The following is a 71,757-nucleotide window of genomic DNA, read 5'->3' on the forward strand; positions in this document are numbered from 1 at the left end:
TTGCCCTTATTTAATTCCAAAAATACAAAAATGCCCTAGTTTTGAAAAAAATTGCATAAATGCCCTACTTTTCAGAAATTTCTGGTACCTTGCAACCCCCACTTGCGGGGTACCTTAAAAAAATTTAAAAAATTAACTACCCCGCAAGTGGGACTTGCGGCCTACATTTTTTTTTTTTTTTAAATTAAATAACTACCACTTGCGGCCTATATGTTTTTTTTTTTTTTTTAAAATTAAATAACTTGCTACCCCAACTTGCGGGGTATTTAATTTTTTTTTAAATTTTTTTAATACCCCGCAAGCCCCACTTGCGGGTTTGTTTTTTGTTTTTTTTTTTTAATTTTTAAAATAAAAAAAAATAATAAAAAAAAGAAGGAAAAAAAATAATAAACATATTAAATATCATGATATCTACAATTATTATAAATGCCCGGCTGTCCCACACCCTCGTCTTCGACGATTTCTTCCGCGATTTACTTGAGGGTCATGTTGGTCTTCGTCGTTGTTATCTGCAGCTGATTGTATTTGACTACCATAACCCAATGACAATGACACATCGTGTTCCCTTGTTGGCCATCCCATATCCAGAAATTGATCACTAGAGTTCAACAAAGCCGGAGAAAAGTGAGATAATAGGTTTGTTGGTGTTGGTGGGTGGTTGTAGTTTTGGTTGGTGTACATTGGGTATTGTGGGTTGCTGTAGGGGGGGTAATTGGTGTTGGACGGTCCAGCTTGGTTTGGGTCATTATAGGAGAAGTAGTTGTTGTTGGATGCGCCAGCTTGGTTTGGGTCATTGTAACCATAAGTTGACTGATAATGGGGCTCATATGCATTTCTCGGGGAGGTATATGGTGGTGGTTGGATGATGTTTTGTTGGGGGGTGTCGAGAAATTCATACATTACAGAACCATGAATGTTTTGGGTTGTATGTGGTTGGGATTGATGATCTTATAGTTGAGAAAAAATGTCTTGATCCCAAAAATCATCATGAATTGGTGTTTGGTTGTTGCGAATTTCAGGTTCATGTTCCGGCTCTTCTTCTTCGGCTTCGTCTGGATCTGAATTTGATGGGTTTGTTTCAATTGAAATCCTTAGACGTGGGTTGCATGTGGTTGTCAACCACTCAATATACGCATGAGTGTGGGTGAGTGATCTTGGCCGCATGCGTGGTAAAGTATGACTCCGTCGGTTGTCCCAATGTTCGCTCTCTTGTGGAAATCGAAAACCATTTGATTTGTACCACGTCTTGAACCGTTTGTCTATTACATGGTACTGTGTCATGTCTCGTGGGGGCCCTGGTATTTCTTGTGGCAGACCAAATTGGAGCTTGACCCTATCAGTTGGATGCCATTCAACTTTGTCAAAACATATAAGGTAAGTTGTTGCAGTCCACTCCCAATATTCTTCAGGTAAGTTGTTGCAGTCCACTCCCAATATTCTTCAGGCAAGTTGTGTGGAACATTCTTGTATGGTCTCCAAACTTGTAACAGGAAATGACATCCTGTTAGTGCTTTTATATTTGGGTGTGATGCCTCACACAAGCCACGATAAAGGTAAGTCAACACTGCCGATCCCCAACTATAGTTTCTTGTTAGATTAAAATCCATTAACAAATACAACCAGGAGTTGTGCACAAATAATCCAGTTGTATTAGGAAACAAGAACCCTCCAAAGAGGTATAGTAGGTACCTCCTAGTGTGTTGTATTTTTACCTCCGGAGGAGATTGTTCACTGAAGTTATTATCGACCAGATTATCCTTTAACCACGACAATGAGAGGGTAAAACCATCAGTTTTATTTGCTGGAGGAGTTATTCCCAACAATTGAGCACAAATGTTCCACGCAAGATTTGGAGGAGCCGTAACAAATGGTCCGCAAAAAGGTAATCCGAGTAACATATATACGTCTTCCAACGTGATTGTGCATTCACCCGTTCGAAAATGAAAAGTATGTGTTTCAGACCGCCACCTTTCTACAAGAGCGGTTACGATGTGTCTATCGATTTGGTAACGCCCTATTTGAGAAACCTCAAAAAATCCGGTTTGACGTAGATACTCTTCAATATGAGGACTTGGTATTATGTGTTGTCTTGTACGGGTGACGAGAGGTGCACCCTCTGCATCCTAACAAAAAAAATAATAAATGAATACAATTAAAACATAATCAAAATATAAATTTAAAAAAACATTATATATTGAAATTAATATTGAACTATAATATTAAGAGTAGTATTAATAATTAAAAAATGAAAACGACATTAACAAATTAATATTTATATATACCCATCTTCTGATATGTTCTTCATTGGATCTGTGATCATTTTCCAACCACAAGTATGCCATTACTTTATATAACTTGTTTGAAATATTGGTTGTATGTGAGTGAGTAAGGAAAGGAATGTGAGTGAGTAAGGAAAGGATTGAGATAAGTAGAATATGTCTGAAGAGTTAAAATATAGTTCTAGTATTTATAATGTAAAGTTATGTGTAAATAGGGGAAGTAGTTGTGTGGTATCGTAATGAATGAAGTGAAGAATTCAATTCATATCTTTTACTAATTCAACACCTGCAAAGCAACAACACATGCAAAGCAACAGTCTTAAAATAAATATAGAAGTGACAACTGCATCAATAAATATAGAAGTGACTACTGCATCAGAAGCACAGAAGCATGGTGTTCAACAAGCATGCTACTCAACAGTATCATATTAATCAAGTAAGATATGACTATTGCATGCAAAATACATTAATTTCTTGGGAGAAATTTTTCACCAAAATGACACATGCATGGTTGATCACGTGATGCATGCAGCGGGGTACCCCACAAGGAGGCATGGAGTTTCTTTTTGAAAAATTTAAGGCAGCATGTCACCCCACAAGAGAACATATGCCTCATTTCTGATAGACATGTGTCGATAAAGAGCGCGTATGATGATCCACAGAATGGATGGCACGATGCTCCGACAAGCCATGTTTATTGTGTCCGACACATTGCACAAAACTTTATGAGATCATTCAAGGATGGAGAACTAAAGAAGAAAGTTGAATGCATGGGTAAAAATCATATCTCTTTCCACGTAAATTCGACATTTTATTTGTTTAAAATGACACATCTAACTTTTTTCAAAACAATGCAGGTTACGCCATGAACATCCCTACATTCGAATACTACCGTTCTGAAATTGCTGTTGCAGACCGAAAGGCTTTAGCATGGGTCGACAATATTCCCAAACAAAAGTGGACTCAATCACATGATGATGGTCGACGATGGGGCCATATGACAAGTAACTTGGTAGAGTCACAAAACAACGTGTATAAGGGTATTCGAGGACTTCCGATCACAGCTATCGTGAAAGCATCATATTACAGGTTGGCGGCCTTGTTTGCTAAAAGAGGACATGAGGCAGCGGCAAGGGTAAATTATGGTGAGCCATTCTCCGAAAACAGCATGAAATATCTCAGGAATGAGGTGATTAAATCCAACAGTCATCATGTCACTCAGTTTGACCGGGATCGATATACCTTTTCCGTCCGTGAAACCATCGATCATAAAGAAGGATTGCCAAAGGGAGAATACAAAGTGGACCTGCAAAATAAATGGTGTGACTCTGGACGGTTTAGAGCGTTACACCTACCATGCTCACATGTCATTGCCGCATGTTCTAGCTTTTGTCACGACTACAAGACTTTTGTCGATAACAAATTCACGAATGAGTGTGTATACGCCGTATACAACATCCACTTCGACGTGGTTCAACACCAGACATATTGGCCTAATTATGAAGGACCGAAGGTGGTTCCCAACAAGTCAATGCGTAGGGCAAAGAAAGGTCGTCCACCAATTACTCGCATTAGGACCGAGATGGACGATGTGGAAACTGAGAGAAGATGCGGTGTTTGTAGGATGCCTGGTCATTCCCGCAAAGATTGCATTAATATTAGACATCAGTAGAAATTTAGTCTTTATTTTGTTTATAGGATGTCTAGTGATTAATATTATTATTATTATTAATATTAATATTATTATTATTATTATTATTATTATTATTATTATTAATTACGAGAAAAAATTAAAAAAAAAATCACATAAACTAACCCGCAAGTGGGGCTTGCGGGGTGTATTAAAAACATTTTAAAAAAATTAAGCATACCCCGCAAGTGGGGGTAGCAATCTATTTATTTTAAAAAAAAAAAAAAATTCATACCCCGCAAGTGGGTACCAAGGTACCCCGCAAGTGGGGGTTGCAAGGTACCAGAAAATTCTGAAAAGTAGGGCATTTATGCAATTTTTTTCAAAAGTGGGGCATTTTTGTATTTTTGGAATTAAATAAGGGCAGAAAAAAAAAAATTTCGTTAAATTGTGGTCATATGAATTTTATTTGTTCACATGCAAATCAATCCAAATAAAAGTTGCAGATTGGTCCAACAAAATAAAATAAAACCCACAAAAATGAATTTTATTGTACGTCTTTAGATATCCTTTTGTCGGTCCTCGTGAGCTTAACTCAGTTGGTAAGGACAACGCATAATATATGCAAGTTTCGACGTTCAAACTCTGGCCACCAAAAAAAAATATATATATCCTTTTGTCGAAATCTCTCAAATCGAATTTCAGTAAAAAAAGGCGTTTGAAAAGAAAGAAAAAGAGATGAATTGGATTTTTAAAAACGGCATTTAATATTGCATATCATGCAATAATATCATAAAACAAGTGTTTTGGTGGTCAAAATGCATAGAAGCAATCAATATGTCGCGGGTTTGAAATCCTTGCAGGGAATTTTTTTCGTAAACATTTTATAAACCCATCAAAAAAGACGGGATTAGGGTTAATCTGTTTAAGATTTATATATATTAAGATAAGATAAGATAAGATTAATAAGAGGTGTTATATTAATCTTTTGGCAAATGCTAATTTTTTTAATGAGACTTAGTAAGAGATTTTTTTTTTTTGACAAAAAGACTTAGTAAGAGATGTTATACTAGAGTGCAAATACATCAAAATTAAACCCAACAACTTACTATTTAAATCTTCAGATCCTATGACTTTTTGCACACCCCTGTTGAGCATTGTTATGCATAAATAGCTAATGTCTACACACATGCAAAAGTTCTTGCATAGAAGAAGACTCTACATAGGAAATGATAGAGAGATTTAAAGAAATTCTGAATTAATCCCTGGACCTTTTCCCGTACTAAGATCTGATCTTCTTCGTCCACCTCTTCCCATACTAAGATCTGATCTTCTTTGTCCACCTCTCCTAATGATCAAAGTGCTGATAAGTTGCTACAAGAAAAAGAGAATACAAATCAGAATGTGTTAATACCTTGCTGATATAGATAAAGATTGTTTGGAGCCAAAATTCGATTTTGGATTTTCCTAAATGATTTGTGTTTAACCTCATTAACTACTTAATCTGAACGACTGTCCCCGTGAAATTAACTCAGTTGGTAAGGACAATGCATAATATATATGTAAAGTCCGAGGTTCGAACCCTGGACACCACAAAAAAAAACTTAATCTGAATGACTTGTTCTATAAGGTTGATTCCACCTATTCAACAACATACTAACATTTAGTATTAACAAATTTTAGTTGTTCAAAATAGTCATAATAACTAAACTATTTTTTTTTTTTTTTGAGGGAAATAACTAAACTAATTATAAATGTGTTAAAAATATCAACTCTTAATTTTGTTTATTCATTTTAGTTTTGCCAAATTAATTATTATTTTTACTTACAAGATGATACTCATAGAAGAAATGAATACCCAAAAAAAAAAAAACATTAATCATCTCAAATTAAAAAGAAAGAATTCAGTCAAAAAAATTAAAAAAGAGAGAAATGCTTACAAAACTTTGACCATCACTCGTTGAACATTCTTTTTGTTCTGCACATGCAAGAACTTTGCCATCATCATTACTTTCAAGATCCTCTTCTGCATCTGAATGAGCTTCTACTTCATCATGTTCTTTTTTGTTTGCTTCAATTTCAAACCCTAGACATTTGAAGAAAGTTCCAAGGAATTTTTGGAGTAATGAACATGGATGGTAAAGATAAAAAGTGGCACTCCTCTCATTTGTAACCTCTTCTTCTTGATTTGGTGATATTTCTTCCATTGTTCTTCTTGACTCTTCTTTGTGTCCCATTCTTGTGCTTTAATTGCTATTCAATGTGTGTTTCAGGTAGGTTGGCAGACTTATTAATAAGTACCTTACCAATCTTTCATCAATAGTGCATTTTGTCTATTGTATTATAAAAAATATTTTTGTCTCATAAAAATTGTCATATTAATAAGTACCTTAAGAATGTCACTTTTAACACTTATTAATATGTTAACACTTTCAAGTTAACACCCCTGCAACCGACTTTGCTCTTTGCAATTTTCATCATGGTTGGCCATGGGGACCTCCAATTGTATTTTGCATTAAGAAAATTTGTATTGGAAATGCAAAATTGTTGATATTTATGGAAAGACATACTAGTTGCTTGCCTCTAATCGCATGAAATTTTTCATAGAAAGCATTGAAGAAGTCCCCTTGAGCTTAGCTCAGTTGGTAGGGACAAATGCATAATATATGCAGGGGTCGATGTTTGAACCCCAGACACCCCACTTCTTCACATTAAAAATGTGCGAACTTCAACCATTAGACTACCCGATAAAAAAGAAAGCATTGAAGAAGTCATAAAAGCAATTCTAGCTACTACCCCTTTGACTGAATCTAAAAGAGTCAGATGCATTAACTAACGCATTGAATATAGTTTACCACCATTTACTTAGTTTGCAAAAAAAATTGACCTTTTACTTACAAAGATGTTTAATGGACACCTATTTTTTTTTTCATACATCTGCGATTTGATATTTGGTTAATCATATGTGAAATTATGATTTATTATATGACTAATTTAATTTGCATTGCAGTTTGTGGTCAACTCAATTAACCACAATTTGTTTCTGAATTGAGTTAACCATACATGGTTTTGAAGGTGTTATTCAAATATCTAATGGGTTTCTATGAAACTTTTAAAGAGTGTTTTAGGGTTAATCGTTAGCATTTTCCTTTTGTTTTATTATCTTCATATGTTTTGTGATGACAAAGGATGGATTGGTGTAATTTAAATATTCACAGAGTAAAATGTGAAGCTTGTTGCTTATATAACGTGTTGGAACACCGGTGTTAAGTTGGAAATAAAGTTAGAATGTTGAAAAGTTAAACATCAAGTAACAAGATTTCAATTTAGTTTGTGTGCAAATTGAAAAAATGGTTAGTGTTAACTTGTGCCCTTAGGGCACAAGTTAAGAAATAAAGAAAAAAGAAATATTCGTTTAAACTTTGTACATTTAATTCATTAAAACATTAAAGATTAAGTCTAATACACACATTCCAATACATTATTTCTAAATTTGGCTTCTAAACTTGTGCCTCTTAAGGGCACAAGTTAAAATTTCCCTAAAAATAATAGTTATATTATTATTTTATATTCATCCATATCACATCACATAATTTTAGCTTGTTGCATGTGATAAGATTGAGAATCTAACCGAATGTCCTATTTTTCCTCTGTTCATATTCAATTTATTTGTTTCCTCCACTTGTGTGGGTTAGTTTCCTTTTGATCTTTTCCCCAATAGTTGAACTAGTTGGCATTTTTTTTTTTTTTTTTTATCTTATGATCCGCAAGAATTTTCAAATTAATTGGCTGCATAATCGTAGATAAATTCAATTACAAAATATTTATATAAATAGAGCACACCATTTAATACAAAAATCACAATAAAAAGTTATATTGAGTTATCGATAACTCTTTCTCTCTTCTCCTTATTTCTTTATTCTCTTTTGAGATTAAGAATGATGTTAAAACATAAACTTGTCTCTTGATATTATACCTTTTGATAATTTTCTAAAGTTAGAGGTATCTCAATGCATTCTCTTTAGGCTGTTTTATTTTGTTGTTGTTTCATTGGCTTTTTGAGGGTTTTAGTCTAGTCCCTTACTTATATATATATTTTCCCTTTTTTAATAATATATATTGAGTAGGCGCTAGATAAATAGAGTTTTAGTTAGGTACCAACTTAGTTGAAATGTTTCTGATTCTTCTTGATATCTAACTTATATGTTGGCTTATCAGAAAATAAAATAAAAAATCTGCATTCTCTTTCAATATCAATATACTAAAAGAAATTGTTTTTAGAAGCCAAATTTTACTTTGCCAAATTATTGATCTGCTTCCATTGTTCAAATAAAAATTGATTCAACAAAAAGTACCCCAAATATTGAGAAAATGATTCAATAAATGGGTACACAAAATTTTGTGCATAGGAAACGGTAGTTGATAGGCCGTCTTTCATGTACAGAATTTGCTGTACTTTTTTATTGAATCATTTTCTAAGTTTGTGATGTTATTATAATCAATACAATGTTAATAGTATTTGATTATTCAAACATCATAGACTCAGAAAATGATTCAAGAGTACATCAAAATTTGTGCATAGAAGATGGCTGATGATAGACCATCTTTTATGTACAAAATTTAATGTACTTTTTTGTTGAATCATTTTCTAAATATGTGATATTCTAATAGTCAATATTTTTAATAAAAGAGAAATGATATTTTTCTAACAATTTTTTGACAACTTTATCTCTCATACTCACATTATCTTTCTTATTCTCTCTCTATTATTTTTTACCAATCAAAGAAGAGAAAACCAAAGTTGTCCAAAGAGTTGTACTAAAATGTTGTTCAAATATCACTACTCTTAATAAAAAGTGTATCCCAAAATTTGAAATGATGAGATCTACTTAAGAGAAAATTCTCTAAGTGAATCGTAGCTCGTTTAGTGAATCGACTTTTCTTCACCTTAAAATAATGTCATGGCTGTACTCAAAAAGTCATTAAACTACCATAGCCCGCTAAGAGAAATTGTGAGTTGGTAAATCTTCAAATCTTGCTGTTCAAAACTTCAAACATTATGACTTGAATTCACTAAGCCATCCATCTGCTTGCTTAGTGAGTTGTCCATATTTTTTCTTCCAAAATTTCTTCCTTGAACTTGCTAAGCCAATCTTACTTCAAAATTTTAAACCAATCAAGTTTTGAAGAAGAGAAATGATATTTCAACATCCATTTGGTAACAACTATTGTGACAACTTTCTCTTTCATACTCACATTATTTTTTACTTGATCTCTCTATTGATATGGTTTCCGTGTCAATACTACTTTTTCTTTGTAAATTATGGTTGTCAAATAGGTTTTCATCAAATTAATTATTCAAATAACACTCATCTTCAAAGAAATCTTTTGGACATAAAAAATTTAATAACCTAATGCGATCTATAAACATCAAAATCCTTTGTATTATATACTACTACATGTAGCAAAAAAAAAAATATTTTTTTTATAGGAATATGTAGCAAATCTTAAATCGTGGTAATATATATGAATTTTATTTGTTCACATGCAAATCAACCAATCCAAATAAAAGTTACAAGTTTGTCTAACAAAATAAAATAAAGAAAGTTTCTCTTTAGGCCACTGGTATCTCTAACGCCTCCTAAATAAACATAAGAAAGTTATCTATCGAATGTACGTTTTTCAAAAAAATATACATCCAGTAAATACCTATCAAATGTGTATTTAAAGTGCCTTAGAGATACTGGGGAAGTCTAAAAAAAACCGCCCTACAATAAAACCCAAAAAAATGAATTTTATTGTACGTCTTCGGATATCCTTTTGTCAAAATCTCTCAAATCGAATTTCACTAATTTTTTTTCACCACATATAAAATTTAATGGTTATTTATTTCCTTATTAGTAAGAAGTGTTATATTAATTTTTTTAAATGAGACTCAGTAAGAGATGCTATACTATTTAAATTGAACCCAGCAACTTACTATTTAAATCTTCAGATATCAGATCTAAAGTGAGAATTGTCATGCATAAATAGCTAATAATTTCAACACACATGCAAAAGTTCTTACATAGAAGAAGATTTTACATAGGAAATGATAGAGTTTTAAGGAAATGCTGAAATATTAGAGAAAGCAAATCACTAGACTAAATTAGTACATGAGAAATAACTAGCTTTGAGATATTTGTGAGCAAGGATTAATTAATTAATCTGTGGACCATCTCCCTCGCTAATAACTGATCTGCTTCTGCTATTTTCCTGTTTGGAAAAGAGAATACAGGGTTAAAGTTGATAATAGAAACTGCAAAAAATAAGGAGGAAAACAAATTAGCATGAAATTATAGTCACTTATAAAGTGGCATTATATGGTACTGTTATTTTTCGTATTTAAAAATTCACAATCAGGTTGCTATCTTTAAGACGTTTCACGACATTACCTAATTTTGTGCAAGGTAAACTAACAACCGCATAAAGAATGAGTGGGACGAGCTCTCCTTTTATATAGAAAGTTCGTAAAAAAAAAAAGAGTGACTTAAGGATTAAGTCAACTTAATCCTTAAGCTAGCACATTTCTGTTTCTTAGTTGGATTATCCGAAAAATTCTGGATCGTAACAAATTTATTTATTACGCGTGTAACGAATAATGATTAGAATAATTAATTCATTTTACAGTCATAAACGATATATATCTTTTTGACCCTAGCCCGGCCAGTCGGATGGCGGCGGCGGCTTCGTCACGCACGTGATATATATGTTTTTCTAAGTGCTCTCCCGTTCTCAAAAGGGATATCCCAAGGGCACACCTTTGGAGGTCATCCCACCCTTATATAAACACTTGCTAGTTAGTGTGGCTCACCAATATAAGATATTTTTAAGTCACACACACTAGTTCTTACCTTATGTTTTTCTATCCAACTTCCACTAGAATTAACTAGTGTTCCAACGCCTGAGTCAAAAAATTTAGAGATCAAAGAAGGTTGCATTTTTATTTTGTCTTAACCCTTCGAAATTTTTTAAAAAAAGGACGTCGTATACTAGAGAAAGATATGTCCCAATCAGAATTTGATTTTGAGTTTTTCTAAATGATTCGTGTTTAACCCATTAACAATTTAATCTAAATCATTTGATTTTATATGGTTGATTCTACCTATTCAATAACATACTAACAATTGTTAGTGACAAATTTTATATAATCATAATAACTAAACTAATTATAAATGTGTTAAAATATCAACTCTCAGTTTTTTTTTTCATTTTAGTTTTGCCAAATTAATCTTTTTCTTTTTTACTCACAAGATGATACTCATTGATGAAACAAGAAATGGGATCAAAGAAATGAGAAATATATGAATATCAAAAAAACTTTCATCATCTCAAATTAAAAAGAAAAGTAAAAAAAAAAAATTAAAAATTAGAGAGAAAAGCTTACATGTTCACTTCTTGCTTTGCCATGTTTAGTTCCAAGATCCTCTTGATCATGTTCTTTTTTGTTGTACATTTGAAGAAAGTTCCAAGGAATTTTTGGAGTAAAGAACATGGATGGTGAAGATAAAAAGTGGCACTCCTCTCATTTGAAACCTCTGCTTCTTGATTTGGTGATGTTTCTTCCATTGTTCTTCTTGACTCTTATTCCCATTCTTGTGCTTTAATTGCTATTCGATGTGTGTTTCAGGTGAGTTGGTAGGCTTATTAATAAGTACCTTACCAATCTTTCATCAATGGTGCATTTTATCTATTGTACTATAAAAAATAATTTAGTCTCATAAAAATTGCCACATTTGTAAAAAAAAAAAAAAAAAAAAAGAAATTAGGGTTATATATATTTTTTATCACTATAAATATATCAATTTTTTGTTTTACTTCCCTTAAAATTTTCCTTAAATTAACCCACATGGGTTGGTCTAGTGTATTGGCTTGACACTTGGGAGTGTGCTCCTCCTCGAGGTCTCAGGTTTGATCTTCATTGGTGTCAATTTGAGATGAGCTAATTTAGCTTCTTTTTTTTTTTTTTTTTAAATTCCTTCAATTTCTAGTCTTCCAAAAGTTTTCAATCACCACTTTAGATCCATCCTTTTAAGTCAACTCATGTGTAAACTTTCTTATTTCTAAATGAAATTTTACAAGAATATTATAAGAATCTCTCCGCAAAAAATTTGGAATTTTGTTTTTAATAAAATATTAATTGAATATGAATTTTTCTGTTTTTTACGCTTAAAAGTTCATATTTAATTCATATTTAATTTATATTTGGTTAAAAAATTCTAAATTTTTTTGGGAGAGATATTTACTATATTTATCACATTTCTGCGCACTTTCATTAAAAAATATAAAGGATACACATGAGTTGATTTAAAAGTAGAGACTAAGAGTTGTGATGAATTTTTTTTATTAGAGTTAATTTCATTTGTGACAACTTATCCCATACATTTAAGTGATTTCTAAGATTTTATAAATAACAACATATCTAACGTATTTCCTCCTGAATTTTTTTTTGTCTTATCTATGAAATTTATTTTTACTAGTGACAACTTATCACTTTTATAATGCATTTTAGTTAAAAGAGAGTTTAATATCGTTGTATAACAATAATTATGGTATAAATTATAGGAACTTCGTTATAGTGATATCATTCTTATTTACATATATATAAAATAAGATACTCTACATTGAATTTTATATAATGTATTGATGCAAAATATAATTTTATCAGTGAACACTCAACAAAAATTATTTTATCCGTGACAACTTATCTCTTTTATTGGAGTTAGTTTTATCTGCGACAACTTATCCCGTGCATTTTAATCATTTCTAAGGTTTTATAAGTGACAATTTATCTAGTGTATTTGCTCCTAAAAAAACTTATCTTATTTATGAAATTTAACATTATTGGTCACAACTTTTCACCTTTTTAATGCATTTTATTTAAAGAGAGTTTATTATTGTTGTATAATAAAAGTTATGGTAAAAATAATATGAACTCCGTTATAGTGATATCATATTTTTTATATATCAATAAAAGAAGATACTCTATATTGAATATTATATAATATATTGATGAAAAATATAAATTTATCAACGACCAATCAACAAAAATTATTTTATTCGTAAAAGCTTGTTTCTTTTATCAGAGTTAATTTCATTTGTGACAATTTATCCCGTGCATTTGATTTATTTCTAAGTTTTTATAAGTGACAACTTATCTAACATATTTGCTCCTGAAAAAACTTATCTTATGTATGACATTTAACTTTATTAATGACAACTTATCACTTTTTTTAATACATTTTAGTTAAAGAAAGTTTAATATCCTTATATAATAAAAGTTATGGTATAAATAGGAACTACGTTATAGTGATACCATGTTTTTTACAAATATATATAAAATAAGATACTCTTCATTGAATACTATTATATAACGTATCGGTGAAAAATATTATTTTCTGAATGACCACTTAACTCTCTTTATTTTATCAATGACGGTTTGACTTTTTTATTAGAGTTATTTTAATTTGTGAGAACTTATCCTGTGTATTTAAGTTATTTCAAAGATTTTTGAGTGACACCTTCTCCAACGTATTTGCTCCTGAAAAAATTTGTCTTATCTCTAAAATTAAATTTAATAGTGATAACTTATCACTTTTATAATGCATTTTTGTTAAAGAGAGTTTAATATCGTGTAATAAAAGTTATGGTATAAATAATAGGAGCTTCGTTATTGTGATATAATGTTTTTTTACATATAAATAAAATAAGATACTCTACATCGAATATTTATTAAGGTGTCGATGAAAAATATTATTTTTTCATTGACCATTTAACAAAAAATATTTTATAAATGACATCTTGTCTCTTTCATGAGAGTTAATTTTATTTGTGACAACTTATCCCGTGCATTTGAGTTATTTCTAAGATTTTATAAGTGACAACTTGTCGAGCGTATTTGCTCCTTAAAAAAACTTGTCTTATGTAGGAAATTTAACTTTATTAGTGACAACTTATCACTTTTTTAATGCATTTTAGTTAAAGAGAGTTTAGTATCTTTGTATAGTAACTGTTATGGTATAAAATAATAGGAACTTCATTATAGTGATATCCTATTTTTTTATATATCAATAAAAGAAGATACTACACGTTGAAATTATATAATATATCGATGAAAAATATTATTTTATCAATGATCACTCAACAAAAAATCTTTTATCCATGACAACTTCTCTCTTTTATCAGAGTTGATTCATTTGTGACAACTTATCCCGTGCATTTGAGTGATTGTGTTTAAATAAATCTCTAAATTTCTTTCAATGATATTTACTTTCCCCTCTAATTCCCCTCTATTTCTTAGTGTTTGAATATGATTATGTAGAAATATTGGAATATGAAATTAAGAAGCTAGAAAGAAAGAGAAAAAAAAAAAAAACAAGAAGAGAAACATCCAAACAAGACTTCAGAACTACAGGGAAGACTTCAGTATTTTCTTTACAAATATGTTTTTTTTTTTTTTTTTTTTTTTTATAAGCAAGGAGGGAGGACAGGCATCAAGAGACATCATCGACATTTCAACTAGGTTGGTATTCCGAGAGACCTCCATGCTATGCCGCCAAACTTAAAAGATTTTATTAAAAAAGGGGGAAAACTATTTACAAAAGGAGGGAGACTAGACCAAAACCCTCAAAATGAACAGAATAGAAAAGAAATAGAGGAAACAACAAAAACATTCCAAAGAACAGATCAAAGACATCTGTAATTAGGAAATCCACATCTATCCCGAAAGAAATCAAGCCTCAATTCACTTGGTAGAGTGTCAAGTCAAACCGCACAACAGTTCCTTTCACGGTAAATATGAAAAGAAATAACCTCTATAACATTCCAATAGAGCAAATTCATTGACGATTGTCACCCCGTGCACGGGATATAGTAGGCTGTTTTGCTATCATATCTCTATTTATTAATTTTAGTTAAGATTATTGTACCTGTAACATTGTAATTTGGTGTCGATAACTAATTATTTTTTAGAGACTATCCAAAAATATTTAGCAATTTCCAATCCATTTGTTTTAGAGGCTTTGTTTTTGTTTCTCTGTTTTTTTTTCTTTTTTCTTTTTCCTTTTGTACTGCAAATTAAATATAATATAGTAAATATATGCAAGGTTCGGGGTTCAAACCCCAGCCTAAAAAAATATATAATATGGCAACTAGCTATAAAATTGGAAGCACTCTGGTACATAAATAAATTAATAAAAAAAAGAGGGATACATAACATAAGCAAACACTGTCCAATATTAAGGAGGGAGATACACATGGGTTATGACTTTTATAAAAAGCTTTACAACAGTGTCTTCTCTTACTTATTGATATCACAGTATTGACTTTGTTTGGAAAATTTTATCCACGATCTGTCACAGCCATAATCACCTGATAAATATGAAGCAAATGCAATGGATATAAGTTAAATGGAATTATATAATAAAAATAAGGAAAATGTTAACTAGTGCCCGATGCACTGGTTAAGAAAGTAAATATAGTAGCTTTTATATTGGAAGTTGTATAATCAATTTCTAAACGGTCAAAAAAATGTTACTTTTAATTCAAATTTTCCTTTTTTAGATTCTTTAACCAGTTCCCCGGAACACCGGTTAATAAGAACCTAAAAATAAAAATAATCTATAGACTGATCGATAAAACAAAATATTCTATAGTCTAATCAATGAAACTGTGAAGTAGGTTTTTAACTAACCTTAACTAACAGCAGCTCAGTTCCTGCGAAAGCTATTTAACTTTACCATCAAAGTAATATAGAGATTGTCGCCCACTCTATCAAAAAACCGAAAGCATGCATGCCTCCATTTTCTAATAAGAAACAAAGAACCACATATCCCCCAGAAACCTGCTGCAAATCCAACCCCCATGCCAAGGTTCAATGATTCTTTTATAGAGTCGTCATCTTCATTCTTTGTAGATGGTGTTGCAGTTCTAGGATTTTCTTCTTTCATGGTACAATTATTAAGAGGAGCTCCACAAAGTTTAGGATTCCCAATATAACTTGATGCATTAAAACTTTGAAGTTGAGTTCCTATAGGGATTTTTCCGTCAAAATTGTTGTGAGATAAATTCAAATATATTCCAAAAAGGTTAAGATAGACATGCTCCGAGGAATTTCACCAAAAAACTTATTATTAGAGAAGTCCAAAGATTCCATAAGTTTCATGTCTCCAATTAGCAGGGGTATTGTTCCAGTCAAATTATTGTGAGATAAGTTCAATGTTTGAACTTGAACAAGCTGAAATAATTCCAGTGGCAATTCTCCAAACAAGCTATTAGCTGAAAGGTCAATAGTTCGTCTATCTGGATTGACTTGATACATATAATCTTGACCTTTGGTAAATAAATTAAATGTGGTAGGGTAGTACAAATCCACATGAAAAGTAACCATATGAGTCAAGTTGTAGACGTTGTGTGGCAAAGATCCTGAAAGTTTCATATGTGCAAGGTCTAGGTGAAACAAATAAGAGAGATTAAATAGTTGTGGGGGAATACTGCCTTCAAATTTATTTTCTCTCAATATGACCACTTGAAAGTTTGGTGAAATCAAGATTGTTATGGTTCCATTAAATTCATTTTCTCCTAAGTTCATGGTTTGCAACTGTTTCAAGTTAGAGAAGTATGATGGAAGTTCCCCAGACAACCCATTACTCCACAGGTCCAGGACACCCAGTTCTTTCAAGTTCATCCAACTGTGTGGAATTGATCCTGAGAAAGAGTTGTAAGACAAATCAATTATAGCGGCCATTGGTGATATGTTTGGGAGTCCTCCTGTGAAGTTATTGTGATCCAACCTTAAGTCGAAACAATTCATTGTTAAGTTAGATATGTCTTCAGAAATTGAATTCTTTGACAAATAAAGCTCAAAGTGGTATGTTTCTATAAGGCTTGAGAACTTATTTTTGTCTACCTATGAAATTCCGGAGCTCGATAAGTTGAGAACTTGCAGTGACTTTTGTGTGTATATCCATGATGGAAAATATGGGCCTTGATTTGTATTTCGCACTGACAGATAAGAGAGTTAAAAAGGAGGAACCCAATCCAAATCAAATTGGAATACAAGCTTTGAATTACTCAAGCATAGTGTGTCTAAACTAGAGAGTTTAGAAAAAGTTAAATTTGAAATTTCACCAGAGAAATTATTAGAGCTAATAGATAAGTAATTTAAGGATGAGAGGTTTCCTAGAGTTGAAGGAATTGATCCTTGTAGGTTGTTTTCAAAGAGATCAATATATCTCAAAGTTTGAATGTTTAGCAAGGTTGAAGGTATTTTACCATATATATATTACTATGTGAAAGGTCAACAGTGGTGAGATTTTTGGTGAGATTAAAAAACTCATTAGGTATATGAGAGGTGAAGTTGTTTTCAGAAAGATCAAGAGTTACCAGCGAAGACAAATTCAAATACTCAAGAGATGGGAAGTTGTTCAGGTTACAACCTCTCAACCGTAATTCTAATTGTGAAGGAAGTGTATTCACTACTTGGAGCCAATTAGTTTCCTTATGAAGATCAATGCCATTAAACCGGAGATATTTCAAGGAAGAAAATGGAGAAAACCAATGAAGATTATCAATGTGAAGAATATTATCAAAATTGTAGGCGGATAAGTCAAGGTAGACAAGTTTAGATGAATTTGTGATGTTGTGTTGAATGGATGAAATTTTTATCACATCAAATTCATTATGACTCAAATCCAAATAGCTGAGAAACTTAAGTTCTAGAATACAAAGATTCATCTTACCTTTCAAAACTTTGATTGGCTGATGATCGTCATGAAAATAACTGTTTAGATTAAGTTTTGTAACTCTTCCGGTAATGTTGTCACAGTGGACTCCTTCCCAAGCACAACAACTTTTTTCGGTTGACCACGTTGATATCCGACCAAGAGTGTCATTGACTCCCTGTTTGAAGGTTAAGAGTGTCTCTCGATCTTTCTCATTGCATTGAACCAATGTGTGATTGTTGCACATGGTTTTGTAGTATGTGACATTTGTGTAGTAAGAATTGTCATCATGAATAATTGTTTGACCCAGAGAAGAAGATCTAATTCAAATATGGTTATGATTTGTGATGAGATTTCAATGTGCTTATATAAGATCTTGGGTTATGGGAAAGCTTAACAAAAGATAAAAAGCTTGATAAGAAAGCATGTGGATAACATTCAAATGGGATTATGATTTGTTAAGAGATTTTAATGTGCTTATATAAGATGATGGGTTATGGGAAACCATGAAAAAAGATAAAATTGGATATTAGGTAAAAAAAAAGAAAAGAAAAATTGGAAAAATCTTCATAAGAAAGTACGTGGACAACAATTTCAACTGTACAAATACGTAATAGGAAAAGTTAAATTAGTGACAAAAAAAAAAAACTCTTACAAATTTCTTTATCGTAAAATTTAATGATGGAATTAGAGGGGAATTTCACGTTTTCCCTCTCTAAATTTCCTTCACCAATTTTGTTTTTTTGTCATTGGTCTGAATGTTTTAAAATTCCAAACTGATTGTGTTTAAATAAAATTCAAAATACCTTTATGTATCTCAGAACCAACTATAAGGATCAAATTCAGATGGAATAGAATTTTTCCATGTAAGCTACAAATGGAACCTATAAATTTTTCATGTCCCTTTTTTCTTATTTTGAAAAGTGAATCACATATTGAATCACAAGGTACTCTACGTACCATTTATAGTTCTTTGTCTTTTGTTCTAAACATCGTATATTATGTAATTATGTATGACAGTAATTGTATTTATGGGAACCAACCTAACCATGAAGCACTAACACAAACACTAACACTAGACACATCACACATACACTTTGTTTTTTAATGGCAAAATTGTTAGCATGTTAATTGTTATGTTAGTGTTCTCTTTGTCAGAACTTAGACCCTAAACTTTTATCGCCTCAACCCCTTTAATCTCCTTAACCTCTTTAATCATTTAGTTCAAACCAGTTGATCTATCCAACTCCCACAACACATACACTAATATGTAGACATTGACAATAACCTAAGAAAATAGAAATGATTAAATATATTTACATGTATTGGAGTTGTGTTGGAAACCAGACATATCTTTGATCTAAAATTTTGATACTATCCAAGTATAAATTTTAATGAGTTTTTAAAATGGGTGTTTGATTGCTGGCTTGTCCGGTCCAAGAGTACATGTTAAGCTGTACAAATTTTTATGTGAGACAATTTTAAAGTTCATGCTGATATTTTAATAAAATTATTGTAATTGATTTCATTTACTATTTTTAAGAAATAAAAACAACTCATAAGTTCACAGACCTATTTACAAAATCCAAATTAGTTTAAGCATCTGTTTATATAACATGTATGTCATGTTAATGTTGATTAACTGTTGACTAACAATTTTAACAGGAATTTCAACTTATTTATGCAAAACAACTTATTATGATCTCATTTTAAAAAACAGCTTACTCGAAACAACTTATTGATACAAAACAACTTCATAGGATCTCTTTTTTAAAAAACAACTTAATCGAAACAACTTATTTATGCAAAATATCTTATTACGATCTCATTTTCAAAAACAACTTATTTATGCAAAACAACTTCTTTTTGAAAATAAGATCGTAATAAGCTGTTTTGAATAAATAAGTTGTTTCGAATAAGTTGTTTTTTAAAAAAAGAGATCCTAAGAAGTTTTTTTGTATAAAGAAGTTGTTTCGAATAAGCTGTTTTGCATAAATAAGCTGTTTTTGAAAATGAGATCCTAATAAGCTGTTTTGCATAAATAAGCTGTTTTTGAAAATGAGATCATAATAAGCTGTTTGGCATAAATAAGTTTTTTTGAATAAGCTGTTTTTGAAAATGAGATCGTAATAAGCTGTTTTGCATAAATAAGCTGTTTTTCAAAATGAGATATCAATAAGTTGTTTTCCATAAATAAGCTATTTTTGAAAATGAGATCATAATAAGTTGTTTTGCATAAATAAGTTGTTTTGAATAAGCTGTTTTTGAAAATGAGATCGTAATAAGTTGTTTTGCACAAATAATGTCTTTTGAATAAGCTATTTTTTCTCATAAATTAGTTGTTTGGAATAAGTTGTTTTGCATAAATAAGTTGTTTCGAATAAGTTGTTTTTTAAAAAAGAGATCCTAACAAGTTGTTTTGTATAAATAAGTTGTTTCGATTAAGCTATTTTTTTAAAAGAGATAATAATAAGCACACCACTTTTATTTTATCACAATTCTTTTCATTCCATCATGAATATAATGCATCTCAACATTGAGCCAAAGCAGCCACAAATTCTTCAATATTTTTATCAGATCTTCCACCCTCATCAACAGAATCCTTAGCCAAATTCTTCCATTTCAAAGCATTTTTCTTAATTTCATTTCCCTTTTCAGTCTCAATTATTTCCTTTATACAATTTTTAATTGTTTCACTTCTAACAATCTCTTTTTCATCAGCAATAGCTCTAACTCCCATTTTCCAAACATCAGCAATAAGCTTTGCATTCGTAACTTGATCGGTCCAAAGTGGCATTGCAATCAACGGAACACCGATGCTCAAAGCTTCCAACGTCGAGTTCCAACCACAATGTGTCACAAAACAACCTAAAGCTTCATGTGTTAACACTAAAAGTTGTGGACACCATGTCACTATTAAACCTTTCTTTGATGATTCCACATACCCATTTGGAAGCTTAACTTGTTCAGATTCTCTAACAACCCATAAGAAATAACTTTCACTATCTTTTAATCCTAAAGCTAGTTCTTGTGTTTGCTCTTCACTAAGACCAGCCATGCTACCAAATGAGACATACACAACTGAACCTTTTGGCTTCTCATTTAGCCATTTGATGCAAATTTCTGTATTTGGATCTGAAATGCTAACACCATATTCTTTGTCATCTTTAAGTCTTTTATCCAAAAATATAGATGGTATTGACGGTCCTATTGTCCTTAATGGCCAGATCTTCACCATCCAATCCACTACCTAAATAAAATTTCATTTAAAATTTAGATCATCACAAACAAAATAAAAATCAGTACCACCATTCTAGTTATACGACTCTCCTAAAACAATGGAAATGATCTATTTTTATAAAGAAATAATTGATAAGTGCTAGAAAGTTGTATTTTAAATTATATATTTTAGGCACTTTTGTTACTTGTTTTGCAAGTTATTGAGGAAAAAGCCGAGAGATAAGTGATTATTGCCCTTTTACGCTTTATCTATCTTACTTCACCCATTTGTGCAGGATTCGAACTCAAGACATCAAGCAAAGAGAAGAAAATGGAGAAAAGTACAAAGAGGTAGAAAAATGAGATCATTCGCCATGGCGAGCAGCAAAGATGAGCAATTCCAGTAAGCAACAAAGATTACACACCACCAACTCGCAATGGCGAGTAGAAGGTGAGTTTGTTCGCCATGGCGAGTGCAAGTACTCGCGAGGCGAGTTAGGGCGGTTTAAGCTTCTCAGTGATGACGTGGCACAAACCCAATGGTGAAGGAACTTCAACTCGCCATGACGAATGAAGGAGCTCGGGAGGCGAGTGGATGCAGATTTAGAATTCTATAAATAGCTCACTCAATCATTTCAATGAGTTAGTTTTTGACTCTTAGTTTTTCATAGTTTTCATTTTGTAATATTCTTAGAGAGAGAGATAGGGCTTGTTCTTGATAGAGTGAGAGTGATAGAAAGTGGATTCTACATCATTTTGTTGAGAGATCACAAGTGTGTAATGGATCTTTCTCTCTCAATTCATTCTTGCAAGGCTTCCATGACAATGAGTAGCTAAATCTCCTTTGTTGGGATTAGAGGTACTACTTGATCTTAGCTTAACATGTAATCTTTTGATCTATAAATATATGGTTCTAGCATTTGATTTGATATTGATGTTATTCTTGCACTTTAATGCTTATGTTTGATTTAATTGTGATTGAGAAATACTTTTGAATCTAGGTTTAGAATAATCATCTATCAAAACATAGGTTCTAGACATGGAATTGATGTTTTGATAATCACTTTTTGTATCCAAACTTAAAGCTTTCTTATCATTCAATAGATTGAGAAATCATCGATTAAATGATAAGACCGACTCTTGAATCATTCAATAGTTTGAGACATCGACGATTGAATGATACAGTTGATTTCACAATATTGTTTGGACACTAATAGTGTTGTCGAGGGATACGTGATAATATCAAAGAAAAGCTAGAATCCATGTATGATCATTAGGTTACGTGTGACGCTTGATCAAGGAACTCTAATCCTAACAAGTTTCACGCATTATTAATCTCAACTTTATCATTTGCAACTTAGTTATTCAAATAAACAACAAATTATCGTTTAACTTATAATGATATTTGGTGTCGAACGGTCCGCGATATCGCACTAGTCCCTAAGGAGACGAGATAAATACTTACTATTGTTTGATGCAAAAATACTACATCAATAATTAACATGCTTGATTAAAAAACTACAACAGACGCTTTTCACAAGAACCAGGCCGATGCTAAAGAATTTGGCTATGCTATAACAGCTTGCAAGAATACTTTCGCCTCTCAAGTTAGAAACTCTGAGGTTGAGTTTAATAGGAGACAAGCAAACGAGGTCGCTCATGCTTTAAGCACCTTTCCTTAAAAAAAATAAAAAAATCAAAACCACCTACGGAAGTGTCTATGAATTTTTTTCTAGAGAATTTATCTAGTGATGAAAGTAGTACTACCAGAATTGATGCATCTTATAGACTTAAATTGAGTTCATTTTTTCTTTGAAGGTGGTTCGAGAACTTACATACCTAGGAATGTTAGCATAACTTTCTTTTTCTTTTCTTTGGGTTTTAGCCCCCTTTTATTACCAAAAAAAGTTAGTTTATGGCTGCGATCGAAATCAAATTCATTACAGTCAGGATCTCCTACATTTACGCGGTGAGAGACATCAATGCTCATTTGATCAAGATCAGACCATCCAAAAAAGTAGAAATTCTAATTTTAACTTTATAATTAATAATACCTAGCTGAAATCTGAATTATCTGATTCTGTCTAGTGATTTCCAGTGAGTACGGGAAATCCCTATACAGAAAAGCCAAACCTGCCGCTATCTGATATTCATCATCAAGGTTTTTATGTTTTTCTGACCACAATACGATTACCATCGATACTAAATTTAACTTTGAATTTTTGCAACATTAATCACAATGTTACCACTATTTAAAACCTTCCTAGTACTATATTCCAATTTAAAAGAACAATTGGACATATTATATTATTGAAGTGACTTACCTCCTTTTCCAGTTCATAAAATGTGTTTGCAAGAATCCAATCAGCTTTACCAATGTTTGAAAATTGATTGACAACTATATCAAAGTAGCCTGGATAAGATCCATATTTATACAAAAAAGAAGGCAAATCCCCTTGAGCAAGTTTTGGCAATCCAGGTAACAAATACTCAGATTGTGTAAGTGGCAACTCTATCAACTTCTCATGAGTATGAAAGTATATGCTGTTAACAGAACAAGATTGAGTGAAAAATGCAACACCAACTAGTCCAAAACTCTTGGCAACATCAAGAGCCCAAGGCATAAATGCATCAAAGATAACACAATTTGGAGGGTATTTTGAGCTAGAAAGTTTATGAAGAAGTTCAGAAAGATCTTTTGATCCAACCCTCCAAAAGGTATCCATGTAAATTTCTAAGCTCTCTGCTGATTCATAGCCTCCATCATCATAGCCATCTGAGATGCTTTCAACATCAATATTTGAAGAAAGATTTTTGTTCTTGATAGTTCTCCAAAGGGAAATAATAGTTACAAGTGTAACTTTTACTCCTTTATGGATCAAACGTTTTGAGAATTGAATCATAGGATTCATGTGACCTTGACCTGGAAAAGGTAAGATCAGACAGTGAGCTACATAGTTTTTATTTTCCTTTTCCATTCCTCTTTCTTTGTTTTTCTTATTTTCCTAAGAGAATGTACCTAAGTGTGCATTGATTAGAAGTATATATAATACACAAATGACCATAGGGTGTTTCAAAAGGTATGTCTCAAATGATATTTCTTTATTAGAGTCAGTTTGGATTTGATTATTAACAGATTATATGAGTCCATCTGTTACTTGTTAACGTTAGATTATATGGCATACCTACTTTTTCTTTATAAATAACCAACGTATTGTTAGCGGCCAACACTCAGTGGAATTTAATCTCACATCAGATAGATAGGTTTCTTGAGAAGAGTTTATAATGAGGAGACCCTCATCACCGTACAAACCGATTTTGTAGTGATGAGTTAGGCTTCGATATTCATGACATGGTATTAGAGCCTATCAGATCTATCGTTGGGCTTTCGGCATCATCCACGCTTCAGGCCCATTGGGTTGGGCTGAAGTGTGAGGGGATGCGTTAGTGGCCAACACTCGATAGGTTGCTTTTATAAAGAGGATGCACTCCTTCCTTCCAAAAAAAAAAAAGAGCATTCACTTCTCATCTTTTACAAATCCGTTTTATACGGATGAGCATGAGCTATGCCCTGATTTTCATGACACATATTTGATATATGTTCCGCTAGAAAACTTTCTTGTGTTGGTCTAGAATAAATAATATAATATGAGCGCAAATACTATAAAGGTTAGGTTTCTCACTTCTACATGTGGGAAAGCTCCTACCTAATACTTATCTTCAACAATAAAAAATAAATTTTGTTAGTGTTTAGTGACAAACTTGTTACTAAGTGGTCAAAGATAACCATATAAAAAAATCCATCAATTTTAAGCTCAACAACAACATAGTCAAATATTCCTTTATATAAAAGCAATAGTCAAAGAGCACTTATTTGTTACATTATTGGCTATTACAATGAAATTTACAAGTGATATTTTATCTTCGAGATGAAAGTTGGAGTATATTCTAAGTTACACAGTTTAAATATCCTTGATCTATAGTAAAAAATGACGCAAAAATAGAAGCAGATGTAAACCTATAGTAAAAAAGATGGTAGAAAATAGACTTGCATGGTTTGTGCATGTAAATAGAATAACTGTAGATTGTAGTAAGAAAAATAGATCGAATGAGTAGGGTCAGATCAAAAGAGATAGAAAAAGACCTATAAAAACTATAAGAGAAACTATTAAAAAAATTAGAGGACTTCCTTGTTAAGCGTCGCATTCCATGCTTTGCATATGCTTGATTTGATTTTTTTGCATTCTCTTGCTCTCTCAACAATGGTCTCCTAAACAATAGATGTGGTGGTTTTCCATTCTTTAATTAAAAAATTTAAACTAATTAAAGATAGGAAGTGGAGTTTGAAGTTGATTTATCTGCTTGCATTGAATTTAACCCTTATCATCGACTAGAATGGGTTCAATCAGCTGAGAAAGATTCGGCTATGCTGAGTTTTACTATCTTTACTTAATCTCAACATGCATTAGACTACCTTTAATAGAAAGATTACAAGCACAAGGAACTCACATATGATATCCTAATCACGCAACCACATTGCTTACAATTTATACCACATTCTTTTGACCGAGACGCTTCATGATAAATAAAATTTAAGTCCGTTCTGGAAACCTTATACTCTAAATTAGAATACAAAATGTTTGTCTTTGTATCTACGTTCTAAAATATTACAACTCCTTCCAAAAGATGATTGTATCTCGCGAACTGCAACACTAGCATATTGTGCATTGCCCACCAACCTCTAGCCAAATCCCCTTTAAAATCATTCAAATATTTCTTCAATTATTTTAATGATTGTGTTTCTAAGATGTAAGACACGGTCTGTCCATTCCCTCGCAATTTTTTCCTTCAATGGATTCCATAGTGTACTTTCAACATGGTTAAGGAACTTGTAGAACTTCTTACATACATCTCAAAATTGCACTACGGCTTCATAATATTCTACCACACTTTTCCCAAGCTTTCATGATTAACTAACTCCATGAGCTTCACCTTAACTTCCTTCTCTTTCCCTACCAGCTCTTAGGAATCTTTCTTTGACATTCACCACTTTTACACCCCTAGATTTAACGTTGCAGATCGTCTTTCATTTGACTTTAACATTTTTAGAAATATGAATCTGACAAACTAATGCAATAGTTTTAGTGAAAACAATGACAACAACATTCATTAGTGTGATATTCCTGTCAGTCACAATCATCTTTGGAATATTATCTTTAGACTTCATAAGATCAAGAGACATTTGTAGAACTCAAGTATGAATCTAACTCAGTGTGATATTTCATGGTCCATAGTAGTTAACTACCGTTGAAGTTTTTTCTTTTTTAGGTTTTATATGTGAACGATAGTTAACTACCGCCGAAAAACTTGAACAGTAGTTAACTACTGTTGGAGGTACAACGGTCATTTTCATGTGTTTTTAGGCAAAACTTGATGTGAGAAAAGCAATTTTCATTTTTTTTCTAGTTTTTTAAAAGTTGGGCTAAGATAAGAATTTCAAGTTGGGCCCACTAGTACGATTTTCTATATACACCCATCTATAACCTTATCTTTGCTATATACACCCCATTTAGTAAAAATATTTTTTGGGCCCCCTACAAACATGCCCCCTTGGTAGTCACACCTCCGGCCTATGCCTAGGGTCGGACCTGGATATTCTTAGGTTCTACCATATTCCTTATTAGGTCAGCAACAATCTACTTGTCTTTCTTAGTTAATCTACCAAAAACAAGGTGACCTTACAACTTTGACTCCATCAGAAGGTTCTTCACTAGGTTAAGAATAGTTAGTGACCATTCATTTGAGTTTCTCAAATACTTCTAGGTTTCTTTGTACACACCACCCCTTTCACAAGCTAAGACTAACATAGGCAACCTTCTTCCACTATCATGATAAAACCAACTAATCATATGACCTCTAGCTTTCAATTTCTCTTTGGTGGAAAAGTAAGGTGTTATATCCACTTCGTTATCTCCAAGTTTTGTAACACCAAAACCAACAATATTTTCTTCATAATCAACATTAGATTTCACATCAACGAAAGCTTCATCAATGTTTAATTTCAATTAGATGCAATATTTGTTTTTTGCTCAACAAAATTATTAATCGCTTTTTTAACCATAACTATAAATAAATAGCACACCATAGAAAAAAAAAACTATATTATAAAATAATAAAATCAATTCATGCAACACAATTTAAGTTAAAAAAAAAAAAAACTAAACCGAAACAATAGTTAATTTCCATTCCAAAATATGAAGAAAAATATTAGCAATGTATACAGGTGAAAATATGCAATACCAATTTCTTTGTGCAAATGAGTATAGAAATCCTTTAACAATTTTGATGATTTAAGACACTCTTTTGCCAAAATAAAAAATAAAAAAATCAACTTTTGATATGGATGGAATAGGGTGGTAAGGTGGTGAGGTTCAAGTGAACCTAGCCAGATATATGATCAACTAGAAACGACAATTAACAACCATTTATGAGCGAACGACGGTTAACTCTCTTTTAACATCGAACAATATTGAATTGTTGTTAGAGGTATTTAAGGTAATTCAAGATATTTGTAAGTAAACAATAGGTGTTTAAAAAGCAATTTTAATAAAATTGTTTGGTTTGTTATAGGAGACAAGTACCAAGCCTAGAGGAAACAAACAAAGTAGACCCAAAATAAAAATTTTGGTTTGTCATAGCAGTCCAGTACCAAGCCTAGAGGAAACAAACAAAGTAGGCCCAAAAGATTTGTAACTAAGCCCAGTTGGATGAAAGGGTTTGTTCTAAGTAAAGAGCAATCATGTGACAGAAGACGTGGGAAAATTGTATGATGCTTATATATATTTTTACTATAATTTTGTTTTAAGATTTCCTAAACTTCTTAGACTATTACTTTTTCCACCCTATGCCCTTCTTACGCGCCTTGTAAAAATTACAAAATAGTCCTTCAGAAAATCTAATCCGAAATATATGAAATCTTGTCACTTCGAAGTATAAAAGGAAGTTCACCCCTCATTTTACAGTTTCACTTTTTACTCTCTCTCCCTCCGCCACACACACCCCCCCCCCCCCCCCCCCCCAAATTGCAAAGATATGTCCAAAATTGGAGTTTATTTACTCAAAAGGACCGCATTTCAACCCTTGACAAAAATCAAATGGAAGGTAAGTTGATTTGTCCATGCATGCAAGTTAATTATTCTGTTTTTTTTTTCTTCTGCACTGAAGCAATCCAGATTTCGTTTTCCGTACAAGATTGTTGCAGTCCGGTAAATAAAATCCAGAAACACCCAGTATGATTTTTGATCTTCTGTTCTTTGCTGTGTGTTATACCCTGATTTTGGACCTAAAAATACTCATTCAAATTTATTTTCTACCACTGATATTTGTCAATTTGCTGTTGTTTTACTCCGAACCTTTACTCTCTTTTCATCTGCATATTTTACTGTCTCTGTCTCAAAGTATGTTCAATCATGATTTTCTTGCATAAAGCTATCCAAAGTGTTTTTCTTGCATTACAAGTCATTTGAAAAACTCTTTGAATCATTGCATTACTTTTCTTGCATTTTATTTCAAAAAATCATACAAAAAGGGTATTTTGGTCATTTCCTGCAGTGGAACCCATTTTAGTCCCTGTAACTGTCTCTGAGTCTTTCTAACTTGTTTGTACAAATCATTGTTGAATCTCTTTTTAAAATCATTTCAAAATCGCATTTGAGTCAGTTTGGGTCAGTTTAGTCCCTAGGGGCATTTTGGTCTTTTCCTGTCAAAATTTCGACAGGGAGGTATTTTAAAATACCTCATGTCGGTAATTGGTTCGTTTTAGTCCTTTTGTTGATTTTATTTTTTGTTTCACTTTACGTTTTTTTTCAAATTACCAATTTTTATCCAATTTTATTTTAACTTGCATTTTAGTCCAATACTTTTTAAAATTGCATTTTTAGTCCTTTTTCTTATTTTGCAGATTAGTCCTCATATTAACTTTTTTGCAGATTAGTCCATAAGTCCAAAACGGTCCAGATGTCATTTTTTCATTGGTTCTCAGATACACATGGCAGGCTATAAATAGTAAATGTGTCAGATCCATCACAATCAGTCAGAAAAATCAGAATCAATCACAATCACTCTCAAACAGAATCTTTTTCTCTCTCTCATCCATAACAGAATCAAAACAGAAAAAAAAACTCAGAAAAAGAGGAAGAACACCAAGAACACCTCATCACCAAAATCAACAGATCTAAACCGGATCTGCTCAGAATCAGCTCCAACCACCACAAAATCAACAAATCCGAACCGGATTCACTCAAAACCACCGCGAATCACCACATCAACACCAAAACGTACCGGATTTTCGAGCAAAAACAACACCAACGGAGGGTATAGCGCGCGCGAAAGAGAAGAGGAGGATTCGAAGTTTTTCCGAAGATTTTTCTCCGTTTCACGACAGAGGTAACGCATTTCTCTCCTCTTTTTCTCCGTTTTCGCGCGCATATGTAGTGTAAAAAAGGTGTGAAAAAGTTTGTTACGGATATGTATTTGTAGATCTAGGCGTGTACGTTCGGATTTTGAAAATTTTGAGGCCGGATTCGGACACTAGAGAGAAAAGGATATCTAGATCCGTAGTTTTTTTTTTTTAAAAAGTGTGAAAAATTTTCAAAGAAAAAATGTAGATCTAGTCCGAATCGCTCCGTTCTCGCTAAAACTAACGCCGGATTTGTGTAGAGGAGGTGGTGACGGAACTTTTGATGTAAAAATTTTAAAAAAAAAAAGAAGTTTGAATTTTCCGGCGCGGTGGCGCCGCCGCCGGAAACCGGCCGGCCGCCGCGCCGGAATCACCACCACCACCCACCTTCGCCGGCGGGATTTTTAGAGAGAAGGGAGAGCTTCTCTCTCTAAGTGTGACTTAGAGAGAGAAGAAGAAGAGGTTTGTGTGGTTTTTTGTGGGAAATTCCTTTTTATACTCCCTCCGTTCCCACGCGCGCGCGTGCGTGCTCTTGTTGTGTTCCCTCGCTCTGTGAACCGTCAGATCTGGATTGTTCCAAGATCTGATGGCTGCTGTGTGTGTTGATTTTGAATCCTGTGTGTGACTTTTTGTGTGGAATATGGTATATCTTCTGTTTGAACCGTTAGATCTTTGATCTAACGGTCACTGTGCTTCCTGCAATTTTACACTATCTTTTGTGCTCTTTTTTGGACCCTTGGATCTTTGATCCAGTGGCTGTGATGTGATCTTGGGAGTTAGATCTGGACCTCTGGATTCATCCAACGGTCCAGATTAAATCCTGCTGAGCCTCTTTTTAATTGCTTTTTAATTGTGTTTTTAAATACCTTTTTTACACTTTCTTGGTGTTTTATGCTTCTAAAAAATTTCTAAAAATATTTCCCTATCATTTTAATTTTTCTTCTAAGTATTAGAATTTATTTGCTTATTTTTGCGTTTATTTTCTTTACTTTGTTCTTTTAATTTTTGCTCATTAAATTCCATATATGTTCTTGATGCATTTTTTTACATATTGTGATATTTTTGCATGTGAAATAATGTGTGAAAATATCTCTAGGAATATGATATAATGCTTGGCTTGTGTGTACTCTTATGATCCTCACATTGTAGTTTAAATTCAAACCTTTCAAAAATGGCTATAATGAGGGAATTATAGGTCATATGCATGTATGAGTGTTATACCTAAATTCTAGGTGTATTTTTACTACTTTGTTTCATTGCATTATTTTCTTTCTCTTGTGCTATTCAATTCTATATTGCTTGCATTTTTTTTATCATTTTGTACTTGTGTTACTAACTCTTATGCTTCATATCTCACTCATTCCATAAGCACCTAATCTTTGTACCCTCATTGCTCCTAGTTTAGGTTTTCTTTTTGTATTCATTTCTATGCCAATTGGTTTGTAATAAATTTAGTTAGTTTAGTTTAGTTTACATTCTTGCAAGACCATAGCATGTATCTAGGACTCAATGTAAAGGACTATGGACACTATAAGTGATGTACACCGACACAAGCACCGACACATGCACACACCCCACATGGATATTCTAGATGCATGATTAGGGAATGTATGTTTAGATGCATGCTTAGGTTTTATAATGCTTAGACAAAAAATCATTTTCCCAAAAAATGTGAATAACCTCACTTGAAAACCCTTTTTCCAAAAAAATAGGAGTCAAAACTCCTCATTTTCCTTTTACTTTCTTAAAAAAATATCTTAATGAATTTTAATCATACTTAGACTTCATTTTGCAAAATGACTAATTCCACCTCACATTTTCCAAATCTCATGCCCTTGAGGCCTCTCATCTCTATTCTTCAAAAATTCCTTTTTCAAACTTAAAATCAACCAACAAAAACAAAAACAATTTTTGAGAACGAACTACGATTGGTTTTGATCCCTTAAAAGGGTACGTAGGCAATGAGTCAAAACTCCTCCAAGCCAAATAAAAATAAGATCTCAATCATCTTCTCTCCCCCATTCTTCACTCAAATAAAACTTCTTTTCTTTCAATAAGTAGGCAATAAAAATAAAGCGTAGAAATAAACTTAGGAGAACGGTTCTTATGGAGTACCATAATCGCTTCGGGTGCCTAACACCTTCCCGTAGTGAAAACGACCCCCGAACTTCGAATCTAAGGGTTTTTTTTTCTCAATTTTGCCCTTCCCAAGAAAAAATAGAGAATATCAAAGATTGAAAGGTTCAAGCCTAATTAATGACTTGACACCCGAAAATCGCGATAACACTGTGTTTGCCTACTAATTTGATTACCCTAATATGCATGTTACATAAGGTTACCCTAAGGGTGGCAATGCATGCTTCCCGTAGAAGATAGCATCTCCAACGGGCGGAGGAGGATTGCATTCGTCTGAGGCGTCGGGGTGGCAGGGCACGTCGTATTGAAGTCGAGCCTCAGCCGGAACATGAGCAAGAGTATGATGAGATGGACGTGCAGCAACAACAGCAAATGGATGAGGAGCTTGAGGCAATGGGGAAGCGTGTGGTGGTGCCATACCCTGAGCCTCTTGATGACTATCCTGGTGGCCCACACGACACTTCCCTGCTGTGGAGGTACCATGTGCACGTGGCCAGGAAGGCGTCTGAGGGCGAGGTATTAAATAATGTTAAACTTCCTATAATACGTTGTTAATCTTTGTGAAAATGATGTTTATGTATTGTTAAACTACCCATTTTGTAAAGCCATGATTGTAAATAGTTGTTAATATTTGTGAAACTGATGTTTATGTATTGTTAAATTGTTGAATTGCCATGTTTTGTAAAGTCAAGAGTGTAAGCTGATGTTCTTAATTATTTGCAGTGACGTGGCAATTTAAAATGCATCAACGATGGAAAGAAGATAGAAGCGATATATGATAAACATTCCATCCCTATCATGGCTGCACGGTGGTGACATGACAAAATTGCAGGGCACCGATCTTTCTTGGTTTAGGATACCAACTACAGACTGATTGACCACGGTCTGATTTTTGCATTTGTGGAGAGGTGACAGTGGCACTTGATGATGTGTCCTATTTGCTGCATTTCCCAATTGATGGCATGCTTCTGTCCCATGAAGGAATGACAAGGGACGATGCGGTGGAAATGATGATGCAGTATTTGGGTTGTGATCCAGGTGATGCTGTTGTTGAGGTGACTCCTAACAGAGGTGCACATTGTCGATTTAGCTACTTGAGGAGGATTTTCAAGGATCGTCTTTTGCAGCAGTTGGAGTTGGAGAATGAGTATGGTGTGACTCAGGAGGTACGGGGGTTGTGGGACCAGGTTGTCCGCATATATTTGTTATACTTGATCGGGATCACTCTCTTCACTGACAAGAGCCAAACTGCTATGGATGTTGTCTACCTGAGGTACTTTAGAGACCTTGATGTTGTTGCTGAATTTGCATGGGGAGCTGCGGCACTAGCTCACCTCTATAGGAAGCTTAACAATGTTGCACATTGAAACTGCGGTCAGGTGTCAGGATATCTGACTTTGTTGCACATATAAATTAAAAATTATATTATATATTTTTTAAATGTAAATGTTTATTATTTGTATATTATGTGGTTGTCATCAATGCAGGCTTGGCTGTATCAACACTTCCAAGGTATGGGAAGCGGGGATGCCTGGAAAGGATATCGGGAGAATTGATTTTTGTACCACATGTTGGTTTGGGTACACCAAACGAGTATAGAAACCATCTGGATGGGCTGGATATGAGTGGCGTTGTGATACACCCCTATAGAGATCATCGTCAGGCATGTTCGATTGAGCGGGTCAGCATTTACTCTCGATGGCTCAGATACGGCCCCCACATAGTGAGATATCTGTCGGAACGGGTGCTTCGTTAGTTTGAGAGGGTTCAAACCCGAGACATCCCAATGAGAGTGCACCTGCACAGATTACCTTGGGGGAGATCACACTCCTCTTTCAGCGTTCTTTTGATTATGCGCTGACACCTGAGCAGTTGGGATATTATTTAGTTTATGGTGTGGAGGAAGTAGAGGGGTACATCCAGTGGTTTTTTTACCGGTCTCATCCACGCATGATTCTTCCCGACATGCCGTTACCGATGCCGAGGCCACTAGAGCGTGAGGTCATGGATGAGGTTGCTGCTCAGAAGGATGGAGAGCATGGGTTTCTAGAACTTCGCGGAAAGTTGGGCCGTATCAGAGACTTTGTGTAATTTATTATGTTGAGTGGTGAGGTTGAGCAAGGGTCGGAAGCATGGTGACTTTTGGAGGAGATATTGGGAGAGGTGCATGTTAGGAAGATTTACCGTCGTCGGCAAATTGTTCGGGGTGGCAGGGGTGGTGGCAGAAGTGGCGGCAGAGGTGGTGCAGGGGTGACAAGGGTGGTGGTGCTACGGGTGTAGTCATATGATGATTATGTTATGTTGTTATTTAAGCTTTTTTAGTTTGATTTTATTTTGTAACCGGTACATTTGATGGTTTGTTTGTAACATTGACATTTTTATTTTATTTTAATTTGAAGTTCAGTTCTGTTTAATTTGTGCTCTGTTCTATTGAACTTGTGTATGTGTATGTCGTTTAGAGCGAGAAAAATGACAAGTTTCAGCCAAAACAGACAAGTCTGTCTGTGTGCTGATACAATACTGATTATATAATCCTGAACGTTTAAACACATTCCGGATTATATAATCCGGAAAAATCACTTTTTCACCCTAGTACTTGACTTTTAACCGGGTTTTTAACTCATTTCGGTTTATATAATTTGTAATGTGTAAAAAGGTTCGAGATTATATAATCCGGAATGATCCTTTACTAATTTTCATTCAGATCTTTTGGGGTGATTGAAGCTCAAAATGGCTCGAATTTTTTCGGATTTTATTTTTCGAATGGTGTTCGGATTATATAATTCAGACTAGAGGTATTTTTGTAAAAAATAGGACGCGCAAGAATTTCATAGAATGCAAAAAATAATAGTCAACTTATTATCTAGGTGTCCTTTGATACTTATCTGAAAGGGACTCCAATGAACCCCAATAACTCAAATCAGCCAACCAATAATCACTTTCTTTACTTTTTTGTGGTTAGAATTTAAAGATTTTTTTTTTTTTTTAAGAGTAGAATTTAAAGACCTGATGCCTTCTTATATTAGGTATCAAAATTCTACTTGTATTCATATGAATCTTACCCAAAAAACACTAGAGTCCATCTTATCAATGTTAATGCATGACTTAAATTAAGGAATACATTCTTTAAACTCTAAAACTTCATACCCTCGATCATAATTTGATTTGATAGTCAAATTGTTAGCATCTACATAACCTTTTTAATTAATATATGTTTTTCTTTCTAAAAATGGTATCCATTACATTAGATGGAATGAGTCTCTTTTAGCTTAACCAAAGTCATGAATTCGAGTCCAATTTTAGACATACAGCAGCGTTAAAACTCTTAGGGTAAGGTTGCCGTCTATTTGATTCCCACAATGTTTGAAGGATTAGTCTTCACAGTCATGTGCAGAGATGTTGGTTTAAAAAAAAATTGATATATGGAAAAAAAATCAGTTGAATAACATTTTTTTAATCAATAATTTTTTTGGATCAATTCCTTATACTTAACACTCTCAAGCATTCCTCTTTCAACATAATGTCTTAAAAGAATTAGAGAATCACTGTCTGAATTTTCTTAGCCTACCTCTTCAACCGATGTTTAACTTGGACAACACTTCTTTTCTCGTGGAACGCAAGATTAAATAAATGGACATAAAAAAACTAAAAATCCTGACAAGCCTTGTCGTGATCCTTGGACAAAATAATTTGGAAATATCTTTGATGATATAATTGCTTACGTTACTGGTCACTTTCACCGTTATGAGAATATTTATTTTTTAAAGGGAAGGACGAAAGTATTTTGTAAGGTGCACTATTTGTGTTTGAGAATAACACTACTTTTTCTTAAGAAAAAAAAATAACACTATTTTTTCTTAAGAAAAAAAAAAAAAGCATTACTTAGTTTTGATAAAAAAAATATAGTTAAGAGTGTTAACAAAATGAATTTAATTAGTATAATGTATAATTATTTTACACACAAATTAGATGATATTGGTAGTTAAGATCAAACGGTCGGTAGCCGTGTAAAAAAATTCAAATCTGAATATATGTCCATCATCAGTAATTAGAATTTTGAATTGAGTGTAACTTAACTCTAAAATTGACTTGTAAGATAAATATTGTCGTCACTTATAAAAACACTAACATTGTTTTCATTTTATATTGGATATCCGCTCCAAAGAACAGACTACTATGTATACCAATCCCACTGACGCCGGTGGTATAAATGGGTCCCACATAATACATTATATTATTTTATACTTTTCAATTATTTAAAACACTCAACTATATTTTCTAAAGGATTTATTAAGTTTTTAGTCCCTATAAATATTCATAGTTTTATTTTTAGTACCTACAAAATAAAATCACACTTTTTAGTCCCTGTAAAATTTTCCTCAAATATTTTAGGGACAAAAAATGTTGATGAATTTTTTTTACAGGGATTAAAATTGATGATGAAAATTTTTATAGGGACTAAAAAATGTTGATGGAAAATTTTTCAGGAATTAAAAACTGTGATTTTATTTTGTAGGGATTAAAAACAAAATTCTGAATATTTATAGAGATCATATACTTAATTAACCATTTTCTAAATATTCATACCACTCTACTAAAACTTTAAAGTGGATCCCACAAAATCCCACCATATACCTCACAATTGTATTTTATATTAATATATAACATCCTTTCAAAATCATAATTTAATTTTATAATTATTTATAAATTCAACAATGCCAAATTGTCAAATTTCCTTACTATAATGATGCTCTTAGGATCCAAACATACACCATCAAGCCAACTCCTGGCGGTGACATTAAGACTCTTAACACACAACAATTGGTTTGTAATGTCCCAATTATGACCTAATAATAGGTGACACAACATATTTGAAATAGATAGACTCTAGTACCATGATAGAATATTTTTTTTTAAGAAGTTAGGTTAACCCACCTAAATTGACATATAAATAATTGAACCTAAAATTTTGATGATGAGTACATTCTCAGATCCAAAACCAATACCACCAGGCCCGTCACAGTAAAGTACTATCTAGAAGTTCAATTGCTTATTGTGTGTGTGAGTGTATATAAATTCAGTTGTAGCCAAAGAAAATCCAGAGGAAGATAGAGAGAGTAAGATGGAAAGTGAAAAGAAAAACCATGCACCTCACTGTCTCATCTTACCTTATCCAGCACAAGGCCACATGAACCCTATGATTCAATTCTCAAAACGTTTAATAGAGAAAGGAGTAAAGATAACACTAATAACAGTTACATCTTTCTGGAAAGTAATCAGCAACAAAAATCTCACTTCTATTGATGTCGAAAGCATCTCCGACGGCTACGACGAAGGAGGCCTTTTAGCAGCAGAAAGCTTAGAAGATTACAAAGAAACCTTCTGGAAAGTTGGATCACAAACTCTCTCAGAGCTTCTTCATAAACTTTCAAGCTCAGAAAACCCTCCAAATTGTGTTATCTTTGATGCATTTCTACCTTGGGTTCTTGATGTTGGAAAGAGTTTTGGATTAGTTGGTGTTGCTTTTTTTACTCAATCTTGTTCTGTTAATAGTGTATACTATCATACTCATGAGAAGTTGATAGAGTTGCCACTTACACAATCTGAGTATTTGTTACCTGGATTGCCAAAACTTGCTCCAGGGGATTTGCCTTCTTTCTTGTATAAATATGGATCCTATCCGGGATACTTTGACATAGTTGTCAATCAATTTGCGAATATTGGTAAAGCTGATTGGATTCTTGCAAACTCGATTTATGAACTCGAACCAGAGGTACGTTACATTAAAACTGCAAAATTTCTTTCTTTACTTTAATTTTCTGTATTATTAAGCTGCAGAATTTATTTTGATATGTTTGAATTGATTCTAATGTCACCGTAGAATTTGAAACTTTTATCCCTAGAATTGACTTTAAGCCTTAAATTCACTTTTACATGTATGTTTGATTTCACTATTGAACAACACAAAATTGATTATGGAAGTGTAGAGTTGCTTTTAACATGTTTAGTGTTTATATATTCTCAAGTAGAATAGACTTTGCCTCTATGATTGAATATAACTCGAAGTTAAGACTTGAAGTTTTTGTCTCTAAATATGATTTTTACATTCAAATTTATTATTCTACTTACATTTACGTTGAGTTGTAGAATTTATTATGATGTTTGAATTTTCTAAACTAGAATTGATTTGTCATTCCGAATTGATTCTAATGATACGTTATAATTAGAAACTTTTGTCTCTAAAATTGACTATTAGCCTTAAATTTTGTAGTTAAACTTACTTTTACGTGTACGTTTGATTTCACTATTGAATTAGACAAAATTGATTATGGAAGTGTAGAGTTGTTTCTCACATGTTTAGATGTTCTCGAGTAGAATAGAATTTGCCTTCATGATTGATTCTAACTTGAAGATAGGACTTGTAGCTTCTGTCTCCAAATATGATTTTCACACTCAAATTTATTGTTGAGATCACTTTCACCTAAACAACTTATCAAAACATAAACAACTTCGCATTCAAAATCAGTTTTACGAAGTGAATTCAATTTTCCTAAGTGAATTCATTCAAAATCAGTTTTTGTCACCGCAGAACTAAACACACTTGTTCACTTGTTTTTACCTATTAGAATGTAAAGGTACAATGTTTTAAATCATGTCGCATCACGATCTTAATTATTGTCTTAAATATTGTTGAGAATCGCAATCAAATGCGAATGGTCCTACTGTCTTTATTTTCTGTTGATGATTTAAATCTGAATTTGATTTAGGTGGTTGATTGGTTAGTGAAAATATGGCCATTAAAGACAATAGGACCATCAGTGCCATCTATGTTATTGGACAAAAGACTCAAAGATGACAAAGAATATGGTGTTAGCCTTTCAGATCCCAATACAGAATTTTGCATCAAATGGCTGAATGATAAGCCTAAAGGTTCAGTTGTGTATGCTTCATTTGGTAGCATGGCCGGTCTTAGTGAAGAGCAAACACAAGAACTAGCTTTAGGATTAAAAGATAGTGAAAGTTATTTCTTATGGGTTGTTAGAGAATGTGATCAAAGTAAGCTTCCAAAAGGGTTTGTGGAATCATCAAAGAAAGGTTTAATAGTGACATGGTGTCCACAACTACTAGTGTTAACACATGAAGCTTTAGGTTGTTTTGTGACACATTGTGGTTGGAACTCGACGTTGGAAGCTTTGAGCATCGGTGTTCCACTGATTGCAATGCCGCTTTGGACCGATCAAGTTACGAATGCAAAGCTTATTGCTGATGTTTGGAAAATGGGAGTAAGAGCTGTTGCTGATGAGAAAGAGATTGTTAGAAGTGAAACAATTAAAAATTGTATAAAGGAAATTATTGAGACTGAAAAGGGAAATGAAATTAAGAAAAATGCTTTGAAATGGAAGAATTTGGCTAAGAGTTCTGTTGATGAGGGTGGAAGATCTGATAAAAATATTGAAGAATTTGTGGCTGCTTTGGCTCAATGTTGAGATGCATTAAAATTGACAAAATTGGTGTGTGATGATTCCTAGTTTATGCCTTCTGAATTATTGGTGTATCCTTTCATTTCACTTTTTTCTTTCCTTTATGCATATGTGATGTGAATATAATAAGTTTAAGATTGTCATTTGGTAGGGTTGAATCATCTGTCTTACAATCCATGTGTTTTTCTGTAGTAGCAACATTAATTCCTTGTCAAACAAGTTGAATAATCTTATTAGTTAAATATAGTAATTGTTATGCAGCCAAACTACATATTAATGTAGTCAATTGAGCTTATTATATTATGATTCTTTTATAAACAAATAACTTAATTGAAAAATAAATTGGAAGCTTATCATCGTATTATAATAAACATACTTAGGCTACATTTTGATTCTAGATCCGATAGTATCACTCTTTTTTACGTACCTCCTTATAAACTTTTCTAGTAAACTTTGTTGGTATACATACACTCCTCCGATTAGGGGTGTGTCCCGATGTGGGACACACGTCAGTGTCCGACACGATACCTATGATTACATTGAAATTTGTTATTTTCTCAAATTATTATCTGTGTCGGTGTCTATGTCGTGTCTGATATTGTGTCTGTGTCCGTACTTCTTGGGACCCATTGTTCCGTACAATAGTTAATTTGCTGTGGAGTTATCATAGAATGTTGAACATGTAAAAGGACTTTCTCATTTTGGTTCTTGAACTAGACAATTTTACACAACTGATATACAAGATGTTATAAAAGAGCAGCAACTACTTAAAACATACTGTTTTAAAAACAATTTTAGATATTTGCCGTGGTGTTCCACACCAACACGTATAATTACACGAAATTGTATGATTTTATCAAATTATTAGCGGTGTTGATGTATCAGTGTCCATGTCAAGTCTAGTGTCCGTATTCGTACTTCATAATTATCACGGTCACTGTGATCTTATGGTGCTGAGATAGATGCGGCCTCAAATCGTGTAGTTGTCAGAAGACATAATTTTTTTATATAGCGGTCTAGATCGCAGTCATAGACGTATTTTTAACATTGTTTACTTTGTCCACAACATATGATGATATAGAAAATGACACAAATTTGAGAATTAATTTTTTTTTTTGAATCGGCTAAGTTTATTCTCTACAGGTTTGTATAAGGCACAAAATATCCACGGATGGAAAAAACGGAATACAACCGTATATAAGCAGGAGTTGTGTTATTTGAACATCCATATATGTGACAATTTTTACGACAACTAAAATTTTATAAAGGAAATGAGGTATTGACACAAAAATCAAAGCAATAGAGAAAAAAAGTAAAAAAATAATCTAAGTATGAGAAAGAAAGTTATCATAAAAATTGTCAAAAATTATCAAAAATGGTATCAAAAGATCGCCTCAAAGACACAAACAACACCAAAAAAAACCTACTAAAAACGACAAAGAGCCGGCCAACAAAACAAAACAACAGCCGCCCCACACAAAAGATGAGGCTGAGGTATACATACAATAAGAAAGGGCCTACCTATAACATCGTGTTCTTTTTTTTCTTTTCTTTAACATCATTGAATTCTCACCTTAACTACAACCTTGATTTCATGTTACCTCTTAAAAGCCAACAACATTTACTCTTAATAGCTAAACATAGGATGAAGCACAAATATAAACATAGACAACTGCATGTATCGGTTCCGTGTCAGAAATTTGAATTTAAGTAGAGGGATGACAGGTGTAATTTTGCCATTAGTGTTCCATAATGTTTGGATAATATATAAATTTAATCTCTGATAGTAACTTATACTACCTTCGTCCCTAATTATAAGGTTCTTTTAAAAAAATAAGAGGAATTAAGATAATGAATATTTATATTAAATGTGTTTGTAATTACTATTGTTTTTACAATTTTATCTTTTAAGAAAGAGGGTTGGCTTATGTTTTCATCATTATATTTATTGCTGATTCAAGAAAAAGATGTATAATAAATAGGGGCATGTATGTAAAGAAATAATTAATGTAGTTGGAAATAGAAAATAAGTCTTATAAAAAGGGACAAATTTTTTTTCAAAAGGATCTTATAATTAGGAACGGAGGTAGTAATTGTTTCGTCACAACCACAAATAATAATCATTTTAGCACACATATAAGATAAAACTATGTATCATTTAATTATTGTTATAAAAGTATATATTATTTAAATTGTTTCTTTTTATACTTTTCCCATTTTACAAGTGTGTGCCTAAAGGTTGTGACCAAATCCAATCACTTGCAGTAGCCGCTTCATACAGTGTTAGACAGTAGTTGATCTCGGTCTTACAAAAGTGATATTATAGTCTAGCTTTGTTTGACTAGTTTTCATACACTTTCATCTCAGCCACTTCTTTTTGATCGATCGGTGGATAGGAGTTACTCGTGATACAATAACTACGAGGGATCTATTTCCATCTTTGGTCTAATGAATTGTGACCATGGAAGATTTACTCTGATGTTTGGGTGACATAGAATTTATGACATTAGTCAATCACAATGTGACAAGTGGTTTTGTTTTTTCTTTATCTCTCTTATAAGGATTGTGACATTGTGATTAGTCAATGTCGCTAATATCACCAATTCTATGTAACCCAATTGCTACCTCAGTCCTTAGTAAGTTTTACTTAGGTATGTATTAGGAAAAAAAAGGGTTAAATATATTTTTGATCCTTATAAATATATCAACTTTTCGTTTTAGTCCCTCTGAAATTTTCCTTCAACTTCTAGTCACTACAAAATTTCAGTCACTACTTTTAGTCTTTATTTTTAAGTTATTTTTTGTATTTTTTAATGAAATTGTGCAGAAATGTATAGAATATTGTAAAAAAAATTCACAAAAAAAGTAGGAATTTTTTAAAAAAACACAAATTTAATATGAATTTTTAACCGTAACAAATGTAAAAATTCATATTAAATTTATGTTATGTTAAAAAATTCTAGTTTTTTTAGGGAGAGATTCTTATAATATTATAAATTTTTCTGCAAAATTTTATTTAAAAGTATGAATTCTACATAAGTTTATTTTAAAAGAGGCACCAAAAGTAGTGATTGAAAATTTTATAGGACTAAAGGTTGAAGGAAAAGTTTAGAGGAATTAAAATAAAAAGTTGGTATATTTATAGGGATCAAAAAATATATTTAATCCAAAAAATAATAAATTAAATATTTGTATAAAGTGACTTACCTATGGCTCGGATTCATAGAATGTACCGGCAAAAACCCAATCTGCTATATCAGTGGTTAAAAATTGATTTCAAAGAATGTCAAAGTATTTTAGATTAGTTTCAAATTTATACAAACAAAATGACAAATCCGCAGCTTCAAGCTTAGGAAATCAATTTATGATTATGCAGTGAACATAACAGAAACTCAGCAAAACCAAGGTAATGAATCTCATTCAGAAATTTTGTAATCCACATTATACATTGAATAATGCATTGTGTCACTATTGTTAGTCATAGCTTTGCTCTAGAAAATTGTAATATTATGAGCTTACAGTGATTTTTGATAAAACTAATTCAAGTAACTTATAATTTATCATCTTTTATCTATCCGATGTGAGACTTGAGTTTTTCCCAATACACCCCGTCACTCCAACACTCATTTTGGGCTTAGTGCGTGGATAGATAAGTGACCCTTGAATTCGACAAGCTCTAATACCATCTTGTAATGGAAATCATCGTTGGTTCTAATACAACCACACAAAACTGACTTATGAGGTGATGATTGCCCCACTGATAAACAAATGTTTAGACCATATTGGTTATAATACCAATGTAATATTACTTGAAAAACTAACTATTAATTAAATATACATTTCTTTATGTCATTTCATATTTATTAACTACTTCAACCACTAATTTTATCAAATACTACAATTCTATCAGCTAACTTATCTACTATCAACTATAAATTAACTTATAAGTCATCCGCTATAAACTAACTTATCAATTATCCGCTATTTTTTACTAACCAGAGCCACTGTGTCCAAGCGCAATTGTTTGTTTTGTGGATGTATATGTATATGTAACTAAAGTACATAGATGTATTTTATTAGGAATAAGAAGAAAATAAGAGAGATGGAAAAGGAGAGGAAAAACCATGTAGCTCACTGTCTGATCTTACCTTATCCAGCACAAGGACATATGAATCCTATGATTCAATTCTCAAAGCGTTTGATAGAGAAAGGAGTAAAGGTTACATTGATAACTGTTTATTCATATTGGAAGACTATCAAAAACAAAAATCTTTCTTCAAATATTGAAGTTGAGAGCATCTCAGATGGCTACGATGACGGAGGGTATGAATCGGCAAAGAGCTTTGACGTTTACATACAGACCTTCTGGAGAGTTGGATCACAAACTCTATGTGAGCTTCTTCATAAGCTTTCTAGCTCAAAAACCCCACCAAATTGCGTTATCTTTGATGCATTTATGCCTTGGGCTCTTGATGTTGCCAAGAATTTTGGGCTACTTGGTGTTCCATTTTTCACTCAATCTTGTTCTGTTAATAGCATATACTTTCATACTCATCAGAAGTTGATTGAATTGCCAATTTCACAATCTGAGTATTTGTTACCTGGATTGCCAAAACTTGCTCAAGGGGATTTGCCTTCTTTCTTGTATAAATATGGATCCTATCCAATTATATTTGACGTAGTTGTGAATCAATTTTCCAACATTGGTAAAGCAGATTGGATTCTTGCAAACACATTCTATGAACTCGAACCAGAGGTATGTCGCTTAAATAAAATAACTGAAATGTCATTCTATACTTTAATATGTTCAGTTTTGCTTATCTATTGGAATGTAATTTTGGCAAGGTTTTATTCTGCGATAAGATCTTTAATATTGCGAAGAGTTGCTACTAACATGGCTTCAAATGTAATTGTACAGCAGCAACCAACAGAAATATAGTATTAGATGATTGATTAGTGAGTTAATTACAACTCCCTTTGTTAGTGGTTGTTAATAAATAGTTATAAGTTAATCCTCCATAAGTTCAACTTCCTTAGGTATATATTTTTTTATGGTTGAGAAAAGTTATCCACTTACTATGAAGCATGGACACGATACGACGTGTCGATATGTATCGAGGACCATACGGTTTGAAATTTCAAGTATCCGTGCTTCACAGATTACAGGCTTCACAAGTTCTTTATATAGAGTATCATATATTTCTTTTCATAAACTTTCTCAATCAATTGAATATGTTTCTTTTATACGAAGCGTCATAAGTATCAGCACACTATCTTTCTGGGGAATTTGGTTTGGAACAATGACACTCTTTGATTTCTAACCACCGCGGACGGTTTTTAATTTCTTGGTAGTCTTCTATTTTTATTGATTATGAATATAATCTTAAATGAATTTGATTTAGGTGGTGGATTGGTTGAGTAAGATTTGGCCATTAAAGACAATCGGACCATCAGTGCCATCTTCGCATTTGGATAAAAGAATCAAAGATGACAAAGAATATGGTGTTAGCGTTTCAGATCCAAATACAGAATCTAGCATCAAATGGCTGAACGAGAAACCAAAACGGTCTGTTGTGTACGTCTCATTTGGGAGCAATGCTCGTCTTAGTGAAGAGCAAATAGAAGAACTAGCTTTGGGATTAAACGATAGTGAAAAATATTTCTTATGGGTTGTTAGAGAATCTGAACAAGTTAAGCTTCCAAAAGGGTTTGAAGAAACATCGAAGAATGGTTTAATAGTGACATGGTGTCCACAATTAGAAGTGTTAACACATGAAGCTGTGGCATGTTTTGTGACACACTGTGGTTGGAACTCGACGTTGGAAGCTTTGAGCATTGGTGTACCATTGATTGCAATGCCGCTTTGGACCGATCAAGCTACGAATGCAAAGTTTATTGCTGATGTGTGGAAAATGGGAGTTAGAGCTGTTGCTGATGAGAAAGAGATTGTTAGAAGTGAAACAATTAAGAATTGTATAAAGGAAATAATTGAGACTGAAAAAGGAAATGAAATTAAGAAAAATGCTTTGAAATGGAAGAATTTGGCTAAGAGTTCTGTTGATGAGGGTGGAAGATCTGATAAGAATATAGAAGAATTTGTGGCTGCTTTGACTCAATATTGAGATGTACTATAAAAGCTACTTCCTAAATAAGCTGATTTAATGCACTATCAGTGTAAAACTGTAACAGATCACAACAATCTATATGTGACTTTTATAATAGTTATGATAAAAGGCAATCTGTTTTTTCGCGACCTCAAATCGTGCAGTTTTCACAAGACATACAATTTTTTTTTTACTGTCTAGATCAGACTCACAGTCGCAGGCGTTTTACATATTTCATACCATAAAATTATTTCCTTAACTTCAAAATTCAACCTTCGTTTCATGTTAACAGACATAGCCAGCAACATTTATTTCTAACAGACATAGATAGTAACTCCTAAACTCAAACATAATACTAACACTAACATGTCGACACCGATAGTAACTTGACAAAATGGAATGACCAAGGGTAACGACAGGTATATAAGTGTCATGTCAGACATCAGCTGCTCCTTCCATCTAAAGCATCAATGTTATATATGACATAGCATATCATAATTTGAAGAAACATGTACACTATCTTTACTAGAACTTCTTCCTTCTGAGCATCAATTCATTCACAAACTCAACAATATTCTTATCAGAACTTCCACCCTCATCAACTGATTTCTTCGACACATTCTTCCATTTGATAGCATTATTTTTCAATTCATTTCCCTTTTCTGTCTCCATTATTTCCCTTATACAATCTTCAATACTTTCTCTTCTAACCACCCCTTTCTCATCACCAACACCTTTAACAGCAATTTTCCATACATCAACAATAAACTTTGCATTTGTAATTTGATCAGTCCAAATTGGCATCGCAATCATCGGAACTCCTAAACTCAAAGCTTCCAATGTTGAATTCCAACCACAATGTGTTACAAAACATCCAACAGCTTCATGTGCAAACACTTCTAGTTGTTGACACCATGTCACTATCAAACCTTTCTCTAATGTTTCCGAAAATCCCTTCGGAATTTTACTTTTTTCAGATTCTCTAACAACCCATATAAAAAATCTGCCACAGTTTTTCAAACCATAAGCTATTTCCTCAGTTTGGTCTTCACTAAGACTTGACCTGCTTCCGAACGATACATACACAACTGAACCTTTTGGTTTATCATCTAACCATTTGATGCAAGATTCAGAATTTGGATTAAAGATGTTAATACCATAGTCATTGTCATCTTGGATCCTTCTGTCTAAAAACATGGATGGAACACATGGTCCTATTGTCTTCAATGACCAAATCTTCTTAAGCCAATCTACAACCTATAAATCAAATCTCATTCACATTTCAATCATCAATATCTAAACAAATACTAATAAAAACATTCAACTAAAATTAAGGGCATTTTTTTATAAATGAAAATACTATGTTATCAAAATTTAGAGTTTGACATCAAATATTTTTATGTATCGGGTACGGCGATTGGTGCCTCCTTTAATCGCAATTTTAGATGATATCAAAAATTACAGTGTTTTAAAAGCCAGATCGAAAAGGATGGCTCAACTGGCTAAACTGTGAATCGGAACTGTATGCTTTGATTATTTTAGCATATCAATTCTGGTTTCGCTCCGGTTTAAAGTCATTATATAATGACTTGGTGGTCTAGCCGAATTGATGTTCAGTTCGATTTTTAAAACATTGTAAAATTGCGACACATCTGCAATGTATAATCTTGTATAACCAAATGGTTTGACACTATATATTGATTAATGCACTTAGATTAATACAAGAGTTTAATCCCAGATTATAACCATCTTTCAACAAAAAAAAATTATGTTTCCCATGAGTTTACTCTATTGGAGGTTATCCTATTTGAGGCATTGTCGGGTACTAAATTTGGACACTTCTACAACCAGGATTCGAACATTAGTTTGCCAAACTGTAGGAGTCTAACCTCTTCCGCTAGACTCAACCGTCGTTGGTATTATTTACTCAAGTTTTATTTATGTTGCAATCTGCAAGTGAACTCAAAATTAACATAATCTCTTTCTTCTACAATGATCAGTAAACACAAAAAAAAAATAAAAAATAATAATTAAACATTGTATGAGTGACATACCTCTGGCTCCAATTCATAAAAAGTATTAGCAAGAACCCAATCAACTTGATCAATCATTGAAAATTGGTTAGTCAAAATATCAAAGTAACCAGGATGAGTTCCATATTTATACAAAAAAGAAGGCAAATCAGCAGCTTCAAGCTTAGGCAATCCAGGTAACACAATTTCTTTCTCCAACAAAGGTAAATCCAACCATCCCTTAAAAGCATGAAAATTTATACTATTAACACAACAAGCTTGAGTTAAAAAAACAGCAACATATAGTTCAAATTCTTTAGCTACATCAACCACCCAAGGCAAGAAAGCATCATGAATAACACAATCTATAGAGTTGTTTGATTTTGTTAACTTGTGAAGAAGTTGAGTTAGAGTTTGTGATCCGGTTCGACGAAAGGTTTCTATGTATGTCTCGATGTTTTTTGCGGCGGTTAGACCACCATCGTCGAAACCATCTGAGATGGTTTCGAATTCGATGGAAGTGTTTAGGTTTATGGTTTTGAAGGTTTTGGAAGATGATATGGTGTTTACTAGTGTGACTTTTAGTCCTTTTTGGAGTAAACGTTTTGAGAATTGAAGCATTGGGTTTATGTGACCTTGTGTTGGATATGGAATGATTAAACAGTGAGGTATTTGGTTTTTTATTTCTTTCTCCATTTCTTAGTCTTTTCTGTGTTGAGTTCTGTTTTCTGTGTTTGCTTTTTAGAGAATTCAATCAAATACACCATCTGTGTTTTGAGCTCTTATACATAAACCATCTTAGATGACATGCACCCTTTTACACCATACACATTTGTGATACGTGGTAAAAACATTGAAAGAAGAGATGAAAACGGGTGATGATATGATATAAAATTACTAAAATATCTCTAACACATGGGGTGTACATAAGTAATGTATGAAAAATGATCTCTACCTATCTTTTTCCTGTGTTTTTCTCTTCTTTTTATAAAGAGCATCTGAAATAGTAATAGTAGATTAATGTTAAAGAATTTTTTTAAGGTAACTTTTTAGATACTTTGTAATTTAGTTGGATATGAGTACTATATCTATATTATGTACTATATATACCATCCTCTATATCTCTTTTGGGTTGGTTTTTGTTTTCACTTTTTTGGGTTGATTTTTTCTCTTTTTAATAATGTCCTCAATTTTCAATACAAATAATATAGGTAACAAATAGATAAGAATAAATTTAAATATTAAAATAAATATGTAACAAAAACAAACTTCTAGTTTTTTTTTTTTTTTTTTATCATTTAAAAGATGTAACAAACTAGATGAGTGTGTATATACTTACTATTTCATTATTTCAATTATACTTTTAAACAATTTTTTTTTCTATAATAAAGATTGTTATTGGTGTCATTAAAAAAATATTTTTTTTTCTTTATTATTTAAAAAATGTAACAAACTAGATGAGTGTATATATACTTACTTTTTCATTATTCCAATTATACCCTTAAAAAAAACTTTTTCTATAATAAATATTGTTGTTGGTTTTATTAAAAATAAATAAGAATTTAGACTATATTTTTTTGTTATATTGTTGGTTTCATTAAAATAGTAAATTATGATTAGTTTGATTTATTATAATCCGAAAGCAATTTTTTTTTAATTTTAATCAAAATTAAAATTTTCATAAAAAAAACATCATTTATAATTTTCAAATGTTAGCGCAACAAAAAGAGTGGCAAGACGGGCACGTGAGTGCCCGTCTTTTCCCTAGTAAATATTAAAAAAAAAAAAGAATGTTGTTCCTATAAAGTTTAGCTCAATTGATAGAGATATTGCATATTATATGCAGGAACCAGGATTCGAACCCCAGACCCTCTATTTTGTTTTTAACAAGCCAAAATGAGATATATTAAAAACAATGAGACCTCATCCCACACAAGGTGTGCAAAGATAAAAGCACCCAAAAAGTTACTGTGTCACTGATGCCAGATAATTGGGGGCATCATAAACAAAACAACGAAAATAATTACAAGTGGACACCCATACACACGAGCGGATGTTTCCACCATTCATGAAAACTGTAACTGAATGACACCTGTTTTGATTTCATCCACAAGAAGGAATTAAGCTTTACCTTATCAATGAGAACTGACGGGTCTGAAGCCATATTTTTAAAAATACTATTATTCATTTCCTTCTAAATAAGCCATATAACTTTGAAGAAAATGTGTGAAGAACGCGACATACCCACCATATAAGAAAACTGAATATAGTGATGTCGAAGAATATTAGAAGCAACAAAATCTATACCAAGCCAAGTTCGAACATGATACCAGACACTGTCATAAATAGCACAACAAAGGAAGAGATGATGTGCCGTTTCTGAATGTCCGGACACTCTACTTAATTATTTTAAAAAGGTGAATTTCTAACCATTAAACTAATTAACAAATAAATAAATACATAATTATATTAACATTTGAATTTATTATGCAATGAATTTCTATGAAAATAAGACATGACAATTGGATGATGGATACATATCAAAACAAACTCAATTGGTACCTTTGTTTTCGTCATTATTTATTTGGGTGTATATATTGTCTCAATTTTATGATCATCGGTGATATTTGGACGACTCAGATCCTCTCTGGTGGCTGAATGGTCCTATGCAATTTAATAGGATTTTCCTCCACATATACCTGTTCTTAGATGTTTGTTACATCAGTAATTTACAAAATGAACAAATAATTTTGATTGGTGTTAATTCAGCATTACTAGATTATCCACCTTTTGTTGAAGGGTAATGTATAGTTGGTATATAAATCTCACTTATAAATTTCACTTCTGCTTTAGCTCTCTAATTCTTACATCAGTAATTCACAAAATAAATGAATGATTTTGATTTGTGTCAACTCAACATGAGTAGACTACCCACCTTTTGTTGAGGAGTAATGTAGTTGGTATATAAATTTCACTTATGCTTGAGCTCTCCAAATTGCGGTATAATTTTAATTTTGTCATTTTTTTAAGAAGTTGAAATAGGCCACCTAAATTCTCACCGGAGTGAATCGAATATCATACCTTAAGGATGAGTAAACTCCTAAGTCCCAAGCCAACACAACCAACCAACCTAAGTCATATGCATTTGGTGTACTCATAAAGTTCAAAGATCTTGTTAAAAAAGAGTCAAGATGTCAAACTCAGTGTCGCATAACTAATAGTGGTGGTGAATTCAGTTATATATTCTTTAATGAATTTTGGAGCTTGCATGGTTTAAAAGAAAACTTAATCTCCATGTTTGAATGGAATCTCAAAATTAAAGAAGAAAACAATGATGAACATAGTGAGAAGCATGTTCTCTGGTAGAGATGTACCAAAGAGATTCTAGTATGAAGCTAGTCTGTGGGCCATTCATATATTGAATAAAAGTCTCTATCTATCTGTGAAAGATACGACATCTGAGGAAAGTTGGAGTGATTTGAAGTTTATTGTCTATTAGTTTAGAGTCTTAGGTTGAATAGCAGATGCATATGTACATTATGATAATAGAGTTCTCGGGTTTGAGTTTCGCCAGCGTCCTAGAAGAATGATAACTGTAAAAGTATATTGTATTTTATCTTTGAGATTTATGGTTTTTTTCTTTGTCATGTACCGAGACACCACTCATGGTTCAATATTTTATAGATCGAACTTAAATCTTTTTTGTTCATTTAATTCACATATTATTCAAGGAATTAATCGACATAGTCTCGCAGAATATATACTTCACATTAGAAAAATTACATAAACGTATATATAATCCAACATTTTTTTTTATGAATAATGACACGAAAATAAACTATATACTCAATTTGATACTTAATAAAACCGTAATGAACATAATAAAAAACCGTAAAGTGAAACCATTATAAAAATATAACAATAAATAAAATCTCTATTTTGTGATCGTTCATAGAAATCAACCACCAAATACCACAACAACTGTTACGGTATGAACATAATAAGTTGTCAAAACTCTCACATCCAATCTACCCACCTCATCACTAGCATCATTTGTCGCTTCTTCACGGCACTCCGTTGATAAAAAGACAACTTTTTAAACACTTCTAATCAATCAACTTAGTCATCAAACTTAAGATAATTAAACTTGATCTCAATGTTTTACATTGATCAAGGTACAGAAAATTAGAGTGTGATATCTTCGGTCATGCACATAAATAAGTACATATATTGTATCAAAATTCAAATAACAGAAAATAAAATGAATAATAATATTTTATTCATTTATATAATTCAATTATTACATGTGATACAGGTTTTTCGCCAACTCTATATTATTATTGTAACCTATATAAAGATGAAAGAAATTTAGGGTACTAAAGAAGGGGGGCAACATTGCTTGTTAAAAGCGCATAGTATGTAGCAAGAAGGCACAGGTGCGTAGTCATCAACACTTACTCCTTGTCGTGTGGCATATGTGTTTCCCACAAGGCTCAAAGCAATAGCAACAAAAAAGACAACAAACATCAATGCCAATTTTAAAGAACCTTCCATTTCAGCTAAACAATTTATTTTTCAAACAAAGAACAAACTCTGCATATAATGTGTTGAAACAAAAAGGGATTATTTATACACAAATGTTGATCATTATCCTAAAAATAAGCATACGTGGACAATGTTGACCATCATATTAAACTACAAATATATTATTAATAAATAAATAGCTATATATATTGAATTTATTATAAGTCAAAAGATGATATTAAATGAAATTTTTTTTTTTTTTTTTTTTTTTAGGATGAAGTCCATTTTAGGTTAGAAATTTAAAACACTCTAGAAAGAGTTGACTGGACTAGTCAATAAGGTTAACAGTGAACTAGAATATATATATATATATATATATATATATGGGTGGGGATATTTTGACTCCAAGAGTAAGTGTAATATCTTACTCCAAATTTTGACCTTTAATTTTAATATTGGTTAATGACTTAGATTAATTGATATGATATGCTTTAATTTCATTTTCTATTGTAGTTAACACTTATCACTACAAAATAAAAAAACAATAAATGTCTTTTAATTGCATGATTTTTTTCTTCTTCCATTGTTTTTTTTTGTTTCACGCAAAAATATTTTTTTAGGGTTAAATTAAAATCCTTTCCTTGAAATAAAAATTCAACATGATTAATGCATTTGTAGGTAAGTGTTCTTACATTTGTACATGTTGTCTTTATTATTTAATTTAAATTAATGATTAAAATAACTAATTTTACTTATGTTCAAATGCAGGTTTATGACCATGCTTGGATCCACAACATGGTGATTTACAAAGCATTTGAGTGGCATAATGTGTGCCCAAATATACCCTCTTTACGATGTTGGAATTTTTGCGAATTTGTTTTTGAATTTTTAGCCCTTGTTATGTTATGTTATGTTATGTTATGTTGGATTCACGTGTTTTTTTTCTTCTTTATGTTATGTTGAATTCTTGAGCTCTTTCTCAAATAACATCATCCCCTATGTATGTAAGTGACAACAAAAATTAATTACGATGGAGATGATTATTTTAATTTGTCGTTATGTATATAAGAAAATACACAAATTTATTTATTTTTTTATGCAATTATTGTAAATGAATTAGATATAAGAAAAGACTAGGGTTACTTCCTCTATCGTCTTTTTTTTCGTGACAGATTAGTACAAAAATGTGTATTTACGAAAAAACATAAGAAAAGATCAGGACTATAATGAAGAAATAAAAAAAAAAAAGTCGTATAAAAAATAGTAACGGGATAACGAATAAATATGGAATTTTTTTAGCGTTAAAAAAGTAAAGGGAGAAGAAAAAAGAAGAAAAAAATTCTTTTAGCGTAAAAAAATATATGCAAATATTTTTTTCTTATGCAATTTTTTTGAAGGAATAGAATGAGTGAATCTTAAAAATTTTATTTCAAAGAAAGGATTTTAATTTAAGACTCAAAAAATATTTTAGCGTGAAACAAAAAAAAACAATGGAAGAAGAAGAAAAATCATGCAATGAAAAGGGATGAGAAACAGTAATATTATACTCAACAACAAAATGTTCAGGTGTAGAAATAGAATCAACATGATTTGCAATAGCAAACCCTCTAGCAAATCTAAAAACACCAGTTCCACCAACAATAGGCATTTCTCTATTTTGTTCAGAAATAGGATTCCTTCCCAACATACAGGGCGGATGGTAGTACAAGGGAGGGGTAGCCCTTGCTACCCCAAAAAAAAATATTTTTCTTAGTAAGTAGGTATATTTTTATATTTAGCTACCCCTAATAATATATATTTAGCTACCTCAAGTTTAATTTTAGATGAAATAATTTTTTTATCACTACGAAATAACAAAACAATAAATGTCTTTTAATACTACAATAGAAAATTCCTTCAAAAAAAATACTACAATAGAAAATTGAATTAAAGCCTATCATATCAATTAACCTAAACCATTAACCAATATTAGAATTAAAGGTCAAGATTTGGAGTAAGATGTTACACTTACTCTTGGAGTCAAAATATCCCCACCCTCTCTCTCTCTCTATATATATATATAAGCTTAAATGCTCTTTTGGTCCCTTAACTATTTAATTGGTATCGTTTTGGTCCCTTAACTAAAAAAAAGATAGTTTGAGTATCTTAAGTTTTTTTTTAGTCTCATTTTGGTCCCTTCTGTTAGGTTTCCGTTAGGGTTTAAAAAGAAAGTTAACTCCTGCACACATGTCACCTTGTCATTGGGTCTGAGTTTTTTTTTTTAGAAAAAAAAATATTTTTTAAAAAAAATCCCAAAGCCAATGTCATAGTGACACGTGTCACTTTGTCATTGGTTCTGGGAATTTTTAACAAAAAAATAAAATATATATGTTAAATTTATTTATTTTTTTTTGTAAAAAAAAAAATCTTAGAGCCAATGACAACGTGATATGTGTCCACACTTAACGTTTTTTATTAAACCTAACGGAAACCTAACAGAAGGGACCAAAACGAGACTAAAAAAAACTTAAAGTACTCAAACAATCTTTGTTTTAGTGAAGGATCCAAAGCGATACCAATTAAATACATAAGGGACCAAAACGGCATTTAAGCCTATATATATATATATACATATGCGCACGTGCTCTACTCTTCTTTAATTATAGATATAGATATAGGTATTTTGTACTTTCATATTATAATAAACTAGACCTATATTCTTATATGAGACGAATACTATAAAAAATATAATATAAATTTTTTATATTTTTGAATAACATCAACAATGTGGCATTCTTATAGGAAAATTTGTTTAGTGGTATAATCGGAAGTGAAAAAGGCAACTTAAAACCATATATTCTTTTTGTGCTCCATAGACATATATAATGATGTCATTACTATTTCACTCGATGATCAGCAAAGAAGCTTGCATGATAAAGAATGAAGAACAAAATTTGATAAAGAGAAAGATGATGAACCAACTTTGAATATGCCCAACTATAGAAAGAGTTACAGGCGTGGAATAGGACTTATTGGTGCTAGAAGACGTGAAGAGTAAAACAGGCAAGTGAACTGGCTGAATGCTACAAACGTGACAAACAAGGGTATTATTAGAATGAATGTCCCAATTGGGAAATTGAAAATGCAAATTTTACTGAGTTTGGTGATACAGAAGAAATGTTTCTTCCAGCTCAAGAAAAGGTGCATACAACAATAAGAAAATAAGTATAGTTCCTTAAGTAAAGATGTAGCTATCACATTATAGGAACTAAAGGTTGGATATTTAATTATCACGATGCATTTTTAGAATCAATCGAAGGTGGAGATGATTCCAAGATTCCTGTGATGAGAAGTCTTAAGCAGTTGTACTTAAACAAAAGGGAAGTCTTTAGTTAGAATCCTAGAGAATAAGGGCCTGTTTGGATCAGTTTTTGTTTTTAGTTTTTAAAATATGTTTTATAAATCTGTTTTAGAAAACAGTTTTAAAGAAGAGAGAAAAAGAAAATTTGTTTGGTGACGTAATTTTTCAAAACTGTTTTAGAGATGAGAAAACAAAAAATTCATTTGGCATTCTAATTTTCAAAAACAGTTTTCGAGATGTAAAAATAAAAAAATCTACTTGCAATCTAATTTTTTAAAAACAAATTTATAATTTTAAATACTTTTTTTGAGAAAATAATTTTAAATACTTAGGTTTATATATATTGAATTTTTTTGTTAGATTTGTCACGATTAAAACTTTTAAAATATCAAATTTTATAAATTTTGTTAATAGCTATTTAAAGATATTAAATGTCAAAATTGTGCATTCACATATGTCAAACCCTCAATTGGATCACTCATTGTGGAACGAATGAAGTATGATAAAAAAGTGACAATATGTGATGAATCGTTAGAAGTTGAGTATCATAGGATGAACTTGCGATTTGGCCAACATGCATGAAGATATACAATATATAAGTAAGTCAATAAATTTTCAGAATTTGGAGTCACATGTTCAGATGTTCTCAAATGGAACCCTAAAAAGGTAGACTTAGTAATAAGATACAAATAAAAAATAAATAAAAAAATCAACCCCATAATCTACTGCTATGCAAATAAAAACACACAATACATTTTTATGGGAGAAAGATGAAAATGATGAAAAACAAATTGTCTATATCTAGAAAAAAAAACATTTTTTAATTTACAAATGAGTCATGATCCATTTTGATTGGCTCATGAAAAACAAATGTGTCATAATCCTTTTTTTATTGGTTGATATAAAATAAATGTTTCAATTCATTTTGATTGGATGATAAGAAAACATTAAATGAGATGAGAAATTTTTATTAATTAATTTGATGAAGAAAAAGAACAAGAATATTTCTTTCAAATTTTTCAAAAAAACAAAGAGAATATTCTTTCAAAACCTTACACATGCGCGTGCCACACTACCATTTTTTATTTGTTTAGATTTTTATTAATCAAAGTTGCCATTAATAACGATTTTGCCATTAATGAAAACTAACCCTTTTCTCCGGGTTTTCAGTTTTCGTTTGGATACTCAAAAAAGTGAAAAGTAAAATGCAAAACATGGATTATCAGTTTTGATTTTTTGATTTTAAAAACACCAATTTTAAAAATGATTTTTAGAAACAGTATTATAAAACAATTATTCAAACAAGTTTTTAATTCTCTAATTTTTAAAAACAGAAAAACAGTTTTTAAAAAGGCAATCAAACAGGCCCTAAGTCTTTAGGTAGAGAGTCCTAGAGCATAGAAGTCTCTTGAAATTTTTCTAGACTAATTAGAAGTCTCTTGCATTTGTGCTTAAGCATAGAGAAATCTCTTGGATGTGTCCTTGATCATTTTGTAAATAGGTGTGATTATAGTGAAACATACGACATCTGAGGAAACTTGGAGTGATTTGAAGTCTATTGTCTATTAATTTAGAGTCTTTGGTTGAATAGCAGATGCATATGTACCTCATGATAATAGAAAGAAGCTTGATGCAAAAGGTGTCAAATGTGTTCATTTTGGGATTATAAATTAATATAAAGGTTACAAGGTTCTTGATCGCTCGCAAAATAAAGTAATAATCGACATAGATGTCATTTTTGAAGAATTAAAATGATGAAATTGAGATGAAAATCAAAAGGGACTACTAGTGCAAGTTTACAAAAGGGATGTGAAGAACAACAATGATGAAGAACGAGATTGTGAGATTCACACTAACATCTGTGATTCAAACAGTGAGGAAACTTATAAGAATGCTAAGTTTGGATCTAGCAATGAATAATCTGTTAACGACCCTTATTTTCTTGTTGCAAGAGACGTCTTATTGAACATGTAATTTCACTCATATACCTAATCCAAATGAGATATACAAATCTTTTATAGAAAAATGCCAAGGATGTGAATTCGAGTATGAGTTTGGGTGTGGAACAACGTTTTTTAGTTATGTTCTGAAGAATGGGTATGTAGCAATACTAGAACTCTTAGAGAGTTCTCGGGTTTGAGTTTCGCCAGCGTCCTAGAAGAATGACAACTGTAAAAATATATTGTATTTTATCTTTGAGATTTAAGAATTTTTTCTTTGTTATGTACCGAGACACCACTCATGGTTCAATATTTTATAGATCGAACTTAAATCTTTTTTGTTCATTTAATTCGCATATTATTCAAGGAATTAATCTACATAGTCTTGCGGAATATATTTCACATTGGAAAAATTACATAAACGTATATATAATCCAACATTTTTTTTATGAATAATGACACGAAAATAAACTATATATTCAATTTGATACTTAAGAAAAAAGTATATCTCTAACTCACTTATTTTCCTAATGTTTAATTAAATAAAAAACCGTAAAGTGAAACCATTATAAAAATATAACAATAAATAAAATCTCTATTTTGTGATCGTCCATAGAAATCAACCACCAAATACCACCACAACTGTTACGGCAGGAACATAATAAGTTGTCAAAACTCTAACATCCAATCTACCCACCTCATCACTATCATCATTTGTCGCTTCTTCACGGCACTCCGTTGGTAAAAAGACAACTTTTTGAACACTTCTAATCAATCAACTTAGTCATCAAACTTAGGATAATTAAACTTGATCTCATTGTTTTACAATGATCAAGGTACAGAAAATTGGAGTGTGATATCTTCGGTCATGCACATAAATAAGTACATATATTGTATCAAAATTCAAATAACAAAAAATAAAATGAATAATAATATTTTATTCATTCATATAATTCAATTATTACATGTGAGACAGGTTTTTCGCCAACTCTATATTATTATTGTAACCTATATAAAGATGAAAGAAATTTAGGGTACTAAAGAAGGGGGGCAACATTGCTTGTTAAAAGCGCATAATATGTAGCAAGAAGGCACAGGTGCGTAGTCATCAACACTTACTCCTTGTCGTGTGGCATATGTGTTTCCCACAAGGCTCAACGCAATAGCAACAAAAAAGACAACAAACATCAATGCCATTTTTAAAGAACCTTCCATTTCAGCTAAACAATTTATTTTTCAAACAAAGAACAAACTCTGCATATAATGTGTTGAAACAAAAAGGATTATTTATACAGAAATGTTGATCCTTATCCTAAAAATAAGCATACGTGGTATATATATTTCCTTTCTTTTATTAAGACAATTTTGATTAAAATTATTGTTATATATTTTTTTTCCTTTCATATTATAACAAATTATACTTATCTTTTAAAATGAGACCAATAGTATAAAAAATATAATATAAATTCTATTCTTCGAATCTTTCGCGTTTTCCTATTGTCATCATTACTGCGCCTCATTCTTGTCGATCGGTTTCCCTCAAATTTTCTACTTTGCCACTAAGTCCAGAAATCAACCTTTCAATCCCAACACGCAGCAGTTACTAATCAAGGGAAATGTAGAGTTTGTAGCTTCACTTCTTCCCCAATCTGTTCTTTAAAAAGTGTCCTTGTTCACTCCATTTCTCAACCTACCTTCCATTGCTAAATTTGCATTTTTGTCGTTTTATGAAAGAAAGAACAATATATTGCAATGATGGAACGTCTCCCAAATAATGCTTTCCTCATCAATTTCAATAAGGTCGCAGCATCTAGTATGAGGATCTTTTTTAAATCCAGCGCAACTTATGCTCGTCATCGAAAACTTTCAATCAACAACGAAGTACTTAAGGCTTTGCCGGGAAGATGTCTATTTTATCTTTCCGATCATCAACCTTGTACGGAGAAACGCGCTTTCATGTAGCAACTTTCTTTCAGTGGGCATGCAACGTACACCGTAGCACTAGCATCTCAATTTTTCCAGCAAATGGTTCCTGACTTGAAGGAAATCAAACGAATTCTGCATGAAGCAACTATTCAAGGATCTAACGGGGATAAATATTTCATGATGATCATGTTGAATGTGCAAGCTAGAGGCAGGACTTCGACATATGAGTTTTTCTCTGTCTTCAAAGATCTCTTCGAGCGTAGGAAACTCGCCAATTGTAAGAGGGCCATCATGAACATCGACTGTTGCTTTCGGTTGAGGGCCCTTCATCCTTGCTTGGAATATAGATTCATGTCTACTTCATACAAGACCTATAAAGGAGACGGGAGGAAGCCCAATACCTTTTCGCTACCTCCAGGCTCTGATGATTATTACTCCATGACAGACATTTTCCTCTCATGCCGATTCTATGCCGAGATTCTTTGGTTCCTCGTACATTTCCGCTTCTCCGAGGGATTTAAGCTTTGGTCGATTATGCTGACGCGGAGCCATATTTTTTTATTTTTTTATGTATTGAAATGTGTTTGTTCTTTAACTAGTTATTATTGGATTTATAAATTGCGGTAACAGTATGAGTTATGGTTTAATTGCTATTACATCATGTTTATTCTGTATCAAAACACTGATATTGAAACCCAGGTTGCGGTTGCAGACCTTAATAAAAAAAAATTGGTCACGATCCATTTTATTGTATAGAAATGCAAACAAGAAAATAATTGGAATAGTAATATTTTATTTATTCATATCATTCAATTATTACATCTGAGACTGAGTTTTCTCCAACTCAATAGTATTATTGTAAACTAAATAAAGATGAAGTAAATTTAGGGTACTCTAGAAGGGGGGCAACATTGCTTGTTAAAAGCGCATAATATGTAGCAAGAAGGCACATGTGCATGATCATCAACACGAACTCCGGGCCGTGTGGCATATGCATTTTCCATTAGGCTCATCGCAACAACGACCAAAAAGAAAACAAACTTCATTGTCATTTTCATAGAACCTTCCATTTCAGCTAAACAATTTATATTTCAAACAAAACACAAACACTGCATACAGTGTATTGAAACACAAGAGATTATTTATACACTGATATCAATCCTTATCCTAAAAATAAGCATACGTGGACAATGTTGACCATCATATTAAACTATAGAAATATTATTAATAATTTTTATTATCAATAAATAAATAGCTATGTATATATATTGACTTTATTAAAAGTTAAAAGAAGTTATTAATCGATGAAAAATTAGAAATGAAAACAATTTTAATATTACAAAATTATTTTACTATGTATGATGTCGTTTTTAGGTGTGAAATCTAAAACACTATAGAAAGGGAAGACTGGTCTAGCCAATCAGGTTGACGGTGAACCAGAATAATTTTTTTGTGCCTCGTAGTCTGTGTGTGTGTGTGTGCATATATATATATATATATATTTCCTTTCTTTTATTAAGACAATTTTGATTAAAATTATTGTTATATATATTTTTTTCCTTTCATATTATAACAAATTATACTTATCTTTTAAAATGAGACCAATAGTATAAAAAATATAATATAAATTCTATTCTTCGAATCTTTCGCGTTTTCCTATTGTCATCATTACTGCGCCTCATTCTTGTCGATCGGTTTCCCTCGAATTTTCTACTTTGCCACTAAGTCCAGAAATCAACCTTTCAATCCCAACACGCAGCAGTTACTAATCAAGGGAAATGTAGAGTTTGTAGCTTCACTTCTTCCCCAATCTGTTCTTTAAAAAGTGTCCTTGTTCACTCCATTTCTCAACCTACCTTCCATTGCTAAATTTTCATTTTTGTCGTTTTATGAAAGAAAGAACAATATATTGCAATGATGGAACGTCTCCCAAATAATGCTTTCCTCATCAATTTCAATAAGGTCGCAGCATCTAGTATGAGGAACTTTTTTAAATCCAGCGCAACTTATGCTCGTCATCGAAAACTTTCAATCAACAACGAAGTACTTAAGGCTTTGCCGGGATGATGTCTATTTTATCTTTCCGATCATCAACCTTGTACGGAGAAACGCGCTTTCATGTAGCAACTTTTCCAAACAAAATATAATTGTAATATATTATTTTATTTGTAGGTTCAAGAAAAATATATAAATTACATGCAAACTTGAAACAAAACAAATATTTTCACAAGAAACATAGTCAAGTCTATACACACATTAGCGCAGTAGAAAAAACGGACAGACGGGCACTCCCGTACCCGTCTGGACGCTAGTATATATAAGGGCATGAGAGGAATAAACGACAGCCATTAGATTAAAATTAACGGATCAAATCCTTTTCCACTTTAATCTGAACGCTCATGTGATCCTTCACGACAAGCTCTCCAATTTCCATCCCTCTCTCCCACTATGTTCATCTTCCGTTTTTTGTTTTGCAAATCATCTTCTCTTTTTGACACTTTGTTATACGAATTGCTATTGTGATAATCCATACCATAAAAAATCCAAGATGAAGAAAAAGAGTTTTTAATTGAAATAATAAAAAAGATAATCAATACTATATATATATATTATGTTTGGGTTGGAGCGATGGATTTATGCTTCAATGGCCAAACTCATATACGTTCTACGTAATTTTTGTCTAGATAGGCATGCCTGTGAAACTTTTGTATGCATGACAACCAACATAATTCATTGATTTGATTTGAATTCATTTGATATTTGTGCAGAAAAATCCAAAAAAGAAAACACCTTTTGATAAAAGGTTGAAATCAAGTAATTGAAATACCCTCTCTGATATATGGTTTAAAGAAACGAAACCCTAATTTTTTTTCCTGGCCGATGGCAGGGGAATGAATGAAAGAGGGGGAAACAATGCTTGAATGAGGGAGAGGGAACATTGGTGCGGTAATACAAATTTATGATTAATTAAGGCCATTGGATTAAAATAAATTTAAGGGTTAAGATTTAGAGTAACTCTAAAGTGTTTCTCTTGGAGTCAATGGATCCCTCCTTATATATATATATATATATATATATATATATATATATATATATGCAAATTCTACGGTACACCCAACATATTTGAGTGTACCGGTACACTAGATCCTTAAATTTATAGTTAAATGAGTTATTTTTTGAAGAATAAAAACAAATTGAATATTGCTGAATAGGTTTTAACTATAATTAAAAACAACATTTTTATGCAATGTCTATTACATAGGTTAAAGGGACAAACATGATACATAAATTTAATTTAATTACATTTACTAATAATTATATTTGGTGAGGAATTTTGTGCAACGGAAGAGTTGTTAAAAACTATTTACTTGATGTAAACATTCGATGAAGTTTTTTACTATATAAACTTATCAGACAATTGAACATTTGTTATATGCAAAGTTAAAAAAAAATGGCTGAAATTCTCAAGTTTGTTTATAATGCGACCCTTTTCTTTTCTTTGTATCTTGTTGTATATAATAGTAAACGTAAGCTCATTTTATTCTTTTTTTATCTTAGACAATACATTTCTCTCATATTTAGTAATATTTCTTTATCTTTATTTACAATTACAGTATGGTGTGACACTGATGCCGATTGCCAGGAAAAATTTCCTGGCCCTTCAAAATACCCTATCAAGTGCATGAAGGGTATTTGTAAGTGCGTGATCAACTAAGGTAAAACATAATTCTCTAATCTTTCATGTAATACTTCGACCTTGCAATTTATTTAATCGCATTAGAATCATTTAAAATATATTTCAAATTGAAAAAGGAGTACAAGGGGTACTCCAACAACACAATAAAAGACAAAGCCTTGTAAAAGTGGATCATTTTAAATAGTTACTAAGACTCTAGAAACATCAAAATAATAGGATGAAAATAAGTACACCACACAAAAAATACACCACACATCCTCGACTCAGTTATATTGTACATCATCATTAAATTTCCTTTCAGATCATTCATATGATTTTGATACATGTCAAACTAAGCGTTGACAATTAAACTGGTAAATTATGAAGCCACAAATATTCTCACTAACAATGAGAAAACACCATTTTACTTCTAATGGAGTCTAAATGCTTTAAATTTGCCACAGTCCATAACTTGTGCTAGAATAGACCACTATTGTGGCATTCAACCATGTTCAAAATAATGATAATATTCTTTCTAAAAGATGGGACCAATAATACACCTTGTGAATGCCCATACACACGCTGATGGAATAACATCAATAAAATCTTATGAAATTCTTCATGTATAATCTCTATAAGTCATGGAAACTTGATCCATAAAAATCAATAACTAATCTTTTATGTTTGCACGACAAAGTCATGTTTCTATTTATATTCATATATGTATCCATAGTCGATTGCCATACTTGTAATCATTTTCATCATAATCACAGTTTCCCTAATAATATTTTACCTTTATCTTACTTATAATCCTCATAATCATAATAATCAATGACACACAAAAACCTACACTATTAAAACATCCTTAAATTAACATATAATAAGGCATCATTAACAAATACATTTCTAAAATAGACCGAGGACATAACTATGTTATTAAAAATAAAAAATATATCATCTATGACATATCTTACATAAATAAAATATCATATATAAAAGATGATCCTAATGCTCTTACGCTCATAAATGTATGCAAACAATTAAAATATCACACATATACTATAGACAATATAGTAACAAATATATCTCTTTAGATGATACTCATAACAATAACAAAATAAATCATAGCTACCATTATCTTTTTAATCCTTGGTAGATCTTGGTTCACCCTATATATATTAATCGATAAACTATTTTACCATATTCGTCCCAAATATGTACTAGATTTTTTATTCACTTGAGAATATTGAAAAAAACTAAACAAATGCTCTGATAACTTTAGTATCTACTCAAGTACGCCACAACATGTATAATAAGGAAACAACACCAAATTTGTATGTTGAGATTATTACACACACAAGTCGAAGATCGCACCAAACACGTCTACACAATTCGTAATTTGCAAGATACACGTAAACAATGTTAGATTGAATCTAGGAAAAGGAAAACCAATCTAAGTACCAAAGACATATATATATAAAAAAAATTGTTTCTATACATGGATTTGTTTCCTAGAATTGTTAATTAGATTTTTTGGTTCATCATTAACAACGAGTCTAAAAACAACAGCGCATAATGAAATATAGACAATCCAATTATATAAATCCATCCCAAAATAAGAGGTAACTAGGTTGAATAAACATATCAAACTCAAACAATATGTTATAAAAGTTCCAAAGAAGTTGTATTGTAATTGAAAATTCTGATTGACAAATATAACCTTAAAACCTTAAAGAAAAATATAAATAGAATGGGTAATTTATATTTTAATGAGTATTATCCTCATAACAAGTTATGTGTACAAAATGCATATATAGTAGATGTGTAGGAATGATTCATTTGATATATATATCTCTTATAGTATTATGTGTACGCCTCAAATGGTTTGTCGTCATAAACATATATTTGTGTGTTTGTTTCTATGCATTACCACTTTACAACTTTAAGTTTCTTTTAACATGTGTATTCATACCGAAAGGCTAACATAGATGTTAAGTGTCATTTTTTTCTTCGTGTATTCCGTCAATCTCTTAAATTAATCTATAAAGGATCTGAATGAAACAAAAGTTTCATGTCGGTTTTTAAATAGAAACGTTCATTTATGAATATCGGCTATAACACTTAGCCATCCAAGCTAACGATGCTGGTTCGATTCCCACTACCCACTTATATCCTATTTCTCTATATATTCTACTCAAACCATATTTTCTATTATAAAATCTCACCCCCTATTTTCTACGTGTTTCTTTTCTATTATTTTATGCAGGTTATCCTCGTAACAAGATTGAGGAGTGATATCGATGTGTTTGTGTATGAGGATAAAGTGGATATCTATTATCTCACCTATATTATATTTTTATTTAAAGTTTGTTTGATTATTGTTTATGTTTCAACTGGGTTCTAGTTACTGATATTATATTGTGACATCAGTGCTAAGTTTACTAATTTGATCTTTACTTATTATCTTAGAAACTGAGAAAACATTACATATTTTATTTTATTTTGAGGATAATTGTAATGCTCTAGGAGGCAAAATGTTTTATTTTGAGTTATGACATTATATTTCTTCTTGTCATGATGTGATATTTTAGGCTACATGAAAATTTAAACTCCCAAGTTGATATAAGGCTTTAACAATAGAGATTATTTTTAAAATATAGATCTTATTAAACTTGAAATAAATCTTAACAATGACATTAATATTTTTTTTAAAAATAGGTGTTAATATATTGACAAGGAATAATTTGACAAATAGATAAAACTTCCTGGTTATAAACCTCTAACATTGACTCGAAAATGTTATCTATATATGGATCCTGATGAGCATACTTAAATACTCTTCAGAATTTTAATGTTATAAACTACAAAAAGCATCACCACGAATATAGTTAATATAAACTTTGTAACATATAATACAAAATAAACTTAAATGGTCGGTTCCATGGTTGGTGTGTTAAGCATGGTAAAAACCTCACAATCTACCTAAAGGACCAAATTGGAAAGTGTACCAAATCGTAACAATCAATAAAGTAGTAAGTTTATCGTATCTATAGGGATTGTCGTTCAACTTAGAAATTAGTAATGCTTATTTAAAGAGTAAATAGAAAAGAGATTAAAAAGGGTTGCAGGGTTTAATTACTCTGGCCATTGCGAGATTAGGTTTGTGATTTTAATATTTAACAGTGTTTATGGAATCCTTGAATCCCCCTTTGTATTTGTTGGAATTAACTTGGTAAAACATCATTTTTGTGGTGTCTACTTATAATTTAAGAAACTGGTTTTAGATCTCCTCCTATTTACCCTAACGACAACATGTGCTGTAAGTTAATCTAGATAAAGTTACGGCGTTCTCGGAAGGAAGAATTAGAAAACATGAGGTTTCATACTTCATGTCATTAACTAGAATTAAGAAATAAGAAATTTGAATTGCAATGAAGAGAAGAAGAATTTTGGGTTGTTAATCCTACAAATTTGTACGGATCGATTTTCAAGATTACTGTTACTGATTTTCAATTGAAAGCGTATTAAGAAAAAGCAAGAACGAATTAATCAGACACAAGAAAATGATAACTTAATAAAAACTTCATTAATAGAATCCAAAAAATAAGATTGGATTCATCGTAGAACCCAAATCAAATTGATTTAGTTGCACATGACAACAAACATCATAACAAAACAATAGAAAAATATACCCTACAGAACAGGGGGAGGATGGAGATCCTCTGCCATGGATTCTGATGCTTGACCCTTGCCTTGAACCGTTGGATTTCTTAATGAATAAGAATATGGCAGTTATAATTTAGATAGAATTGTATAGTTACTTTTCTTAGTATAAATATAAGTTTCCATGAGGAAAAAAGTCACAAATCAAATGCATAAATATAACTTTGGATTCAATTCAATACAATTCAAGTTCGTTCTCTGTTTTTTATACATTTATTTGTTTTCTACACATTTCGACAACTTCTATTCTTTTGGATTTGAAGATTGTTTTCTTATTTTATTTAAATAATTTCAAGAAAACCATGAACATTCAAGCATTTATGGGAATGTTAAACACACATATATCCTGAGATTCCTAGTTGATCTTGCAATTAAATTTTCTGTTAACAAGCAGTTGTTTACCAGAAATCACTGTAAACAATGGATCTCTATTTATAGCATATGATTAATTAGGGTTTAAGAGAAGAAAACTGGGCTTTTCCACTGATCCAACTTGGAGAAAACCAAAGAGTGATTTAATAAAAAATCAAACCCGTTGATTATGTTGGTGAATCCTCTAACAGTAAGAACTTCTCACAGTGATAAAATATGAGGTCTCTATAGATTTGACTTTAGGCCCCAAAAATTTCTAGACACAACTATAACAAAATTCATCGATATTAAGTTCACGTCTCTTCATTTATTGAAAGTCCATGAGTTTAATATTATTCTTCATCATAGTGTCAATTCACGGGCTTATTTTACCACTATGTGACACACAAAGATATTCTTATCCTAGATGCTTTGCATTATTGTACTATTTTCCACCTAGATGCTTTGCAAAGTTTGGATTATTGTACTGTTTTCCATTTATGTATGTGCAAGTGACAAAAAAGTACTTCTTTTTCTTCACCAATGATTTACCACCTTATGTTAATTTGACACAGTTGCTTTCTTTTTTACCTCTTAAGCATACTTTGTAGACCATAATTTTGCAGCTGAAACGCTGCTTTATTTTATAATACATCAAGATTCGCTGCGGTTGGAATATCCTAAGTTCACTTAGTCAGCAAATCAATGACCGATTGATCAAGATTTGACAATGCAAATTTTAAGCTCAACAATTTGGATATTCGAAAACAAAATGAAAATCAGCATATTTAGTAAACGGAAGAAACTCAATCTTACGATTACCAATGCATTGACTGCGTGAATGCCAAAATATCCATTTAGGGGTGGTGCAAGTTATGTAACTTAGCATAATGTCAATTCATTCACAAACTCAACAATATTCTTATGAGAACTTCCATCCTCACCAACAGAAATCCTAGCCAAATTCTTCCATTTCATAGCATTCTTCTTCATTGCATCTCCCTTTTCAATCTCCATTATTTCCTTTAAGCAATCCATAATTGTTTCCCTTCTAACTACACCTTTCTCATCAGCATGAGCTTTGACTCCAATTTTCCAAACATCAACAATAAACTTTGCATTTGTGATTTGATCTGTCCAAAGTGGCATTGCAATCACCAGAACTCCAACACTCAAAGCTTCCAATGTCGAGTTCCAACCACAATGTGTTACAAAACAACCAACAGCTTCATGTGTTAACACTTGTAGTTGTGAACACCAATTGACAATTAAACCTTTCTCTATCGATGACTCCAACATTTCCTTTGGAACTTTACTCTTTTCTGAATCTCTAACAACCCATAGGAAATACATTCCACAATCTCTTAATCCATAAGCCATTTCCTTTGTTTGGTCTTCACTAAGACCAGCCAAGCTCCCAAAAGAAACATACACAACTGAGTCTTTTGGTTTATTATCCAGCCATTTGATGCAAGCTTCTGAATTTGGACCAAAAGTGCTTATCCCATAGTCATTGTCATCTTCAAGTCTTTTGTCTAAAAACATAGATGGAATGCATGGTCCTATTGTTTTTAATCGCCATTTCTTCGCCATCCAATCCACAACCTAAATAAAATTTTCATATTAGATTTCAATCATCAAATATCAAAATTACTTGTAAAGGTTTATAAAAAAAAAAAAAAAACGCAATTTTATCGACCACGTTAGCATGTGTTCTGATTTCGCGGTGATTGCAAAATTTGTCCGCAATTCTCTATAATATTAAGGATCATGACCAAAGTTATAAATTAAAATGTCTAACTATTTAAAAGTTATTGCGATTTAAAACATTGCTTCTGAATATTATCGCAACCGCTTATATAATATCTACAAAAGCCTAATAAATTTGTAGATATTATATAAGTTTAGTATTACAGACTTTTGATCGAAGGTGTATCTGGTGTCTGACATATATTGATGTCCGACACTCATAAAACATGTGATTACATTCGATCTATTAATTTTATGATATTATTACCGATATTAAATTGTAAATGATTGTGTCATATCCGTGTTTGTGTCATTACTTCATAGAATATAAGTAAATCACTTACCTCTGGCTCAAGTTCATAAAACGTGTTGACAAGAACCCAATCAACTTGATCAATCTTGGAAAATTGGTTTGTAAGAATATCAAAGTAACCAGGATAGGTTCCATATTGATACAAGAAAGAAGGCAAATCAGCATCTTGAAGCGTTGGCAATCCAGGTAACACAATTTCACTCTTCGAAATCGGCAACTCAATCCATTTCATAAAAGCATGAAAATTTATGGTATTAACAGAACAAGCTTGAGTTAAGAAAACAGCAACAGGGATTTCAAAACTCTTAGAGACATCAAAAGTCCAATTTAAGAAAGCATCATAGACAACACAATCAACAGGGTTGTTTGAACTTTGAAGTTTATGAAGAAGCTGAGAAAGTGATTTTGGTCCAACTTTCCAGAAAGTGTCTTTGTAAGATTCCATGTTTTCTGCTGATGACATTCCTCCATTGTCATAACCATCTGAAATGCTTTCAGTTTCAATTGAATTGAGATCAATGTTGTTGTTGATTTTGTTCCAAATGGAAATGGTGTTCACTAGTGTTATTTTTACTCCTTTTTGGGATAAACGTTTCGAGAATTGAAGCATAGGGTTTATGTGACCTTGTAATGGATATGGAAACACTAAGATGTGTGGTGCATGTTTTTTGCTTTTATTCTCCATTGATTTTTGTGGTGTCTCTTTTCTTCTGGAATGTGTTTATATATGAAGAAGGGTGTAAAAGTAATAGACATAATGATATTCTAATCAATGAATGCATTGAACAAAAAAGATAGCAAAGCATCAAGTGATTGTGACCTTTCCATGTAGGATTTTGACCTTTTCCTAATGTGGTGTGGCACATAAGATGATGTGAAGGTATAAGAATATTCATCATGTATAAGATTATGAATATAAATCATTTTCCTCTTTTAATATAATATAGACTAATTAAGTAATACAAATTTTTTATGGTAACCATATAAGCAAAATGGAAACGCAATTGGAAACTTATACTATTGACTATTCAGTATTCATGATTGGTAAAAACTCAAGGAGAAATCAAACCTTACAACACATGCATCCAAAACGACTCAAGTTCCTCATATTTTCAAAGTGTATGATAAAAAATGACTTAGATTATTATGCATCACCAACATCGAGCATTTCAATAGAAGGAAGGACAACAATGCCAACTTGGGGAAACTTTTTTTATATTGTAGCAAAAGATGTTCAATACAAGGAGGATAATTCTCAAAAATTACGGTGACAAGACCAAGAACAGGTCGCCGTAGCAAGACTATGAGCAAGCGTGTTTGTTTGTTGCCTAATAAACTTCACGTTAAAGCTAATTCAATATTAATAGAAGATATAATAGTGTACTTGTCGAAAAAGTACGGTAAAGAGAATTAGGGTTTTCTTTGTATATTAGGGTTTTAGACTGATTATTGGATACCTGAGAGTGTTCTCAAGGGTGGTATTTATAGCCAGGGCCGTCCCTGAGAATTCGGAGGCTCGGCTCTGGAAATGAAAAGAGGCCAGTGATAAAATCAAAACATAATTTTTTTTAAAAGAGCAATGTTCTATTTATATTTTTTAAAAGATAAATACAAGGTGCCGTATATATGCGGTACACCCAGAGGTGAAAATGACTACCGTATACATGAGGAACCCCCACCTAACACCAAAATCAAGAGGAACTAATTCTAATAATCCTAAAAGAGGCTCATCCTTTTGAGGGAATGAAATAATCTTAGGGGGCCTAAGAGATATTAAGGGGGCCTAAAAAGAAACCACCATTATACTGGTATAAAAAAAAAATGAGGCCCATCTTTGAGGGAGGCCCAGCTCGTTTGAGCTGTTTGCACCCCCTCAGGGACGCCCCTGTTTATAGCCTTCTATGGACTTGGGTTTCGGTTGCTTAGTCTCTAAGTAATAGGGGTATTTATGTATTTAGGGGCGGTTTCTAGAAGATTCTAGAGATTATTGAGGCGGCGCCGTGGGTAATGCGCACCCGGGGCCCTAGGGCTTCTTTTAAGGGTGTTAAGGCCTTCTTGAGGGGTCTAAAAGCCCTTTTGGAGGTCTTTCAGGTCCTTAGGAATATTATGACGGTCCACAGCCCCCAAGCACAAGTCTTGGTACAAGGCGTGGTGCTTTTAAAGCTTAAGAATTCTTTTTAATACTTTCAGGCAAGTTCTGAAGGTTCAAGAGGGTGACGTCCTTTAGGAGGGCGCGCCTAAACCCAATAACCCTTTTGGAAAACCTTTTAGGTCCTTACGAAGGGCGTTTAAGACCTTTCCGAGGATTTCTAAGCTTAGAAGAATATTATGACGGTCCATAAACATACACAAAAAATTGGACTAGAAACAAATAGAGCAATATTTTTTTGCTTTTTGATAGAGATTTGCTTATTTTGCTACTGTGCTAAATTCTTGTAGGTTACCATTGTACAACAAAGGAGAGATTAAGTTTTTTCCGTGGACAATTGAAAATGAAAAAGAACCAAAAGTAATCATATTTAAATTGGAAATGAAATCGGAAATTGCAAAAGTAATAAAGACATATAATAAAGTTAAAGTTCCTATTTCCTATGCTTTTTAAGAAAAGTAACTGAAAGGTTTAAGACTTAAGGTCTTTTTAAAAAAATGTTTAATTAATTTCATCAATATAAAAAGTTTTAAAAAACTCACTATAAAATTATTTAAATATATGAAATTAATTATATATATAATTGTACTTGGCGAAAAAGTACGGTAAAGAGAATTAGGGTTTTCTCAGTATATTAGGGTTTTAGACTGATTATTGGATTCCTGAGAGTGTTCTCAAGGATGGTATAAAATTATGAAACTCCTTGATGAGGGACCTAACAGTGTGTACCAAAGTATGGGAATCTGACTCAAATATCTTGTTGTCCCAACCTTTATCAGCAGCTAAACCAATAGCGGTTTGGGTTTGAGCGAGTCTAGACTTGGGTAGTTACTGACAAATTTGAAATCAATGTCAAAAATTAAGATTTCCCTTTAAGATTTCAATGCCAAAAATTGTTCTAGATTTTAAATTATTCTTGAGATTTCAATGCCAAAAATTGTTCTAAATTTTAAATTATAAGGTTAATAGTGCTTTACCTCCCTATAA

At 31.9% G+C, this 71,757-nt stretch overlaps 9 protein-coding genes and 2 long non-coding RNA genes across 11 annotated transcripts; 5 read left to right on the top strand and 6 right to left on the bottom strand.

Annotated features, from left to right (window-relative positions):
* Positions 1-3,144: 3,144 nt before the first annotated feature.
* On the top strand, positions 3,145-3,951 carry LOC120575983 (uncharacterized). Its single transcript, XM_039826928.1, has one exon. The coding sequence runs from the start codon at positions 3,145-3,147 to the stop codon at positions 3,949-3,951; it is 807 nt and encodes a 268-aa protein (XP_039682862.1).
* Positions 3,952-4,937: 986 nt separating this feature from the next.
* On the bottom strand, positions 4,938-6,212 carry LOC25496185 (uncharacterized). Its single transcript, XM_013596458.3, has 2 exons — positions 5,850-6,212; positions 4,938-5,283 (listed from the first exon to the last, which is right to left on the bottom strand). The coding sequence occupies exons 1-2, from the start codon at positions 6,144-6,146 to the stop codon at positions 5,152-5,154; spliced, it is 429 nt and encodes a 142-aa protein (XP_013451912.1). The 5' UTR covers positions 6,147-6,212; the 3' UTR covers positions 4,938-5,151.
* A 3,695-nt stretch (positions 6,213-9,907) lies between these two features.
* Positions 9,908-11,575, bottom strand: LOC25496186 (uncharacterized). The gene is made up of 2 exons (XR_003012879.2): positions 11,336-11,575; positions 9,908-10,164 (listed from the first exon to the last, which is right to left on the bottom strand). It is a non-coding gene; the product is annotated as an uncharacterized lncRNA (long non-coding RNA).
* Positions 11,576-16,015: 4,440 nt separating this feature from the next.
* On the bottom strand, positions 16,016-16,759 carry LOC25496187 (receptor-like protein EIX1). Its single transcript, XM_024786408.1, has one exon. It carries the CDS (start codon positions 16,757-16,759, stop codon positions 16,016-16,018), a length of 744 nt encoding a protein of 247 aa, XP_024642176.1.
* A 3,374-nt stretch (positions 16,760-20,133) lies between these two features.
* On the bottom strand, positions 20,134-23,910 carry LOC25496188 (mogroside IE synthase). Its single transcript, XM_013596461.3, has 2 exons — positions 23,213-23,910; positions 20,134-20,919 (listed from the first exon to the last, which is right to left on the bottom strand). The coding sequence occupies exons 1-2, from the start codon at positions 23,864-23,866 to the stop codon at positions 20,200-20,202; spliced, it is 1,374 nt and encodes a 457-aa protein (XP_013451915.1). The 5' UTR covers positions 23,867-23,910; the 3' UTR covers positions 20,134-20,199.
* A 7,654-nt stretch (positions 23,911-31,564) lies between these two features.
* On the top strand, positions 31,565-32,900 carry LOC120575901 (serine/threonine-protein phosphatase 7 long form homolog). The gene is made up of 2 exons (XM_039826772.1): positions 31,565-31,998; positions 32,206-32,900. Exon 2 carries the CDS (start codon positions 32,445-32,447, stop codon positions 32,847-32,849), a length of 405 nt encoding a protein of 134 aa, XP_039682706.1. The 5' UTR covers positions 31,565-31,998; positions 32,206-32,444; the 3' UTR covers positions 32,850-32,900.
* A 3,617-nt stretch (positions 32,901-36,517) lies between these two features.
* Positions 36,518-39,232, top strand: LOC25496189 (UDP-glycosyltransferase 74G1). Its single transcript, XM_013596462.3, has 2 exons — positions 36,518-37,255; positions 38,250-39,232. Exons 1-2 carry the CDS (start codon positions 36,605-36,607, stop codon positions 38,967-38,969), a joined length of 1,371 nt encoding a protein of 456 aa, XP_013451916.2. The 5' UTR covers positions 36,518-36,604; the 3' UTR covers positions 38,970-39,232.
* Positions 39,233-43,003: 3,771 nt separating this feature from the next.
* On the top strand, positions 43,004-45,223 carry LOC25496190 (mogroside IE synthase). The gene is made up of 2 exons (XM_013596463.3): positions 43,004-43,719; positions 44,366-45,223. The coding sequence occupies exons 1-2, from the start codon at positions 43,030-43,032 to the stop codon at positions 45,083-45,085; spliced, it is 1,410 nt and encodes a 469-aa protein (XP_013451917.2). The 5' UTR covers positions 43,004-43,029; the 3' UTR covers positions 45,086-45,223.
* Positions 45,224-45,299: 76 nt separating this feature from the next.
* On the bottom strand, positions 45,300-47,848 carry LOC25496191 (UDP-glycosyltransferase 74G1). The gene is made up of 2 exons (XM_013596464.3): positions 47,122-47,848; positions 45,300-46,324 (listed from the first exon to the last, which is right to left on the bottom strand). Exons 1-2 carry the CDS (start codon positions 47,773-47,775, stop codon positions 45,593-45,595), a joined length of 1,386 nt encoding a protein of 461 aa, XP_013451918.1. The 5' UTR covers positions 47,776-47,848; the 3' UTR covers positions 45,300-45,592.
* A 14,333-nt stretch (positions 47,849-62,181) lies between these two features.
* On the top strand, positions 62,182-65,070 carry LOC25496194 (uncharacterized). Its single transcript, XR_003012852.2, has 3 exons — positions 62,182-62,336; positions 62,424-62,525; positions 64,752-65,070. It is a non-coding gene; the product is annotated as an uncharacterized lncRNA (long non-coding RNA).
* A 2,249-nt stretch (positions 65,071-67,319) lies between these two features.
* LOC25496195 (UDP-glycosyltransferase 74G1) lies at positions 67,320-69,360 on the bottom strand. The gene is made up of 2 exons (XM_013596468.3): positions 68,653-69,360; positions 67,320-68,164 (listed from the first exon to the last, which is right to left on the bottom strand). The coding sequence occupies exons 1-2, from the start codon at positions 69,304-69,306 to the stop codon at positions 67,442-67,444; spliced, it is 1,377 nt and encodes a 458-aa protein (XP_013451922.1). The 5' UTR covers positions 69,307-69,360; the 3' UTR covers positions 67,320-67,441.
* Positions 69,361-71,757: the final 2,397 nt, after the last annotated feature.

Source organism: Medicago truncatula, chromosome 6 (assembly GCF_003473485.1).
Source record: "Medicago truncatula cultivar Jemalong A17 chromosome 6, MtrunA17r5.0-ANR, whole genome shotgun sequence".
NCBI lineage: Eukaryota > Viridiplantae > Streptophyta > Magnoliopsida > Fabales > Fabaceae > Medicago > Medicago truncatula.

Coding starts and splice junctions, on each gene's coding strand:
- LOC25496187 (XM_024786408.1), bottom strand. CDS start 16,759: ATGAATTGTTTCGACTTAAGGTTGGATCACAATAACTTCACAGGAGGA.
- LOC25496188 (XM_013596461.3), bottom strand. CDS start 23,866: ATGGAAAAGGAAAATAAAAACTATGTAGCTCACTGTCTGATCTTACCT. Junction 20,920..23,212: donor TTTATGAACTGGAAAAGGAG/GTAAGTCACTTC, acceptor AATTTTATTTAG/GTAGTGGATTGGATGGTGAA.
- LOC25496195 (XM_013596468.3), bottom strand. CDS start 69,306: ATGGAGAATAAAAGCAAAAAACATGCACCACACATCTTAGTGTTTCCA. Junction 68,165..68,652: donor TTTATGAACTTGAGCCAGAG/GTAAGTGATTTA, acceptor AATTTTATTTAG/GTTGTGGATTGGATGGCGAA.
- LOC25496189 (XM_013596462.3), top strand. CDS start 36,605: ATGGAAAGTGAAAAGAAAAACCATGCACCTCACTGTCTCATCTTACCT. Junction 37,256..38,249: donor TTTATGAACTCGAACCAGAG/GTACGTTACATT, acceptor AATTTGATTTAG/GTGGTTGATTGGTTAGTGAA.
- LOC25496185 (XM_013596458.3), bottom strand. CDS start 6,146: ATGGGACACAAAGAAGAGTCAAGAAGAACAATGGAAGAAATATCACCA. Junction 5,284..5,849: donor CGAGTGATGGTCAAAGTTTT/GTAAGCATTTCT, acceptor TTTTTCTTGTAG/CAACTTATCAGCACTTTGAT.
- LOC25496191 (XM_013596464.3), bottom strand. CDS start 47,775: ATGGAGAAAGAAATAAAAAACCAAATACCTCACTGTTTAATCATTCCA. Junction 46,325..47,121: donor TTTATGAATTGGAGCCAGAG/GTATGTCACTCA, acceptor TTTGATTTATAG/GTTGTAGATTGGCTTAAGAA.
- LOC120575901 (XM_039826772.1), top strand. CDS start 32,445: ATGCTTCTGTCCCATGAAGGAATGACAAGGGACGATGCGGTGGAAATG.
- LOC25496190 (XM_013596463.3), top strand. CDS start 43,030: ATGTATTTTATTAGGAATAAGAAGAAAATAAGAGAGATGGAAAAGGAG. Junction 43,720..44,365: donor TCTATGAACTCGAACCAGAG/GTATGTCGCTTA, acceptor AATTTGATTTAG/GTGGTGGATTGGTTGAGTAA.
- LOC120575983 (XM_039826928.1), top strand. CDS start 3,145: ATGAACATCCCTACATTCGAATACTACCGTTCTGAAATTGCTGTTGCA.